The 72089-nt window shown below is 42.6% G+C and overlaps 1 protein-coding gene across 1 annotated transcript; it reads left to right on the top strand.

Annotated features, from left to right (window-relative positions):
• Window positions 1-24169: 24169 nt before the first annotated feature.
• Window positions 24170-70960, top strand: LOC135546012 (palmitoyltransferase ZDHHC9-like). Its single transcript, XM_064974066.1, has 9 exons — window positions 24170-25150; window positions 45922-46082; window positions 50873-51031; window positions 52515-52652; window positions 58573-58621; window positions 58929-59031; window positions 65122-65225; window positions 65612-65699; window positions 66171-70960. Exons 1-9 carry the CDS (start codon window positions 24987-24989, stop codon window positions 66375-66377), a joined length of 1173 nt encoding a protein of 390 aa, XP_064830138.1. The 5' UTR covers window positions 24170-24986; the 3' UTR covers window positions 66378-70960.
• Window positions 70961-72089: the final 1129 nt, after the last annotated feature.

Here is a 72089-nt window from a genome sequence, read left to right as displayed (position 1 = left end):
TATCTTAGAACGGTCAATAAAAATAAAAGATTAAGATGGGCAAAAGAACACAGACACTGGACAGAGGAACTCTGCCTAGAAGGCAGGCCTCCCGGACTCGCCTCTTCACTGTTGACATTGAGACTGGTGTTTTGCAGGTACTATTTAATGAAGCTGCCAGTTGAAGACTTGTGAGGCATCTGTTTCTCAAACTAGACACTCAAATGTACTTGTCCTCTTGCTCAGTTGTGCACCGGGGCCTCCCACTCTTTCTGTTCTGCTTAGAGACAGTTTGCGCTGTTCTGTGAAGGGAGTTATATGGGCACAGAGCGAGACCCAGATGCAGACACGAGAGGCAAATGGTTTGAGTCTCTGATATTTATTATAATCCAAGGGGCAGGCAGGAGAATGGTCGTGGACAGGCAAAATATCATAACAAGGTCAGAGTCCAGGAGGTACAGGGTGGCAGGCAGGCTCGAGGTCAGGGCAGACAGTATGGTCAGGCAGGCGGGGTCAGAGTCAAGGCAGGCAAGGATCAAAACCGGGGGACTAGCAGAAACAAGGCAAAAGCAGGCACATGGAAACCACACTGGTTGACTTGACAAAACAAGATAAACTGGCAACAGACAAACAGGGAACACAGGAATAAGTACCCAGGGACTAATGAGGAAAACAGTTGACATCTGGAGGTGGGTGGAGACAATCACAAAGACAGGTGAAACAGATCAGGGCGTGACAGGAGTAGTACACAGCATTGTACCAGATCTTGAGTTTCTTGACAATGTCTTGCATGGAATAGCCTTCATTTCTCAGAAGAAGAATAGAATGACAAGTTTCAGAAGAAAGTTATTTGTTTCTGGCCATTTTGAGCCTGTAATCAAACCCGCAAATGCTGATGCTCCAGATACTCAACTAGTCTGATGAAGGCCAGTTGTATGGCTTCTTTAAATCAGTACAACAGTTTTCAGCTGTGCTAACATAATTGCAAAAGGGTTTTCTAATGATCAATTAGCCTTTTAAAATTATAAACTTGGATGAGCTAACACAACGTGCCATTGGAACACAGGAGTGTGGTTGCTGAAAATGTACCTCTGTACGCCAATGTAGATATTCCATTAAATAAACTGCCGTTTCCAGCTACAATAGTAATTTGCAACATTAACAATGTCTACACTGTATTTATGATCAATTTGATGTTATTTTAATGGACAAGAAATGTGCTTTCTTTCAAAAACAAGGACATTTCTAAGTGACCCCAAACTTTTGAACAGTAGTGTATATACAGTGGCAAGAGAAAGTATGTGAACCCTTTGGAAATACCTGGATTTCTGCATGAATTGGTCATAAAATTTGATCTGATCTTCATCTAGGTCACAACAATAGACAAACAGTCTGCTTAAAAGAATAACAAACAATTATACGTTTTCATGTCTTTATTGAACACACCGTCTAAACATTCACAGTGCAGGGTGGAATAAGTATGTGAACCCTTGGATTGAATAACTGGTTGACCCTCCTTTGGCAGCAATAACCTCAAACAAATGTTTTCTGTAGTTGCGGATCAGACCTTCACAATGGTCAGGAGGTATTTTGGACCATTCCTCTTTACAAAACTATTTCAGTTCAGTAATATTCTTGGGATGTCTGGTGTGAACTGCTCTCTTGAAGTCATGACACAGCATCTCAATTGGGTAGAGGTCGGGACTCTGACTGGGCAACTCCAGAAGGTGTATTTTCTTCTGTTGAAGCCATTCTGTTGTTGATTTACTTCTGTGTTTTGGGTCGTTGTCCTGTGCATCACCCAATTTCTGTTGAGCTTCAATTGGCAGACAGATAGCAGGAGAATGTTAGGCTAAATGTCTTGATAAACTTGGGAATTCATTCTTCCGTTGATGATAGCAAGCTGTCCAGGCCCTGAGGCAACGAAGCAGCCCCAAACCATGATGCTCCTTCCACCATACTTTACAGTTGGGATGAGGTTTTGATGTTGGTGTGCTGTGCCATTTTTTTGTTTTGTTTTGTGTTCCCTCCAAACAACTCAACTGTAGTTTCATCTGTCCACGGAATATTTTGCCAGTAGCGCTGTGGAACATCCAGGTCCACTTTTGCAAACGTCAGACATGCAGCAATGTTTTTGTTTGGGACAGTAGTGGCTTCTTCCGTGGTGTCCTCCCATGAACACCATTCTTGTTTAGTGTTTTACGTATCGTAGATTCGTCAACAGAGATGTTAGCATGTTCCAGAGATTTCTGTAAGTCTTTAGCTGACTGTGTAGGATTCTTAACCTCTTTGAACATTTTACGCTGTGCTCTTGCAGTCATCTTTGCAGGACAGCCACTCCTAGGGAGAATAGCAACAGTGCTGAACTTTCTCCATTTATAGACCATGTGTCTTACCATGGACTGATGAACATCATGGCTTTTAGAGATACTTTTGTAACCCTTTCCAGCTTCATGCAAGTCAACATTTCTTAATCTTAGTTCTTCTGATATCTTTTTTGTTCGAGGCATGGTTCACATCAGGCAATGCTTCTTCCGTGTATACTATTCAGGCTACTATGCCTTCTGTTGACATTTTAAAAACATTCCTAACTATAACAAACACGTTATGCTAGATTTTGATCAAGACATCGCCACGATTTGAATGTCTATTCAGACTCTGTAACATTCATAACCGCGGATGTAACATCCATAACGGTCGTTTTTGCTCTCTAGAATAATAATGGGAATCTTTTCAAAATTATTGTTTTTTTATCTTGCAAAAGTGTGTTGACAAAGGTGCTTGGTCCGAAACATGCAATAAATATCAATGAAGGTAATTCAGCTACCATCGTGAACCTTCTTTTACTGAAGGTGAAAGTGCTCCTAAGAGTTTCTCCACAGTTAGTCATAGTCAGATGGCCAGGAAGCAGGGTGGCGTAGGAGGGAGGGGGGGATGTCGACCATAAAATCATTCAGCCTCTGTCATCGCCACCGGGAAACGCCCAGAGGTCACAGGGGACACAAGCTGCGATGACACACAGAGACATTCTGTCTGTATCTCGCAATCCACTTACCAGCCACCATCTTGCATTGAATTACATTGTTAAATGTAACACTACTGCTTTTTACTCCCCCTCTATACCAGAGCAGGTTAGCATTTATTGTCATAAATCTTGCCCTGGAGCCAGCTCTGCAAAATGGTCACTAGCTGGCACAGCCATAAAGTCATAAAATCTGATTTTGAACCTAACCATAACCCTAACCTCACTGCTAACCCTTATGCCTAACTCTAACCTTAAATTGAGACCAAAAAAGCACATTTTTGTTTTCATAGATTCTTATGATATAGCCAATTTAGATTTGATATGTAATTGTGCTTAGGTTGGTATTGAAAACGACTTGAAAGCAAGACTCCTACCACCTATGTAAATGTGTCTTTAAATAAAATTAGAATGTTAGAGGGTGCCCTGATATTACACCCTGCAGCTACCTCTAAGCTCTGCGAATCTATATTTGATACTATCACAAGACCTCCATGTTCACCTGTCCACTTTTATCAGTTTTTACTGAGCCATTGTTTTGCCAGGGGATTAAAGCAGTCTGGCTTCAATAAAAGCCCCCTCACTCTCTTACAGTCTTCAGAAGCTGCAGGAGTCATACATCAAAGGCAAAACAGACACAGAAGTGCTGGCCATAATCATATACAGTGCATTCGGAAAGTATTCAGGCCCCTTGATTTTTTCCCCCAACATGTTGTTATGTTACAGCCTTATTCTAAATTGAAAGGTATTCGTTTTATATTTTTAATACATTTGCAACCTGTTTTTGCTTTGTCATAATGAGTTATTTTGTGTAGATTGAGGGGGAACAAATAATTTAATCCATTTTAGAATAAGGCTGTAACGTAACAAAATGTGAAAAAAGTCAAGGGGTCTGAATACTTTCCAAATGCACTGTAAGCATAGCAAGGCTATTACAATACGAACAATGCAAGGATGAAATGTTTGTGGTGGTATTTATCCAGTGAGGGGCCAAAACAACTATAAATCCTCAAAATGTATAGTCGTCCAACATGAGCAAGACAAAGGAGATGATCGTGGACAACAGGAAAAGGCAGGCTGAACACGCCCACATTCACACCGACAGGTGTGTAGTGGAGCAGGTCAAGAGTTTCAAGTTCCTTGGTGTCCACATCTCCAACAAACTATCAGGGTCCAAACACATCAAGAAAGTCATGAAGAGGGCACAACAATGCCTTTTCCCCCTCAGGAGACTGAAAAGATTTGGCACGGGTCCTCATATCCTCAACCAGAGCATCCTGCCTGACTGGTTGCATCACTGCCTGGTACGGCAATCGCTCAGCCTCCGACCGTAAGGCACTACAGAGGGTAGTGCGAACTGCCCAGTACATCACTGGGGCCAAGCTTCCTGCCATCCAGGACCTCTGTATCAGGCGGTGTCAGAGGAGGGCCCTAAAAATTGTCAAAGACTCCAGCCACCCTAGTCATAGACTGCTCTCTCTGCTACCATACGGCAAGCGGTTCTAGGTCCAAGAGGCTTCTAAACAGCCTCTACCCCCAAGCCATAAGACTTCTGAACATCTAGTCAAATGGCTACCCAGACTATTCGCATTGCCCCCCACCCTTCTCCACACCACTGCCACTCTCTGTTGTCATCTATGCATAGTCACTTTAATTCACTCTACCTACATGTACATGCTACCTCAACTAACCGGTGCCCCTGCACACTGACTCCTTACTGGCACCCCCCTGTATATATTGTTATTTTATTTTTTTACAGCTGCTCTTTAATTACTTTTTACTTTTATCTTGTATTATTATCTGTAATTTTTGAAACTACACTGTTGGTTAGGGGCTCGTAAGTAAGCATTTCACTGTAATGTCTACACCTGTTGTATTCGGCGCATGTGACTAATACAATTTGATTTGATGTCAAGTTATGACATGGTTATGACCGTGTCACAATGTATTATGACACTTGGTGTCAAGTGTTACTTTTGTGTATATACAGTGTGGAGAACAAGTATTTGATACACTGCCGATTTTGCAGGTTTTCCTACTTACAAAGCATGTAGAGGTCTATAATTTTTTATCATAGGTACACTTCAACTGTGAGAGACGGAATCTAAAACAAAAATCCAGAAAATCACATTGTATGGTTTTTAAGTAAGTACTTTGCATTTTATTGCATGACATAAGTATTTGATCACCTACCAACCAGTAAGAATTCCGGCTCTCACGCTACCTGCCCCAATGCATAGTGCCAACAGTAAAGTTTGGTGGAGGAGGAATAATGGTCTGGGGTTGTTTTTCAAGGTTGGGGCAAGAGGCCCCTTAGTTCCAGTGAGGGGAAATCCTAACGCTATAGCATACAATGACATTCTAGGCAATTCTGTGCTCCCAACTTTGTGGAAACAGTTTGGGGAAGGCCCTTACTTGTTTCAGCATGGCAATTCCCCCCTGCACAGAGCATGGTCCACACAGAAGTGGTTTGTTGAGATTGGTGTGGAACAACTTGACTGGCCTGCACAGAGTCCTGATCTCAACCCCATCAAACACCTTTGGGAGGAATTGGAACAGCGACTGCAAGCCAGTCCTAATCACCCTGAATGGAAGCAAGTCCCCACAGCAATGTGGAAAGTCTTCCCAGAAGAATGGAGGCTTTTACAGCAACAAAGATGGGATCCACTCCATATTTATGGCCATGATTTTGAAATGAGATTTTCGAGTGTCCACATACTTTTGGTCATGTAATGTATATTGAAAGCAGGTGCTTCCACAAAGGTGTGGAATTAACATCCCATCGTCTTTGGGGTTATGTAGAAAAATGCTGGGCAGGCCCAGTTGCCCATTATTTTGGCTGCCATGGCTAGAGATCTCAGAGGGGTGATTGTTGGGGCACGTTTGGCAGGAGATTCAGTGAAGAAGACTACTCAATTTGCTGATGTTTCACGATATGCCATGGACACCAGATCTCAACCCAACTGCACACTTATGGGAGATTCTGGAGCGGCGCCAGAGACAATGTTTTCCACCACCATCAACAAAACACCAAATTCTCGTAGAAGAATGGTGTCATATCCCTCCAATAGTTCCAGACACTTGGAAAATCTATGCCAAGGCACAATGAAGCTGTTCTGGTGGCACAAATTTTGTCAAAGGAAGAGTACAACCAACTGTCTCAGTCATGGGAGGTAAACTCTAATGTAAACTCTAAGGCCCACTGCAGCCATTTTTATATCAACATGAAATAATTTCTTTATTTTTTTAAATCTTTAACATGAGAAGTCAGGTAAGGGATTGGGATGTTGCATTTTATATGGGCAAGGATACAGCTGGCTTACTCACCAGGGCCCAGGACTAGCTACATGTAGTCTGAGACACTGTATTCGGCCCACACAAGTAGGTCAGATTGGTGACGCAAATAATAATATACAAAAGGCATGCCAAATGAACGGGATTCAAACCAAAACCGGGAAAAGTATGCCGGGTATGGAGGCTACTCTCCAGCAACTTCTCAGATCCACAGTCACCCATCAAATTCTCAGATCCACAATCACCCATCAAATCATCCACACCTGTGAGCAGGGCCAGCCCCAGGCATAAGCGACATTAGCAGTCACTTAGGGCACCCGGCCGCTAGTGGACCCCCGACCAACAAAATATTTTGCAAGTTAGTCTAGACAGCTATCTAAACTTGTAGAAAGTCATGGCCAAAAACTGACGTGGGCATGCAGGGCATGTGCCCATGGGCCCTGACATTCAGAGGGCCCTGACATTTTTTTTATTTTGTTAGTCACTCTCCCTCAGATATCATATTAACATGCTAAGTCAAGGCAATATGTGTAGAATTTCAGGAAATTTACTTTAAAACTGCAAACATGTTTATCCAACCCATGGCAAAATGAGCAGAATTGCATGAAATGTGTTAAAGAATTTCAACATTTTCTCTAAGCCCCATGGCAAAATGTGTAGAAAAACGTGTAGTATTGAACTTCAAGAGGTAAATGTTTTTCTCCACCTTCAAGACAAGAGGGGACCCAAAATGCACACACAACCAAATCTCGCTTAGGGCCCTGCCTGAAGGTTCAGTCCGGCCCTGCCTGTGAGCAATCACTCCATTATCAAGCTTTCCAGTACACCAAGCATCTGGCCATGGAGGATGATGCCCCTTGTGGATGGAATGTGTATAGAGAAAATAGACTGAGGCCAAACCACTAAACTCTCTCAAAATCTAACACTGTAGGCTATATTGAATTTAAGGACAAATCTATGATTGATGATGAAGCCCAAACTGCACCTGCTCCAAATATATTCTCTTCAAATCAAATAGACTTTATTCCATTCTCCATTTTTTTGCAGAATGGCTTGATAAATGCCTGTGGTCATTTAATCACTATAATCTTGCCTTAATTGGGTCCATCTTTAGCAACCAGAGCAGGAGTTTGCTGACTGTAGACAGTTAGGTCTCTGATCTTGTAATTATGAGTCATCTAATGAATATTAATGAAGAGAAGCGTTTCTCCTTGCACAAAAAATGACCTATGTCCAAGGAGATCTCCAGAATGTAGGTTATATTCTCTCATATTTCTTGACTCCTGATAACATTTATGAAGATGAACATAATTTCTTCATAGATACTAGTGTTCAGCCATGTGTATATACTGTACAGCTGAACATATACACACACGTATATATATATATACATAGACAAACACACACACAGCTGAAGTCGGAAGTTTACATACACCTTAGCCAAGTACATTTAAACTCAGTTTTTCACAATTCCTGACATTTAATCCGAGTAAAAATTCCTTGTCTTAGGTCAGTTAGGATCACCACTTTATTTTAAGAATGTGAAATGTCAGAATAATAGTAGAGAGAATGATTTAATACAGCTTTTATTTATTTCATCACATTCCTAGTGGATCAGAAGTCTACAAACACTCAATTAGTATTTGGTAGCATTGCCTATAAATTGTTTAAATTGGGTCAAGCGTTTTGGGCAGCCTTTTGAATTTTGGCCCATTCCTCATGACTGGTGTGACTGAGTCAGGTTTGTAGGCCTCCTTGCTCGCACACGCTTTCTCAGTTCTGTCCACACATTTTCTATAGGATTGAGGTCAGGGCTTTGTGATGGCCACTCCAATACCTTGACTTTGTGGTCCTAAAGCCATTTTGCCACAACTTTGGAAGTATGCTTGGGGTCATTGTCCATTTGGAAGACCCATTTGCTATCAAGCTTTAACTGATGTCTTGAGATGTTGCTTCAATATATCCACATAATTGCCCTCCTCATGATGCCATCTATTTTGTGAAGTGCACTAGTCCCTCCTGCAGCAAAGCACCCCCACAACATGATGCTGCCACCCCCATGCTTCACAGTTGTGATGGTGTTCTTCAGCTTGCAAGCCTCCCCCCTTTTCCTCCACACATGACGATGGTCATTATGGCCAAACAGTTCTATTTTTGTGTCATCAGACCAGAGGACATTTCTCCAAAAAGTACAATCTTTGTCCCCATGTGCAGTTGCAAACACTAGTGTGGCTTTTTTACGGTGGGTTTGGAGCAGTGGCTTCTTCCTTGTGAGCGGCCTTTCAGGTTGTGTCGATATAGGACTTGTTTTACTGTGGATATAGATACTTTTGTGCCTGTTTCCTCCAGCATCTTCACAAGGTCCTTTGCTGTTGTTCTGGGATTGATTTGTACTTTTAGCACCAAAGTACATTCATCTATAGGAGACAGAACACTTCTCATTCCTGGTCCCATGGTGTTTATACTTGTGTATATTGTTTGTACAGATGAACGTGGTACCTTCAAGAGTTTGGAAATTGCTCCCAAGGATGAACCAGACTTGTGGAGGTCTACAATTGTTTTCTGAGGTCTTGGCTGATTTCTTTTGATTTTCCCATGATGTCAAGCAAAGAGGCACTGAGTTTGAATGTAGGCCTTGAAATACATCCACAAGAACACCTCCAATTGACTCAAATGATGTCAATTAGCCTATCAGAAGCTTCTAAAGCCATTGCATCATTTACTGGAATTTCCCAAGCTGTTTAAGGCACAGTCAACTTAGTGTATGTTCATTCTGACCCAATGGAATTGTGATACAGTGAATTATAAGTGAAATAATCTGCCTGTAAACAATTTTTGGAAAAATTACTTGTGTCATGCACAAAGTAGATGTCCTAACCGACTTGCTAAAACTAGTTTGTTAACAAGAAATGTGTGGAGTGGTTGAAAAACGAGTTTTAATGAATCCAACTTAATTGTATGTACCAGACAACAGTTTGGACATACCTACTCATTCAAGGGTTTTTCTTTATTTTTACTATTTTCTACTTTGTAGAATAATAGTGAAGACATCAAAACTATGAAATAACACATATGGATGTTGTAACCAAAAAAGTGATCTGAGATTCTTCAAAGTAGCCACCCGCATTGATGACAGCTTTGCACACTCTCAACCAGCTTCATGAGGCAGTCACCTGGAATGCATATCAATTAACAGGTGTGCCTTGTTAAAAGTTCATTTGTGGAATGTCTATCAGTTTTGTTGTGATAAGGTAGTTGTGGTATTCAGAAGATAGCCCTATTTGGTAAAAAACCAAGTCCATATTCAGGCAGGAACAGCTCAAATAAGAAAAAAGAAACAACAGTCCATTACTTTAAGACATGAAGGTCAGTCAATACGGAACATTTCAAGAACATTCACAAAAACCATCAAGCGCTATGATGAAACTGGCTCTCATGAGGACCACCAGAGGAGAGGAAGAACCAAAGTTACCTCTGCTGCAGAGGATACGTTCATTAGAGTCTTACAAATTGCAGCAAATTGCAGCCCAAATAAATGCTTCACAGAGTTCAAGTAACAGACACATCTCAACATCAACTGTTCAGAGGAGACTGTGTGAATCAGACCTTCATGGTTAAATTGCTGCAAAGAAACCACTACTAAAGGACACCAATAATAAGAAGAGACTTGCTTGGGCCAAGAAACATGAGCAATGGACATTAGACTGGTGGAAATCTGTTCTTTGGTCTAATGAGTCCAAATGTGCAATATTTGCTTCCAACCACAGTGTCTCAACATCCTCACAGCATGATGCTGCCGCCAGCATGTTTCACCGTAGGGATGGTGCCAGGTTTCCTCCCTGACCAAAGCCCTTCTACCCCGATTGCTCAGTTTGCTGGGCGGCCAGTTCTAGGAAGAGTCTTGGTGGTTACAAAATTCTTCCATTTAAGAATGATGGAGGCCACTGTTTTCTTGGGGGCCTTCAATACTGTATACATTTTTTGGTACCCTTCCCGAGATCAGTGCCTCGACACAATCCTGTCTCAGAGCTTTACGGACAATTCCTTCGACCTTATGACTTGGTGTAGATGGGATGAAAAAGGCTTCAGAAAAGGCTGTAAATTAACAAAATATGGAAAAAGTCAAGGGGTCTGAATACTTTCCGAAGTAAATGTATGTGTGAGGCCGGGTTGGACGTACTGTCAAATTCTCCAAAACGGCGTTGGTAGAGAAATTAACATAAAATTCTCTGGCAACAGCTCCGGTGGACAATACATTTTAGAGTATTTTTTTAGGTGTATTTTTTTAAATATAGAATTTGGTTTTTGGAACTCAGATGGCGTCTCAATTTATTGTTAGTCTAACCAGCTATCATACTATCATACTAACCGGGCACACAGGGCACGTGGCCCCCATTGATTTTGTTAGTCACTCTCACTCAGATATCAAATGAACATGACATGAGTCATGGCATTAGCTTGTAAACTGTAAACATTCCTCCCCACCATATAGCAAAGTGTAGAATTGCAGGAAATTAGCTATATAACGGCACACCACAAAAATCTGTAAAGCAAACTCATTTGTTTACTTTTTTGTTAATAAAATAGTTTATTTCCTACACTGATCACTCTGTATGTATTTAGTTATTGTTGTTGATCCCAGGGCTAAATTAATGTGAGTTAATGTGTAGTGGCTAATTGTATATAGCTAATAGGCAATTTGTTTGTCGATCGACTGAGGTTAATGAAGCTATAGCTACCGATGTGATAATGACTGGGGTCATTTTACCTTGGTTTTGCTGTTCTCCAAATATCATTTTAGGTCCGTCCGGACCTCACTAAAACTCAGATCCTGGTCACGGCCCTGACAGGGTCCACAAACACACTCCCCTTCTCTTTCCCTCACAGCCTAGTCAGCAACGTCAAGGCCACCAGTCCAAATCCCACAAGGTCTCCCTCTCTCTTGCCTCAAAGCGATGGGATATTGCTCATCAGCATTGACATGTGTTGGCAGACAGACTGCTGGCAAGAGACCCAGGTGACAGAAGGAGAAGGGGGAGGGGTGGAGAGATTATTGGACTTGTGACAGGACAGGTTTATTGGACAGCAGAGGTGGGTGACAACCTTCCACCCTGTCCCACACAGACCGGCCAAGCGGGAGATCTGCAGCCAACATGGCCTCATCTCCGGCCTTTAATAAAAATGTCAATAATTCATTATTTCATGTTAATATCTATGCTGTCCTCTGTTATTAGGGTTTATCTTAGCTGTATGCATGCTTATGCCCACTTCTCTAAACATTTTAAGCCTATTCAGATGGATCGAGCTACACATAAACGTAGACCGTTATGACCACCTGTTTTGTAAAAATGTTCATTGTATTTCAATGGTGCTTATGTGGTGGATACCCAGAATGTCAACCATTAGAGCAGGGTTTCCCCAAACTCGGTCCTGGGGTACGTTTTGGGTTTTGTCCGAGCACAGCTGATTCAAATAACCATTAAAAATCATTCCATATTTGTTATTGAATAGACTAACATCTTTTGAAAGGTTAGTTCACAGTCTCATCGGTTACTGGAAGCCATGTCCCAAATAACCCCTTCACCTAGTATAAAGTGTGTGTGTATAGACAGTATCAGTGCAGTTTGTATCCACTTATCTGTTTATTGCTGTCTGTATTGCAGGGCATTTATTTATTTAACCTTTATTTAACCAGGCAAGTCAGTTAAGAACAAATTCTTATTTTCAATGATGGCCTAGGAACAGTGGGTTAACTGCCAGTTCAGGGGTAGAACAACAGATTTGTACCTTGTCAGCTCGGGGGATTGAACTTGCAACCTTCCAGTTACTAGGCCAACACTCTAACCACTAGGCTACCCTGCCGCCCGTATTGCAGGGCATTGAAGAATGCCATTGAATTTCAACTAGATTTCTAACCGTCGTGACATAACTGCAGTCTACTTACACGGACTCCGTTGTAAATAACATTTAAAAAAAAGAATGGTGGTCAAAAATGGCTGTTTGTAGAACACAGTTCATGTGGACAACTTTTCTGCACTGATCCAACACTAACACAGGCATAGGATATATCCCAAATGGCTCCCTATTCCCTATGGAGCCTCGTGAAAAGTCGTGCACTATAGGGAATAGGGCACCATTTGAGACACACCATTATTTTCCTTTTATTTTTCAGCTCCAACTAAGTTATCATCATGCAGTTTGGTTGTGGCAAGGATTCTCACACTCAAGCTCATAGCCGCCATCCAGAAGTAGCAACCATTCATCAGCTAAATCAGCATTTCATACACAGGAGGCTGCTGAGGGGAGAAATGCTCATAATAAATGGCCGGGAACGGTGCAAATGGAATGGCATCAAACACCTAGAAACCATGTAATTGCTGTATTTGATACCATTCTACTGATTCCGCTCCAGCCATTACCACGAGCCCGTCCTCCCCAATTAAGGTGCAACCAACCTCCTGTGATTTCTTATGCCGTTTTTATACTGGGTAATTACAGTATCGATCACTTGATAACATCAAGCAGTACATTATTTCCATAAAATCATCAAATAATATAGATGAAGCTCTTGAAACCAGACTTGAGGGCTGGTTGTCTGGAAGGTAAGTAGATATTGTTTTTTAAATTGTGCTGTTTTCTTAGTGAAAAGCTGAAGCGTTTCAAAAGAGCTCTTTTTCAAAGCTTGTGAAGCACCTTCTTGTGTCTAGGAGCACAATGCCTGCATTCACTCGTTGAGCAGTATCAGGGATGTGTTCATTAGCCACCAAACAGAAGAAAACTGACTGCAACATGGAGGTACTACTTGGACTTGTCCAAAATGGACTGTTCATTTTTGTTTTCCGTTGCAAAACATTTTGCTACAGTGTGCCCTAATGAACACGACCCAGGTGTGCATCTGCATAACAAAAAATAGTGCAGAGGGAGTAGACCACAGGAGGTTGGTGGCACCTTAATTGGAGAGGACAGGCTCGTGGTAATGGCTGGAGCGGTGTTAGTAGAATTTGATCAAATACACCAAACATGGTTTCCAGGTGTTTGATGCCATTCCATTTGTTCCGTTCCGGACATTATAAGCCGTCCTTCCCTCAGCAGGCTCCTGTGGCGTAAACACAGGGCAGTCATCTGAAATGACAGGACAAGCACACAAATTGACAAGTCAATTGTAAAAATCTGACTGAATAACAAAAATAATTGGACAGGCTATGAACTGAGTAAGCCACAGAGATAATATAATCCTTGTCACTTTGGCATAAGTATAAAAGCACTCTAGAGACATCTAGTGGCCAAAGTGAAACATGTTTCCAGAAGTCATTGAACGAATGCCAAAGATGTAGGACCGAGAAGCAATTTCTCTCAGCCCTTTGGTTTGTCATACACACAGTAAAGTATGAATTTTTACATATATTGCTACTTTGTGATCTTTAGCTAAGTACTATTAACATAGATGTCATAAAACACTGCCTGAAGATAGTCAGTTCTAGAGATAAGAAACAGAAAAGAGAGAGCATTATGATCGGGTTCACTTTTGCAATGTGTTAAAAAAATGCAGTAAGCTTCATGAAATGCTACGTTACTCATTCATGTATTAATTGTTCCGATATTCATGTATGCATGTATTAATCGGCCCGTAAATCAACGCAAGCATACGAACAAAAGTCATAGCGCCATTTTTGTTGTCAAATATTTGCTGCAAGAAATACACTGAGTATACAAAACATTAAGAACATCTAATCTTTACATGACATAGACTGACCTAGTGATTCCATGTGAAAGCTATGATCCCTTATTGATGGCACTTGTTATATCCACTTCAATCAGTGTATATCAATGGGTTAGAGAAGGATTTTTAAAACTTGAGACAATTGAGACATGGATTGTGTATGTGTGCCATTCAGAGGGTGAATGGGCAAGACAACTGGGTATGGTAGTAGGTGGCAGGCGCATCAGTTTGTGTCAAGAATGGCAACGCTGCTGGATTTTTGACACTCAACAGTTTCCTGTGTGTATCAAGAATGGTCCACCACTCAAAGAACATCCAGCCAACTTGACCCGACTGTAGGAAGCATTGGAGTGAACATGGGCCAGCATCCTTGTGGAATATTCATGAAGGTGTTCCTAATGTTTGGTATACTCAGTGTATAGCCTATTACCTTTGTCTCAGTGATCTATGTTGTTTTTGTCACGCCTGCTCCCAGGCGCCAGGCTTCCCAGCATCACACACTCCTGCCACCATCATTACGCACACCTGCCTTCCCCCATCATGTGCATCAGCAACTATTGGACTCACCTGGACTCAATCACCTGTGTCATTACCTCCCCTATATCTGTCTGTTCCCCAGCTCTTTTCTCCGCTTCAGGATGAATTGTCGTATGTCGTTGTGTTACCCGTGTGCTGACACTGTCTCGTTCCATGTCTGTTCCTTATTAAACGTTGACTCCCCAATTTTCCTTCATTGGGTCCGAGTTTTTGTCTTTTTGATCATAGACCCCAGTGAGCTCTGTAGCATTGTTTGTTAGATACAGCTGTGCATGTGCTGAATGCTAAATATGTATTCTATGCACAAAGACACAAATGAAGATTAGCTGGGTGCTGTTTGACTAATCCAGATTACCATCTCACACAGAGATACTAATTTTAGATTACATGCATACAGTATGTTATTTCAGTACAATTCTGCCACCTACTATAAAAATCATTAACCAAAACATATCTGTAGGCCAACACATAATACAGCCTGGTCTCAAAGACTAGACCTAACATAGTAAATGTAAATCTGAAAAACACTCAAATGAGTATGATATGTTACGTTTGGTATAGTTAGAGAGCCACAACACATTGTAATTTGTAACATATCATACAAAATGGATGATGGACATCCACGATTAAGACATACCATACGAAACATAAAATATAATTCTAATTGGAGTGTTTTATGTACATTTAATATGTTGTGTCTACCCCTGAGTCCATGTTGCATAGTAACATAATAATGTGCACAATCAATTCAAAATAACATCATAGCTCCTAATTCATATAGCCCATCACCCTCCTATCGTCTAAATCTTAGAAGATCTATAGATTTAAGCAATTTGTAATTGAGTCACAGTACCTTCTGATAGGTTGGATGGAATTGTTTTGACACATTGGTTTAATAAAGCAAGATGTAAGTTGAGGATAGAATGCTGACCAAAACGCAATGATTTATCTTAGTTTCCAGAGGGAGAGAGCGCCATTTGCAGACAGAATCAATCCGCCCATTGAGTTCAATTTGATCATAGTTTACCTACATTACAGAACTGACTAGCCAGCCTACTGATGAACCTAATTTCACTGTCTGTGGGTCCTAGTTAGGCCTGCCTGTTTTTAGCATGAAAGTAAGAGTCAGCGGACCGGTATGCCTACATGTACTGTAGGCTAATTCAGAGACAGAGTAGGCCTCCATAATGGCGTCCAACTTGAGCGCTGTTCTGACTCCTGTGTCGCCAAGCCCAAGCAAGGTAGATCATGTTCAGTTCATGGTGACAAATAATATTATACCAATATGAATACACAAATAGGCATGCCAAAAGAAAGGGTTCAAGTGGACACGGGCCAACCCCCTGCCATGTCAAGAGGCTAGGCTACTCAATCCATCTCTCACTCTCATTTAACTGATTTCCCACCAATCCCACACACTTGAGTAATCTGGCACCTGGCACCCAGTTTCTGCTGCCCATATGGATGGGATACTTTAGAGACTTTAAAGCCATCCTGTAACACATATAATGCATTAAGAATTATTACATGCAATGTTAACCAGCATATAAACCCACCAGTCTTCCATCTGCCGTTCAGTGAGGCTATCCTGAGCTTCCCTGTGATGTTACCATCAGAGAACCTGGACTTAGTCACATGAAACTCAAACCTGAAAGAAAATACTAACATTTTAAGATAATTTGGACAAGAAAATCGTATGTATTTCTGGGTCCTGAATTGTATTTCTGGGTCCTGAATTGTTATAATTATGTCTAACCACTAGAGGGAGCCACCTGACAAGGCCACACAAGCGCCAGACACTTTTAGACATAGTTGCCTCCCACAGGTCAAAATTGGAAACGCACGTCATCAGATTCCAGCCTCACACCCACGCACATGGGAAAATCTCAATTGTTTTTGATCGCCTTCTGCCTCCTCTCCTCTGTCCTCTCGAGGAGAGGTGGCAAGGAGAGGGGAAAGGAGAAACAAATGCGCTTTTATAAAGAATTCTTCTCCACTCCTGCTTCATCAGGCAAATTACATTTATAGGGGTGGAATCCCAAAATAAATGTGTAAATTGATCAAAACTAATGTAACTAGGTGTGGCAGACATTTGATAGATACAAGGACAAGTAGTGTATCGCTTTTAAATGTGTGCATGCTTTTCTCCTTTGAGAAAACAACAGCTGATTATAAGTGGGTGTGGTGGATGTTAAAACACTTATGAGCTTGGCGCCGGGAGGATGCTCTTGTGCTTCCTGTGTTGAAGTAGGCAATAGAGAAGAGAAGGACACTCCTCTTGTTCACCTACTCATAAATTTACACTCTCCTCAACAACTTGACCACTTATCGGCTTTAGGGTCACGGAGAAGAGGAGGACGTAGGAGTCGAGGAGAAGACAGATTTTTTTCCATTTAAGATTCTCCCATAGTTAAAGGCAGTACAATGGTACATCCAAGGGTGAAAAGGTTCTACCTGGAACCAAAAGGGGCTCTCCTACAGGGACAGCCGAAGAACCATTATGGTTCTTGGTAGCCTAGAGTGTAGCCTATGGTGACATCATTGTCGTTACAAAGGTCTACCCAATTAAATGGATATGTTGGCATCCTATGTGAGGTAACATTTTCAACAGACAGGTTAAGGGGTATATAAATAACCAACAGTATCATTGATATATCCCAGGAAATTGAGTTGAGTTGTTTTATGTAAATTGTAGTTCAGTAATCAGACACTAAATTATTGAACGTACAAAGAATATGCACTGAGTGTACAAAACATTAGGAACACCATACTAATGTTTAATGGCACCCCCTTATGCACTCAGGACAGCTTCATTCATGGACTCTACAAGGTGTTGAAAGCGTTCCACAGGGATGTTGGCCCATGTTGACTCCAATGCTTCCCATAGTTGTGTGAAGTTGGCTGGATGTTGTTTCGGGCCGTTCTTGATTCACACAGGAAGCTGTTGAGCGTTAAAAACCCAGCAGCGTTGCAGTTCTTGACACACTCAAACCGGTGTGCCTGGCACATACTACCCCATTCAAAGGCACTTACATCCGCCCTCTGAATGGCACACATACACAATCCATGTGTCAATTGTCTCAAGGCTTAAAAATCCTTCTTTAACTTGTCTCCTCCCCTTCATCTACAGCAGGTATTCCCAAACCAGGGGAACGTGCAATGCCGTTGGGGGTACGGCAAATAAAAATGTGATTCACATTTTTTATTTATTTTAATTCTTCACATTTTCAAACAGTACATTGATATTTTCCAACGGGGCTATACATTTGGGTGAGGTTTTTATCTCGTCTGAGTAGCCTCGTTTCACTACCAAAAATGTAATTAAACCATATTCAGCGAAATAACGACACAATGTCAAATACAGGTAGCCTCGTCAAATAATATACATCCAATCACATTAACCGTTACTCTCTCGCAGGAAACCTTCACTCTTGCACAGACATTTAGAAAGAAAAATATGAAAAATAAGACACGGGAGTTTATTGAGCGACAATAAAGAGGACTTTTGAGTAGTAAGACATGAATAAAAGCAACAGATACCATTAATAAGAAGGGGATAGAATCGTCTTATATGGTGAGCTACTGTGGCTAGGACAGGCAAGCCCCATACTATTGTGGAGAACTTAATTCTTCCTGCTGCCGTGGATATGGCTGGGACAATGCTGGGAGAAAAGGCCAAAAAACTATATAGACAATGACTTCATCAAACAACACTGTTTCACGACGCGTCAGTGACATGGCAGGAGATGTTCTGAAACAATTAATGCTTCGCATACAAGCCAGTGAATTATATTCATTACAGCTGGATGAGTCAACAGACGTGGCGGGCCTGGCACAGCTCCTGGTATATGTCCTTTACGTTTATGGGGGGTCAATTAAGGAAGACATCCTCTTCTGCAAACCAGGACAACATGAGGATATTTTTTTAAGTACTGGACAGCTTTGTGACATCAAATGGACTTTGGTGGTCAAGATGTGTTGGTGTCTGTACTGATGGCGCAAAAGCCATGACAGGGAGACATAGTGGAGTGGTAAATCGTGTGCTAGCAGTTGCTCCCGACACCACTTGGGTACACTGCAGCATCCACCGAGAGGCCCTTGCTGCCAAAGGAAGACAGTCCAAAATGGACAGTACAGTGAAAACTTTGTTAAAGCAAGGCCCCTTGAACTCTCGTGTAGTCTCGTGTATTTTCTGCATTATGCAATGATATGGGCAGAGACCATGTAACGCTTTAACAACATACAGAAGTGTGCTGGTTATCAAGGGGGAAAGTATTGACACTTTTTTTTACATTGAGAGACAATTTTCACTTGTCTGACCATTTGCATGATGATGAGTTTCTCACACGACTGGTCTATCTGGGTGACGTTTTTTCTCATCTGAATGATCAGAATCTGGGATTACAGGGACTCTACGCAACTATATTTAATGTGCGGAACAAAATTGAGGCTATGATTAAGTTGGAGCTCTTTTCTGGACAACACACATGTCTTTCCATCATTGTATGATTTTTTCGTGTGCAAATGAACTCAAGCTTACGGACAATGCCAAATGTGTAACGGCGTTCTTCGTTTGTTGAATGAGAGTCGGACCGAAATGCAGCGTGGTGGTTACTCATGTCTTTAATGAAGAAAAACGGAACGATACATGAAATAACTAATAAATACAAAAAAACAACAAACGGAACGTGAAACCTATTACAGCCTATCTGGTGAACACTACACAGAAACAATCACCCACGAAATACACAGTGAAACCCAGGCTACCTAAATACGGTTCCCCATCAGAGACAACAAGAATCACATGACTCTGATTGAGAACCGCCTCAGGCAGCCAAACCTAAACTAAACACACCCCTAATCAACCACAATCCCAATGCCTACAAAAACCCCAATACGACAACACAATAACATAAACCCATGTCACACCCTGGCCTGACCAACTAATTAACTAAAACACAAAATACTAAGACCAAGGCATGACAGAACCACCCCCCCCCCTAAGGTGCGGACTCCCGGACGCACCTCAAAACCATAGGGAGGGTCTGGGTGGGCGTCTGTCCATGGTGGCGGTTCCGGCTCGGGACGTGGACCCCACTCCATAAATGTCATAGTTCCTCCCCTTCGCGTCCTGGGATAATCCACCCTCGCCGCCGACCATGGCCTAATAGTCCTCACCCAGAACCCCACTGAACTGAGGAGCAGCTCGAAACTGAGGGGCAGCTCGGGACTGAGGGGCAGCTCGGGACTGAGGGGCAGCTCGGGACTGAGGGGCAGCTCGGGACTGAGGGGAAGCTCGGGACTGAGGGGAAGCTCGGGACTGAGAGGAAGCCCAGCCAGGCAGTTGAATCCGGCAGATCCTGGCTGGCTGGCGGTTCTGGCAGATCCTGGCTGACTGGCAGATCTGGAAGAGTCTGGTTGACTAGCGGATCTGGAAGTGTCTGGCTGACTGGCAGATCTGGAAGAGTCTGGCTGACTGGCAGATCTGGAAGAGTCAGGCTGACTGGCAGATCTGGAAGAGTCAGGCTGACTGGCAGATCTGGAAGAGTCTGGCTGACTGGCAGATCTGGAAGAGTCTGGCTGACTGGCGGATTTGGAAGAGTCTGGCTGACTGGCGGATCTGGAAGAGTCTGGCTGACTGGCGGATCTGGAAGAGTCTGGCTGACTGGCGGATCTGGAAGAGTCTGGCTGACTGGCGGATCTGGAAGAGTCTGGCTGACTGGCGGATCTGGAAGAGTCTGGCTGACTGGCGGATCTGGAAGAGTCTGGCTGACTGGCGGATCTGGAAGAGTCTGGCTGACTGGCGGATCCTGGCAGACTGACGGCTCTGGCTGCTTCATGCTGATTTGCAGCTCTGGCAGCTTCTTGCAGACTGACAGCTCTGGCTGCTCTATACAGACTAACAGCTCTGGCAGCTCCTTGCAGACTGGCAGCTCCTTGCAGACTGGCAGCTCCTTGCAGACTGGCAGCTCCTTGCAGACTGGCAGCTCCTTGCAGACTGGCAGCTCCATGCAGACTGGCAGCTCTGGCTGCTCCATGCAGACTGGCAGCTCAGGCTTCTCCGAACAGGCTGGAGGCTCCGGCAGCGCTGTAGAGGAGGAAGGCTCTAGAAGCGCTGAACAGGCGGGAGACTCCGGTAGCGCAGGAGAGGAGAAAGGCTCTGATAGCGCTGAACAGACAGGAGACTCCAGCAGCGCTGTAGAGGAGGAAGGCTCTAGAAGCGCTGAACAGACAGGAGACTCAAGCAGCGCTGTAGAGGAGGAAGGCTCTAGAAGCGCTGAACAGGCGGGAGACTCCGGTAGCGCAGGAGAGGAGAAAGGCTCTGATAGCGCTGAACAGACAGGAGACTCAAGCAGCGCTGTAGAGGAGGAAGGCTCTAGAAGCGCTGAACAGGCGGGAGACTCCGACAACGCAGGAGAGAAGAAAGGCTCCGACAGCGCACGAGAGGCGAGGCGCACTGTAGGCCTGATGCGTGGTGCTGGCACTGGTGGTATTGGGCCGAAGACACGCACAGGAAGCCTGGTGCGGGGAGCTGCTACCGGATGGCTGGGGTGTGGAGGTGGTACTGGATAGACCGGACCGTGCAGGCGCACTGGAGCTCTTGAGCACCGAGCTTGCCCAACCTTACCCGGTTGAATACTCTCGGTCGCCCTGCCAGTGCGGCGAGGGGGAATAGCCCGCACTGGGCTATGTAGGCGAACCGGAGACACCGAGCGCAAGGCTGGTGCCATGTAAGCCGGCCCAAGGAGACGCACTGGGGACCAGATGCGTAGAGCCGGCTTCATGGCATTTGGCTCGACGCTCAATCTAGCCCGGCCATACGTGGAGCTGAAATATACCGCACCGGGCTATGCACCCGCACTGGGGACACCGTGCGCACCACTGCATAACACGGTGCCTGCCTGGTCTCTCTAGCCCCCCGGTAAGCACAGGGAGTTTGCGCAGGTCTCCTACCTGGCGTAGCCATACTCCCTGTAAGCCCCCCCAAGAAATTTTTGGGGCTGATTCCCGGGCTTCCATCCACGTCGCCGTGCTGCCTCCTCATACCAGCACCTCTCCGCTTTATCCGCCTCTAGTTCCTCCTTGGGGCGGCGATATTCACCAGGCTGAGCCCAGGGTCCTTTTCCGTCCAGTTCTTCCTCCCATGTCCAATTCTCCAAGTGGTGCAGCCTCTCCCACTGAAGCTGCTTCTGTTGCCTCTCCTGTGGCTCCTGCCTGTTAACACGCTGCTCGGTCCGTGTGTGGTGGGTGATTCTGTAACTGCGTTCTTCGTTTGTTGAATGAGAGTCGGACCGAAATGCAGCGTGGTGGTTACTCATGTCTTTAATGAAGAAAAACAGAACGATACATGAAATAACTAATAAATACAAAAAAACAACAAACGGAACGTGAAACCTATTACAGCCTATCTGGTGAACACTACACAGAAACAATCACCCACGAAATACACAGTGAAACCCAGGCTACCTAAATACGGTTCCCCATCAGAGACAACAAGAATCACATGACTCTGATTGAGAACCGCCTCAGGCAGCCAAACCTAAACTAAACACACCCCTAATCAACCACAATCCCAATGCCTACAAAAACCCCAATACGACAACACAATAACATAAACCCATGTCACACCCTGGCCTGACCAACTAATTAACTAAAACACAAAAATACTAATACCAAGGCGTGACAAAATGTGATATAGTGAAGCACCTGAGTGAGCTGGGTGCGCAATTACGCAGTTATTTTCCCAAAACGGAAGACACAAAAAGTGCAATTGTCATCCCTTTCATGCCCTGCCTCCTGTCCACTTACCGATATCTGAACAAGCGGTTCTGTGAAAATGGAATTTAAACAGAAGCCACTGACAGATTTCTGGATATGGTTGCTCTCAGAGTACCTTGGCTTGGCAAATCGCGCTGTTAAAACACTGATGCCCTTTGCAACCACGTACCTATGTGAGAGTGGATTCTCGGCCCACACTAGCATGGAAACTAAATACAGGCACAAACTGTGGAAAATTATTTAGCACAGTCCAATACAACCCAACATTGCAGTGATGTGCATCCTTTCAAGCCCATTCTTCTCATTAACCTGTGGTGAGTTATTCACCATTTTAGATGAACAAATAAAGTGTTATATGTAAGATGGCTAACTAAAGAGCAAAGTTATTGATTATTATATTATTATTTGTGCCCTGGTCCAATAAGAGCTCTTTGTCACTTCCCACGAGCCGGATTGTGACAAAACCTCACACTCATTCTTATGTTTAACAATTGTATTGTATAGTGTGTGTGTGGCAGGCTTACAATGATGGCAAAAAACAACTTTGAGAATGCGCTGACCCTGATGCTAGAGGGGGTACGCAGCTGGAGGTTGAATGTTTGAAGGGGTGCGGGACTATAAAAAGTTTGGGAACCTCTGCTCTACACTGATTGAAGTGAATTTAACAGGTGACATACACACGGGATCATAGCTTTCACCTGGATTCACCTGGTCAGCATATGTCATGGAAAGAGCAGGTGTTCCTAATGTTTTGTACACTCAGTGTACGTGGCATAACCTATTCCAGAGTGTGTTTTGTGTAAATGTAATTGCTTTGTGTTACATCAATTAACAGAAACATGATATATTCATGCCTGTTTTCACCCCACTGTTTGGAGAGGGTAAAACAAAAGCGATAGATTATGAATCAGAAAACAACTGTGTATGATGATATCGTAGTAAACATTTAACCTGAGTTGTATACCGCTCATCCATGGCATCCTCTGACAAGTCATATATTACCCATGATCCTCTTGTGTGGATTGAAATAGACAGATTCCTGGTGGTGATGGTGGAGACAGAGTGGTTCTGGTTCTACTTGTTCACTGCCTCCGGAGGAAGGAGGGGGGGGGTGTCTGCCCAACCCCGTCCCTCCCATCTCTTCCTCTACTTCCTTTACAGCCCTCTCATCCTCACTGGTGTTGCTCCTGATGCTCTTTAAGCATGCATTATGTCCTGCACAGTGGATCTCCGGAAGTGCTGCAAGGATTTGCTCATTGGCCCAATTTGTGAAAATGGGGACTTTAAACCAATGCTGATCAATAATCATTTCCCCCTATTTGTTGACCTTTGATACTATGTTTCCATTGACTAATTGTACTGTAAAGGATAGAGATGTTCAACCTATGATATTATGTTCATGTGTAGGGCTAACATATGTGTGCTTTGCTCTCTATGGGGAATATATATTACAGTCAAAATTGCCCGAAATCGTTTTTTTTTTCAATGATTGACAATGATAAAAGATACTCTAGCCTAGAAAATAAACTAGATAACAGAATAGAACACATGAGAAAACGATAGGATGGAGTGGAGTATAATACAATAGAATAGCAAATAATAGATTATTATTTCTGGAAGACAAAACTTACTAATATTTTGTGTCTGGGAATATTTTCATCATTACTTAATTCGAACATTAAGGATGTTTCAACGCTATACCGTAGCCTAACGCCAATGTTTCAGGGCACTCACGCTCCTTTGTTCCTTTCTATTTCACTGTACCTGTACTGCCCCTTTAAGAGAAAACATTTCAATCTAGGCGTGTTCTCTGCTCCCATTGATTAAGTACGAGCCAAACTCGCGTCCTGCGGTAAAGCACAGCGAACACACCTTCTTTTTAGGCTACGATTATTTATATGCTGTTTAAAATAGGCCTGTTGTGGTTATTTATGTTTTGATTAATAGTAAGACTTATTGAATAGCAACCGTCATAAACCAAACCTGTGTGGTGCGCGCGTATGATCAGTATTATCGAGATGGTATGAACGTTACTCGGTCAAGGTCCACTCCCGATGCGAGTACCAAGATTGGATTGCTTTTCTATGGGCCGAGAAAATCTGCCTCCAGCATTTTGATCAAATTCAAACAAATTCCATTATTAAAGGGATAATTTGGGAACCAGATTCGTGTTCTATTCTACAATGGAAGCCCTCTGGCACTGGAAGGTGGCCACACTGAAAAGAGAACTTTCATTGCCGAAAATATGGATGCATGGATTTTGTGCAAATGTATGAAACAAACGACAAGTGATTCATAATCATCTCGAAGCAATTAACGCGGATTGCCGAAGAAAGAAATTCGTCGCATCAGACTGAATGGACTGTAGGTTTATTGATGGCGCTTGACTAGGCTACCAGATTTAAATCAACAAAAGTTCATTATTTTTTATCATAGACATACTTGTGAGCTTCTGAATCATTTGGAATCGCCCGTTTCAGATTTTTTATTTTTTTTACCATCACGCGGATGTTGTGATTCTGCCTGTTTATAAGGCAATTGACTTTACCGTATCATTGTCGTTTTGAAAGGCAAGGAAATATTGTCAGTTGGGCTACATACGGTGGCCTTTACACATCATATGTCACTATACTGAGTTGAACGTAATCTGTCAGTATGTCGGCGGTAATGATTGCAAGGAAGGTACGAAAATGGGAAAAGCTCCCGGGGAAAAACTCTTTCTGTTGCGATGGACGCGTAATGATGGCCCGGCAGAAAGGCGTCTTCTATCTAACCGTATTTCTCATTGTCGGCACCTGCTCCCTGTTCTTCGCATTCGAGTAAGTATAGTTTCATCTTCATTATTCAATTGTGCGATGATCAAACAATATGTAAATAATTAGGGCGTGTTTTCTCAGGAAATCCTGAACATCCACCATCAGTGCGAGTGTCATAAAATGTTTTCTAGGATGAGGTGCAGGGCCTACTCTAGCCTTTTAGGGCCCTAAACGACATTTGGTTGACCCCCCCCCCCAAAAAATAAATAAATAAATATCCTTCAAAAGTGCATTTCCTGCAATTCTACACATTTTTCCATGGGGAGAGAAGCAATATTTGCAATTTTATTACACTTTAAAAAATATATATCAGTTATACAGTTACTTCCCTGCAATTCTACCCATTTTGCCATGATTTATGCCATGTCAATGATATCTGATTGAGAGTGACTAGCAAAATCAATAGAGGCCCCTTGGAGTTCAGGGCCTGGTCTGTATTTGGCCATGATTACTATAAATTTAGATAGCTGGCCAGGCTAATTGAGTGACTGTCAGTGACTGACATGACAAATTGCTAATGCACAACCAAATTTCCGACTTGCACCTTGTGTATTCTACAATTCTTATTCTCAACAGTAAATTGAGACTGCGACTGAGTGAAGGGGGGGAAAAAGACAGTTTATGCCTGGAGCCTAGATGAGGTGCTTTTCCTGTAGGCCGGAAAGTCAGATGCAAATAACCTGTAGTAGGCCTAAAATGCAGATTATATTTAAGCAGTACCAAGTTATGATTGAATAATATATGATTATTATAATAATTTGTTTTGGTGCTTATTTGTCCTCTTTCACACATGTACAAGTGTGTATTAATATGCGTCTGTGAAATTGATTTGAGCCTTGTGGATTGATACATTCTCTTTTACGTTTAACTTTGTGGAAAGAAGCTGTTATGGGACTGTTTGATTTACTATAACTCAAACTATGCTGAATGAATGACGAATTGGCGATAATTGTGCAAGTTATTTCACAATTTAATTTTAAATTATGCCTAACTGAATGATGATGGTGAAGAGGTTGATTTTAATTTAGAACACCAATAGTGTAATGAGTTTATGTCTTTGTCAGCGTTGGTGCTCATGTTAAAACATGTTGAAACCATTCTCTTTAACTTTGTAAAAAGCAGCTGTTAAGACTGTTTTATCGACTGTAACTCTATTACTAATAAAATGTATTGTAAGGGAAACGCAAACATGCTATGTGTTGCCGTAGGCCTTTAAGATAATGCAAAATATACCTTTGACTCTATCCATGATGATGAGCGGGGGAACAAACAATGCCAGTCAGCTTGCACAGCCGGCCCATAGAAACTATACCGAAACTAATTTCACACGAATTAGCCCATAGACACGATTACATTGACAATCTGAGTGACAATATTAGCCCTATCAGTTGTCAAATTATACATGAAAAGATGGGTGCATCTTGTAATTGACAGGTGCAAGGAAAGGAGCGTCACTTTATCAGATCCTCCTTCAGAGTCACATGCCGGTAAATTATGTGTGTTTTTTATGGTCTATTTTATAATGAAAGACTGGAAATGGTATATAATTTGGAGAGTCAAATCAGACATGGAGTACAACCATAACATGTGTGTAGTTCACAATGGCAAGCCTAGAGACCCTGCCACGCAACAGCTTGAGAGAGACCCTGCCACGCAACAGCTTGAGAGAGACCCCGCCACGCAACAGCTTGAGAGAGACCCTGCCACGCAACAGCTTGAGAGAGACCCTGCCACGCAACAGCTTGAGAGAGACCCTGCCACGCAACAGCTTGAGAGAGACCCTGCCACGCAACAGCTTGAGAGAGACCCTGCCACGCAACAGCTTGAGAGAGACCCTGCCACGCAACAGCTTGAGAGAGACCCTGCCACGCAACAGCTTGAGAGAGACCCTGCCACGCAACAGCTTGAGAGAGACCCTGCCACGCAACAGCTTGAGAGAGACCCTGCCACGCAACAGCTTGAGAGAGACCCTGCCATGCAACAGCTTGAGAGAGACCATGCCACGCAAGAACATGAAGACAGTATTGATTAATGCGTATAAGGGCACAAAACAGTGTCCGACACAATCAACAATTGACTGTTTTTATATCTTGTAATTCATTTTTCCCACATCTTATTTATGCAATTCATCCTTTTGTAGTTCATGCACTGGTGCTTTTAATGTCACTTGTGCACCTGGCTGGTTATATTCTTTTAATTTCTACTTTGTCAAAAGAAGCTGTAACTGGACTTTGAGTTACTATAACTCGATTACTAATCGACTATGCAAGTAAAGTTGATCAAATGGATTATACTGTAATGTTTTATTGTAAGGGAAGTTAAAATAGGCTTTTGGCCTGTTTTTTTTTTCTCTGACATTGTAGAATTATACAGAACATATCCTTGACTTGAATTGATATATTTCCACTTTCTTCATGCAATTTATCCTTTACAATAGCAATATTTATCATGTTTGTGCACCTTGTGGGTTGATATGCATCTGATGCATATGCTAAATAAAGGGGACTTCCGGCAATGTTCTCTAGCAGGTACTTATAGGCTGAAAGGCCAGGCGGTTCTAGTGTTAACAGCTAATGCTAAGAAAATATTGAGTTTTTGCTAGCCTGAGTTAGAATACCTCATGATAAGCTGCCGACCATAATATTTACCAAGATACTTTATCACGATGCTGTAGATAGAAAGGGGGCAAAAAGTTTCTCTGATTTGCATATTTTTGGTATTGAATGTTATCAGATCTTCATCCAAAACCTAATATTAAAGGTTGTTGCATATTCACTTTACCCCTACCTATATTAGGGCCAGGACGATACCAGTATCAAGGTACTCGTTAGTATCGTGGCAAAGAAAGAGAACACGAAGCGGAATTAACTGCTTTAGGAAAACAGCCCTTTAATGTTGGAAACAAAAATCGTAATGTTGTCATCGAGTCACATTTATTTCCCAAGCTATAACACACTATGTTACATAAAGCAGGTTTTTAAAGGACCAAAGAATTTGTTCTGATTAACGTTTTTATTTTTGCCATGGAAAAAATATTGCGATATGTCACCGACCAGCTCAAATAGGTCTTATGTAGCAAAATGTTAAATTTAGTTTTTTACATTGGATAGAATTAGACTCAGATCTACAAAATGGTATATCATACACTACAGTTTTGCTACATTTTGCTTTTAAAGTTGATAAACTTACTTTTGAGAAAATGGCCTTTGAATGTTTTGGTACTACTACTGGAGAGTATGATAGAAAAAGTATGTATTTCCTTTATTTGTTCGACATGTAACAGTTATTTATGTAACAAACAGTAAGATATTTCTGTCCTGCTAATGCTGTGTTTTATGGTCTCCTCTCTAGCACCCTGCAGCTAATCTGGGTGTATGGTTTACTAGACATAGCTTGAGCTGACAATGACTTGGTGATACAAACCTAAAAGCTGGCATTCCATAGACAAGATGTGGTGTGTGTGACCAGAGAGAGAGCCTGGAAGAGTTTAGAACAATGTCTCCTCTTCCTGGCATCTGGGAAACTTAGCCGGGTTGGGAGTAAAACACCAATCTGTGTAGATAACCAAGGTGGCTTATGGGAGATGGAACCATTGTGACTAAGCATTTTTAGGTCCTATATAATATCAGTTTTTTTCAGTTACACTCAGTCTAGCTGTCAAGACTGTTGGGCTGACGGTTTCATTGCAATAATTATTCAAATTATTTGAAGAAATTATCAAGTCTCTCTCAGTACTGCATTTCCACGACAAGAGCCCTTTGTCTACATCCATTCAGCATCGTTCATTTCCTCTTAAGCTTTAGCCCCTTCTATTTAACGGTCGACCTGAGCGTTCTGTATTAACAGCAGTCAAGCACCCCTCGAAAGACCTTTTATTATACACAGATCCAAAATAGCAATTGATAGCAAATGTGTATTTTGAGGTTGTAACCGAGACTCTTGACCATTTATTTTGGGACTGTTCTTATGTCAAAAGATTGGAGTGAGTTCGATTTTATTTTAAAATGAACTACTATTAATGTTAATTTGAAAGACTCTGATATTATGTTTTATTTTGATCCACATTATATGGACCTTACATTGTTTATTTTTCATGGCAGATTCTTTATCAATAAAATAAAGTGGGCGGAGAACAAACCCCTCTGAATTGTTTGAGAGAATTTAAATATTATTTAGAAATGATCAGTAAGTGTAAAAACAACTTTTTGACATTTTGAAAATATATCTCTATGTAATACCCTTGTCTGTTAGGTTTATGTTTGTATATTTTTGTATAATTAAAAAAAATAAACATTTAAAAAAGCAGTCAGGCAGTTGGTGACAAACTGTGCTGCTGGCAACAATTTAATTATGCTTTTTTTGTCGACGTTTACCGACACCGGCCATATTCAACGGGTGTTGAACGTTCGTAAATTCATCAGTTATTCTGCGCTCTAGCAGAATCAAACAAGTCTTTTGTTAAGACATGTTGCTCGGGCCTCCCGGGTGGCGCAGGGGTCTAGGGCACTGCATCGCAGTGTTAGCTGTGCCACCAGAGACTCTTACTCCCTGTAAGAGTCTGTAATACCAACATGTTTCAAGCAGACCACCATAATCCCTGTGCCCAAGAACACAGAGGTAACCTACCTAAATGACTACCGACTCATAGCACTGACTTCTGTAGCCATGAAGTGCTTTGAAAGGCTGTTCATGGCTCATATCAGCACCATTATCCCAGAAACCCTAGACCCACTCCAATTTGCATACCGCCCCAACAGATTCACAGATGATGCAATCTCTATTGCACTCCACACTGCCCTTTCACACCTGGACAAAAGGAACCGGTGTGAATGCTATTCATTGACTACAGCTCAGCGTTCAACACCTTAGTGCCCGCAAAGCTCATTACTAAGCTAAGGACCCTGGGACTAAACACCTCCCCTGCAACTGGATCCTGGACATCCTGATGGGCTACCCCTAGGTGTTAAAGGTAGCCACGCTGATCCTCAACATGGGACCCCTCAAGTGTGTGCTCAGCCCCCTCCTGTACTCCCTGTTCACTCATGACTGCACAGGCAGGCACGACTCCCAACACCATCAAGTTTGCCAATGACAACAGTGGTAGGCCAGATCACCAACAATGTTGGCAGCCTATAGGGAGGTCAGAGACATGACCATTGGAGGACAACAACCTCTCTGATCAAGACAAAGGAGATGATTGTGGACTACAGGAAAAGGAGGACGGAGCATGTCTATATTCTCATCGATGGGACTGTAGTGGAGCAGGTTGAGAGCTTCAAGTTCCTTGGCGTCCACATGACCAACAAACTACCATGGTCCAAGCACACCAAGACAGTTGTGAAGAGGGCACGACAGAACCTTTTCCCCCTCAGGAGACTGAAAAGATTTGGCATGGGTCCTCATATCCTCAAAGTTCTACAGCTCGAGAGCATTCTGACAGCTTGCATCACTGCCTGGTATGGCAACTGCTCGGCCTCCGAATGCAAGGCACTACAGAGGGTAGTGCGTATGGCCCAGTACATCACCGTGGCCAAGCTTCCTGCCATCCAGTACCATTATACTAGGCGGTGTCAGAGGAAGGCCCTAAAAATTGTCTGACACTAGCCACCCTAGTCATAGACTGTTCTCTCTGCTACCGCACGGCAAGAGGTACAGGAGAGCCAAGTCTAGATCCAAGAAGCTTCTAAAACAGCTTCTACCACCAAGCCATAAGACTCCTGAACATCTAATCAAATCCAGACTGTTTGCATCCCCCCCCTTCTACGCTGCTGTTACTCTTTGTTATCTATGCATAGTCACTTAAACTCTACCTACATTTACAGTTGAAGTCGGAAGTTTGCAGACACCTTAGCCTAACACATTTAAACTTCGTTTTTCACAATTCCTGCCATTTTATCCTAGTAAAAATATCATTTCTTAGGTCAGTTAGGATCAGCACTTTTTTTTAAGAATGTGAAATGTCAGAATAATAGTAGATTCATTTCAGATTTTATTTCATCACAATCCCAGTGGGTCAGAATTTTACATACACTCAATTAGTATTTGGTAGCATTGCCTTTTTTTAAATTGTTTAACTTGGCTCAAGCGTTTTGGGTAGCCTTCCACAAGCTTACCACAATAAGTTGGGTGAATCTTGTCCCATTGCTCCTGACAGAGCTGGTGTAACTGAGACAGATTTGTAGGCCTCCTTGCTAGGGTTGAGGTCAGGGCGTTGTGATGGCCACACCCATACCTTGACTTTGATGTCCTAAAGTCATTTTGACACAACTTTGGAAGTTTGCTTGAGGTCATTGTCCATTTGGAAGACCCATTTGTGACCAAGCTTTAACTTCCTGACTGTCTTGAGATGTTGCTTCAATACATCCACATAATTGTCCCTCTTCATGTTGCCATCTATTTTGTGAAGTGCACCAGGCCCTCCCGCTGCCAAGCACCCCCACAACAGAACATGATGCTGCCACCCCCGTGCTTCACGGTTGGGATGGTTTCTTCGGCTTGCAAGCCTCCCCTTTTTTCCTCCAAACGTAACGATGGTCATTATGGTCCAAACAGTTCTATTTTTGTTTCATCAGACCAGAGGACAATACTCCAAAGTATGATCTTTGACCCCATGTGCAGTTGCAAACCGTAGTTTGGCTTTTTTATTGCGGTTTTGGAGCAGTGGATTCTTCCTTGCTGAGCAGCCTTTCAGGTTATGTTGATATAGGATTCGTGTTACTGTGGATATAGATACTTGTACATCTGTTTCCTCCAGCATCTTCACAAGGTCCTTTGCTGCTGTTCTGGGTTTGATTTGCACTTTTCGCACCAAAGTACGTTCATCTCTAGGAGACAAAATGTGTCTCCGTCCTGAGTGGTATGACGGCTGCGTGGCCCCATGGTGTTTATACTTGCGTGCTATTGTTTGTACAGATTAACATGGTACCTTCAGGCATTTGGAAATTGCTCCCATGGATGAACCAGACTTGTAGAGGTCTACAATTGTTTTTCTGAGGTCTTTTGATTTTCCCATGATGTCAAGCAGAGGCACTGAGTTTGAAGGTAGGCCTTGAAATACATCCACAGGTACACCTCCAATTGACTCAAATGATGTCAATTAGCCTAACAGAAGCTTCTAAAGCCATTGACATCACATTTTCTGGATTCTTACAAGCTGTTTAACAGCACAGTCAACTTTAGTGTATGTAAACATCTGACCCACTGCAATTGTGATACAGTTAATTATAAGTGAAATCTCTGTAAACAATTGTTTGATAAATTACTTGTGTCATACACACAGATGTCCTAACCAACTTGCCAAAACTATAGTTTGTTAACAAGAAATTTGTGGAGTGGTTGAAAAACGAGTTTAATTGACTCCAACCTAAGTGTGTGTAATCTTCCGACTTCAACTGTACATATTGCCTCAATTACCTCGACACCGGTGCCTCCGCACATTGACTCTGTACTGGTACCCCCTGTATGTTGCCTCACTTGTTATTTTACTGCTGCTCCTTAATTATTTATTACTTTTCTCTTTTTGGGGGTATTTTCTTAACTGCATTGTTGGTTAAGTGCTTGTGAGAAAGCATTACTGCATTACGGCGCATGTGACAAATACAATTTGATTTGATTATTCGAAAATTGTTTAAAGAATTATGTTTTTTACTCAGCAGTCTACACATAATACCCCATAACGACTAAGCGAAAAGGTTAAAAAAAGGATACCTTATTTACGTATGTATTCATACCCTTTGCTATGAGAATTGAAATTGAGCTCAGTTGCATCCTGTTTCCATTAAGCATCATTGATGTTTCTACAACTTGACTGGAGTCCACCTGTGGTAAATTCAATTGATTTGACATGGCACACACCTGTGTCAGAGCTACGGTGAAGCATGGTGGTGGCAGTATCATGCTGTGGGGATGTTTTTCAGTGTCAGGTACTAGGAGACTAGCCGGGATCGAGGCAAAGATAAACGTAACAAAGTACAGTAAGATCCTTGATGAAAACCTGCTCAGGACCTCAGACTGGGGCGACGGTTTTAGAATAAGGCTGTAACATAACAAATTGAATTCTGAATACTGTACATATGCACTGTACATATCTACCTCAATTACCTCGTACCCCTGCACAGCGACTCTGTACTGGTACCCTGTGTATATAGCCAAGTTATCGTTACTCATTGTGTATTTATTCCTCGTTATTATTATTCTCTCTGCATTGTTGGGAAGTGCCTGTAAGTAAGCATTTCACTGTTAGTCTACGCCTGTTTACGAGGAAAGGGACAAATAACTTTTGGGATTTTGATGATATTCTAGCCTATGGACTCAAGTTTCACTATGTAATTCCACTAGACAGGGACCATTACTGCTAAGCTACTAGACCTAATGTAATCATCTAGTGGACTGCTGAGGAGCTACGGTAGTGGCTGCAGACTGCAGCTTCCTGTAGCCTCTGTGCCTACTGTGCCAAGCCCTTTCCATCTCTGTGTGCACTCACTGGGAGTTTGGGTTGTGTTATTTAGGCACCACATGGAAGAAAACAGACTGAAACTGGGAGGGACTTTCTGGACTCCAATCAATAATCTATTTTACATTGCAAAGTGTTTTAAAACATTTTGCCCAAATGAACATACCAAGTTCTCAGCTGAGTCCCCACAGAGGGAGCCGTTGTCTGCCCCCAGGGCCGGAGTTGAGACTGATACCGATTCCACTAGCTTAGCGCCTGAGGTTGGACCAGGCCCAACAATGACTAATGGCGAGAGGGTGGTTAGCATTTAGCACACTACAATTGTCCCTCATGGGGGGACGCCTGAATATTAACATGGATATTGCGTTGGGGAACAGGGGCTGTAATTCAAAACTCCATTACGGAGCAATTTGAGACGTATCTAATCTAGCCCCGTGATGGGCTAATGGACATTTGCTGATGAGAGAGGCACAGTGGTTTTGATGCTTTTCAAGAGTCATGTTTGATCGATTAGCTTACTACCACTAACCAACGGCTACAGGCACTCTATTAGAAACTGAGAAGTGATACCTGGGATTTTTCACCTGCACTATACTATATATCTTAAGAGATGTCTAACATGGATGTCTAAATCTTTTAAAATGGCATCGATCATGGGTCCAAAAAAGTCCATCTTCACCTAAAGAGATGTCTCTACTTAGATTCCCATGGATCTAGCGTTGTCCCATGTGCTGTATGTGCATGACAATAGCGGAGTTGGCGACAGCACATTGTGGAGCAAGGCTGCCATGGATTATCTATGGGATAGTTTCTTCAGCTGGAAACATGGAGCGTCTCTGTGATTCTGGTTGATGTCTGGCGAAGGTTTGACATTCCTCATTTTGCAAGAATGTTAAACTAGTCTAACAGGAGTAGAGCGTTCACGGAAACTGCTTTTGGTGGCTGTGCTTTCATGGTTTTACACCAATAAGAGAATGGTCAGTATAATCATCATTGGGGCAGCAGGGTAGCCTAGTGGTTAGAGCGTTGGATTAGTAACCGGAAGGTTGCAAGTTCAAATCCCCGAGCTGACAAGGTACAAATCTGTCGTTCTGCCCCTGAACTGTTCCTAGGCCGTCATTGAAAATAAGAATTTGTTCTTAACTGACTTGCCTAGTTAAATAAAGGTAAAATAAAAATTGGTGTAGCTTCTCTGCACTGAATACATATATTTTTCATTTTATTAGACAACAGAAGAAAACGGTGTGAAACTGAGGTCTTATCTGAACTTGTCCATTAAGAAATTCTCATTTTCTTTTTCCAAAACCGTTTTTGAAAAGTTTTGCTTTGTAGTTCTAATGAACTTGCCTGACCGCTCATCCTGAATTTAATTCCACTGCTCTATCGATCACGCCATTGTCTGAAACTGCGATCCTAGAAGTTGTTTGTGCAGACCTCCAAAATGAGCGGCAATATTCAAAACAAATGAATCAGCGATTTGGATAGTCTCTCAACAGTCTAACCATTTCAGAATATCAAAGTTCTGTTTCGAGGACCAATCAGAACGGTCGATGTGTTTTGCATTCTAGAAAATGTCAGGGAGGAAAGCCAATCCAGACTCATCATGGAGAAAAAAACGCTAGTTTGGCTGGAGCAATGTGGATGGGTAGTCAGGTTACCAGTAGCATTCTGTGGCCTGGGCCTTCAGTGAAGTCCTACACAGTCCCACCTGAATTAATCCACCTCTTATTACCATCATTATGATGCCATGGCTCTAGACACTATACATTTAGACCGAAATGCAGTATAACCAGGCGTTGCGTCACCTTGAAATTGACATTTTTATTCAGAGAATTGCAGGGGAAGAGTACAATACCTTTTCATTGTGCAGCTTCGTTGCCCTGCGCGCTTGTTCGTTGAGCTGTAGATCCACTCGGGTGTCCCCAAAAGTTTTCAAAAGCACCATTGTTTGTAAGTGCCCAGCCGTACTTTGGTGTCTCGTTGCTGCCTTGGTTAGACAACTCAGGTTTGCAAAGCCAGTGTGGCTCCAAACACCAAAACGATCACTTGCAAATAATAGGCATTCCCAGCAGTACAGTTTGCAGTGCTTCTCGGAGCCTGTGAGTCATTGATGGCGCCCATAATTGAAAGTGGCGAACGAACCCCTTTCCCGCCTGTGACAGGCTTTGTAGTGTCTACCTCTCCTGACAATGTCTAACTTTTCTTGAAAAGTTTGTCTTGGGAATGGCGTTATAATTATATCCTCGACCAAATCGATATCTTCTCCGTCCGCCATTGTGGGTTGAAAAAACAGCTTAGTAGTACGCAAATTAATTCATTTATAAATTTCAGTTTCCTAGTTCTGAGACCTGCCCATATAGGACCTGCCTCTCAATATTGGTAATCCAATCAAAAGACGTGCAGGCACTACTCCTGCTAGCTGTGTAACTCCTACTCTGGGGAATAATTTAATACATATTTGTGGGAAAATATATTTAAAAAAAAAAGTATATTCTGATGTTTAGGCCAGCAGAGAAGGCCTTGCTGGCCCTGACGGCCCACCACTGCAGGTTACTAATGAACACAAACTACTTCTGACAGCTCAAGGCCAACAACTTCAGTGGAATTCTATGATTGCATTACTCTCTGACCTCCCATCTTTGTTCTCCACCCACTAACTTTCCTTCCCTTGGGAATCAATTCACTGCTTTAGGGCCCTTCCTTTTAATGTGGATTTAGGATTAGAAAAAAGCAACAAGGCATAGATAGGGGAACAGAGAAGCAGTGTCCTCGCGAGCGGGCTGGACCCAGTCCAACAACAACAACCAACCAACCAACCAACCAACCGGGTAGCCCTCTTATTACTAATCTCCAACCATCAGCAGTCCGGCGAGAGAGCCGCTCCCCCTGAAGAGTAGCTGCGATTAAATTGCGGAAATGAGCAACAAGTACACAACAGATGAGCCAAATTGGTAGATGCCATTGGTAGGATGAAGCAGTCTTTTCCCAGCGTTGTTTCATATAATAGGATTCACGGCTTGTGTGGTCTTGGTACGTGGGCTTACTATTTCCTCAGTGGCCCTGCTCAGTTACATTTCACCATTTTGTTTATAATAGAATTTTAGACATCAAATCACATTTATATAGCCCTTCGTACATCAGCTGATATCTCAAAGTGCTGTACAGAAACCCAGCCTAAAACCCCAAACAGCAAGCAATGCAGGTGTAGAAGCACGGTGGCTCGGAACAACTCCCTAGAAAGGCCAAAACCTAGGAATAAACCTAGAGAGGAACCAGGCTATGTGGGGTGGCCAGTCCTCTTCTGGCTGTGCCGGGTGGAGATTATAACAACATGGCCAAGATGTTCAAATATCACCAGCATGGTCAAATAATAATCACAGGCAGAACAGTTGAAACTGGAGCAGCAGCATGGCCAGGGGGAGAGGGAGAGAGGGAGAGAGAGCGCTGACCCTAGCCCCCCGACACTAAATACTGGGGGCTGAGACGGGAGGGGTCAGGAGACACTGTGGCCCCATCCGAGGACACCCCCGGACAGGGCCAAACAGGAAGGATATAGCCCCACCCACTTTGCCAAAGCACAGCCCCCACACCACTAGAGGGATATCGTCAACCACCAACTTACCATCCTGAGACCAGGCCGAGTATAGCCCACAAAGATCTCCGCCACGGCACAACCCAAGGGGGGCGCCAACCCAGACATGCATTTCAGTGGCATTTGTGCTTTGAATGGGAGCTTACCTCTGTGGCAGAGAGCAGGGTTGTGTTTATTAGGGCATGTTTTAAAACAGAAAATTAGCATTTCTTATTGGACTAGGTTCCTCAGTTTGTCTGTTTTCTTCCATTTGGTACCGAATGAACAGGCTCAGGCTTTAATAGCAGTAGTGATGTGTGAGTAAATTCACTGGGGGAAGCCAATCCAGGAAAAAAAGCCATATTACAACCTATGTGTTATAATTGAGTTGTTTGCTCTATAATCTGTGAGTACATGTCTTGACACCGTGATGCACGACATGACTATATTTCTGTATCGACCTCGCTTTGTGCACAAGGGCATTGCCATGCCGAAACAGGAAAGGGCCTTCCCAAAACTGTTGCCACAAAGTTAGAAGCACAGAATCGTCTAGAATGTTCTATGCTATAGCGTTAAGATTTCCCTTCACTGGAACTAAGGGGCCTAGCACAAGCCATGAAAAAACAGCCTCAGACCATTATTCCTCCATAACCAAACTTCAGTTGGCACTGCATTATGGCAGGTAGCGTTCTCCTGGCATCCGCCAAACACATTCGTCCGTCGGACTGCCAGATGAAGTGTATTCATCCCTCCAGAGAACATTTCCACTGCTCCAGACTCCAATGGCGGCGAGCATTTACACCACTCCTGCCGACGCTTGGCATCGCACATGGTAGTCTTAAGCTTATGTACGGCTGCTCGGCCATGGAAACCCGTTTCGCAATGCTCCCGACTATTTTTGTGCTGAAGTTGCCTCCAAATGCAGTTTGGAATGAGATGTTCGACTAGCAGGTCTCCACATACTTTTGGTCATGTAGTGTACATCCAGCCCCTTGCGAATTGAAGAAAATGTGTGAAACACAGAGATGAAACACAAAAAAATCAATTTTTTGTTACATCTTTTGGGTAAGCCTGGCTTCCCTTGGCATCCATGAATACATGCCAGTTTTTTTTTTGTCATTTAGCTTTCTGAACTGAAGGCCTGGCTGTGTGTCCTCATGGACCTGCTTACTGTGCCTGTGATGTTCCACGGCTCAGCTCTCCAGAGGGGGAGTGTATGTATGTGTGAGTGATGAAGCAGGAGCATGGCACTACAAGGGCAGTGTATCATCTGTGTTTGCCCATGTAACAGAGAGAGTGTGTGTGTGGGGGGGGTGTATGGCGTCCGTGGGGGGTATGCTCCCTCATATATTTTGTGTGTGTGACGAGGAAGGAGGGCGAGGAGAGAAGCGCACTGCCAAGTGCTGACCTTGCAGTCTGACCCTGGCCAGAGGATCTAGTAACAAGCCCCAAGGTCTCCCAGGCATCCATTTCTTTCTTTCGCTCTCTTTCTCCTGCCTGTGTTCTTGCTCATATATGCTTGTTTGTTTTAACATCCTTGTGGGGACCAAAAAATGGATTCCTGCTCCCCCCTTAAGCCCTAAAACTAAATCGAACCTCTCATTGTAACACTCTCCCTAATTGTAACCCTTCAGGATTTTCCCTCCGTTTGGCTGTTTTCATTCATTTTCCCTGCCTAATAAACACGAGCCATGCAGTAAAATCCCTCATTTATATTCAGCTTCTTGGAAACCATTCTGCATCTAGCTCCCATAACAATGAGCATGGTTGTGTTCAGTAGGGCACAATGTAACACCATTTCTAAAACAAGAAATTAAAATGATTCGTCAAGGTTTTTGTGCCTAATGAACATAACCCAGTCAATGCGCTTATATATATTTTTTTATTCAGCTGGGAAAACCTACTGTATCTACTTCCAATAACAATAAAATGTAGTCTTTGTTGACTAAACTTGCTTGTTAAAGGTTGTGTTTTATGTGAATTTGAGTGAAATGATCCTGTTCGTATCTGTACTTCAATACAAGCAGGTGAGCAAGGGATGCACACTTACTACATATTTGCCTCCTCATCAAAGTGCTGTGCAATGGATGACAGCTGCCACTATTCTCCCAAGAGATGTCTTCTGTCTGATGTCAAATTTTAAAGGCCTGGACTCAGGTACGCGTACTGCCTCGTAGCCACTTTGGCAGCATTTTGGGTCTTCCCAATTTGCAGATCAATGTGTATTACATCTCAAATGGTCAGAAGTAGTGCACTGTCGGGGATAGGGTGCTATTTGCGACACAACCAATGTATTGCAGTTGCTTGTTGGGCCCTTTGTCCACAATACTAATCTGTTCCTTTTTCCGCTCTGTCGGAGGTCACTGGTGTGGTATTTCATGTTTCTGGAATCAAATTGTTATTATCTGATTAATTCAACACTTTGTTCTGCTCCACGGTGTTACAACATTTTGTTGCGGATTCAACTTTCTTCTGACTAAGATCAGACCGTTTTCAATTCCAAACGCACATAAATTAAGATTGTCCTTACGTTTACTAAACAATTGTGTTGTCTTAAGTTCATTATTCAGCTTTAATGTAATTTTATGCCACTAAAATGCACCTTTACTGTAGGTTGGGATTCTTTCTTATTGTTTTAAAGGGGTGTTTCCAGCCTGCACTTTGTCTTGTAGCCATAGCTCAAAGTCTCAAGCAAATATGTCTGGAGGATAACTGGGCACACGCATTGTGGAAAGTTCATGTAGAAATATACTATCTAGAACAAACATGAAGGAATCGTGTGCTACTGAACGTGTTGAGATGACTGTGAATGAGATCACTGGGGCCTCTATTATGGAACTATTTCCTGTGGGTATCTGAAAGAGAGAAGCAGCCAATGTCATTTGTGGGCTCTCTGTTTCTCGCCAGTGCCCAAGAATGAGTGAGGGAGAAAGTTGCGGGCAGACATCCTTACAATAGATGTAAGTTTCACAGCTGTCCCACTGCAGATCTGCTAGCGCAGATTTACGGTACACAATTCAATGGTTTTGTGATTTCACTTCTGCTCTCCGACGGATGGCTAATGTCGACGTAAAGTTTAAAGACTGGGTAGGAAGTACTTAGGCATGACATATCCCTCTGATGCTCAGGCATGGTGGTGTTGCTCAGCATGAGGACTACTAATATTTGTAGTCTGCAACATCTCTAATTTAGAGTTCCACTTGCGAAGTACATGATGGGCCAGTTTCCCAGACACAGATTTAGCCTAGTCCTGGGTTACAATGCATGCTCAATGGAGATAGTGGGGCAAAAAAGTATTTAGTCAGCCTCCAATTGTGCAAGTTCTCCCACTTAAAAAGATGAGGCCGGTAAAACTTTTGTTATTGACGAAATACTTATTTTCACCATAATTTGCAAATAAATTAATTAAAAATCCAACTTTTTTTCTTATTTTGTCTGTCATAGTTGAAGTGTACCTATGATGAAAATTACAGGCCTCTTCTTTTTAAGTGGGAGAACTTGCACAATTGGTGGCTGACTAAATACTTTTTTGCCCCACTGTAAACAGTTGTTTTGTCCAGGAGTGGGTGTAATCTACGTTCAGGAAATGGGGCAGATACAGTTGAAGTCGGAAGTTTACATACACTTAGGTGGAGTCATTAAAATTAGTTTTTCAACCACTCCACAAATTTCTTGTCCAAACCGACTTGCCAAACCATAGTTTGTTAACATCTACTTTGTGCATGACACAAGTATGTTATCAAAAAATTGTTTACAGACAGATTATTTCACTTTTAATTCACTGTATTACAATTCCAGTGGGTCAGAAGTTTACATACACTAAGTTGACTGTGCCTTTAAACAGCTTGGAAAATTCCAGAAAATGTGATGTCATGGCTTTAGAAGCTTCTTATAGGCTAATTGACATAATTGGAGTCATTTGGTGTACCTGTGGATGTATTTCAAGGCCTACCTTCAAACTCAGTGCCTCTGAACTCATGGGAAGATCAAAAGAAATCAGTCAAGACCTCAGAAAAACAATTGTAGACCTCCAAGTCTGGTTCATCCTTGAGAGCACTTTCCAAAAGCCTAAAGGTACCACGTTCATCTGTACAAACAAGAGTACACAACTATAAACACCATGGGACCACGCAGCCATCATACCGCTCAGGAAGGAGACTCGTTCTGTCTCCTAGAGATGAATGTACTTTGTTGCAAAAAGTGCAAATCAAACCCAGAACAACAGCAAAGGACCTTGTGAAGATGCTGGAGGAAACGGGTACAAAAGTATCTATATCCACAGTAAAACAGGTCCTATATCCACACAACCTGAAACCATAACTGCCATAAAAAAAGCCAGACTACGGTTTGCAACTGCACATGTGGACAAAGATCGTAATTTTTGGAGAAATGTCCTCTGGTCTGATGACACAAAAATAGAACTGTTTGGCCATAATGACCATCATGTTACCACCCCCAAACGTGAAGCTCGGGGGTGGTAGCATCATGTTGTGAGGGTGCTTTGCTGCAGGAGGGACTGGTACACTTCACAAAATAGATGGCGTAAGGTAGGAAAATTATGTGGATATATTGAAGCAACATCTCAAGACATCAGTCAGGAAGTTAAAGCTTGGTCGCAAATGGGTCTTCCAAGTGGACAATGACCCCAGGCATACTTCCAAAGTTGTGGCAAAATGGCTTAAGAACAACAAACGTCAAGCGAGTAGAGTGGCCATCACAAATCCCTGATCTGTATCCCGTAGAAAATTTATGGGAATAACTGAAAAAGCGTGTGCGAGAAAGGAGGCCTACAAACCTGACTCAGTTACACCAGCTCTGTCAGGAGGAATGGGCCAAAATTCACCCAACATATTGTGGGAAGCTTGTGGAAGGCTACCCAAAACGTTTGACCCAAGTTAAGCAATTTAAAGGCAATGCTACCAAATACTAATTGAGTGTATGTAAACTTCTGACCCACTGTGAATGTGATGAAAGAAATACAAGCTGAAATGAATCATTCTCTCTACTATTATTCTGACATGTCACATTCTTAAAAATAAAGTGGTGATCCTAACTGACCTAAGACAGGGAATTTTTACTAGGATTAAATGTCAGGAAGTGTGGAAAAAACTGAGTTTAAATGTATTTGGCTAAGGCCTATGTAAACTTCCGACTTCAACTATGTCTCCAACTTTGATAATTGAGCCCGTTTCATCGACACCTCAACACGAAGGGAACAGTTCTTGTTACTTAACGAGTCCTGTACATATCCTCTCCCCTGTGTGTGTGTGTGAAGTTCAGTGGTTCAAAGTCTAGATTAGAGAGCCCTCATGCAAATGTCCCTTCCCCTCCAGTAGTTAAAAGTTGGAAGTGAACTTCTCACTCTGCATCAGTTAGCTATTCTAATTGGTACCAGGTAAGGGTGGTGCCTTTGCATTGCAAACATTTCCAGGGGTGATATGTTATCTCTGCTTCCAAGAATTGGCTGTTACAAGCTCAGCCTCATGTGTTAGGAAAGTGTGCGATGCCTTTTACAGGGTCCATAGCATGCATGATGGGCTCTTGGTCCAATTCTAAATGGATAGAGCAGCGAAATTACAGATTTAGATACCGGTATCTTAAATGAATTGTGTTGCTCAATGACTCCAGTCATTCAAATGTATGTTTTAGTGTGACGTTCTAAATGCCTCTATCGCAAGAATCAAGGATTTTATATATTTTTGGGTCCCAGTGAGGGAGAGGAAGAACAAACAAAATAATGTATTAAGAGAATATATTAAGAATTACATTAAATAGTCTTGAGATATAATACTGAACTCCGAATCTGATCATGAGTGTTGAGTCTGAACGTGAGTTGACTACGCCGTTGACGTAATAAATATACATGGCCATGCTTAAATTTGACTGGTTTATCGCATCGTTTTTTTAAAATGATTGACACAACGAAAAATAACCACTAGAGCCCGGCCGATATGGGATTTTTGGATCTGTTTTTTTTTTAGAGTGGAAATATTTACCGATGACCGTTATCTGTCGATTTTATTATTCTAGCTGGAATGGGGGAACTATGGGTTGTGCTTAAACCAGCCCTACAAAGATAAGCAGACATGTGAGGAAAGAACATTTTTAATGTAAGCACCACAAAAAATTTGGAGCGCCAGAAATACTTTTATCTTTATTGAAAAACTGTTTCTCCAGTGAAAGGAGGATAAACCGCATTGATTCCAGCATGAAAAAGATGCTTGGGCTCTGAAGACTGAGCTGCCTCATGCTAGCCAGCTGGAAAAACAACAACGGGACACATTTTCAATGTTTTGGTGTTTTAATCAATTAGTAGGGCTGTAGCCACTGAATTAGTTCACTCTCTTCTCCGACTGGTGTAGTTATGTTGGGGGATTTATGTCCGGCCTTTTTTTGGAGCTTTTTCTCCGCATTTTATATGTCCTTTTTGGTGGATTAAACGTTGATACAAATATTATCGGTTTATATCGGTCAACCGATTTTTAAATCGTTCAGGCTCTAAGAGCCACCCAAAGCCAAATGTATGGTTCTGGTGTCACCCTGGTTTTGGCTACTGGTAATGTCCAGGAATTCCAGGTGATGACAGTGTGACTAGAATACTCAACCAGCCATCAGTGCTGGAATTATACATAATTGACAGACTGCGAGAGGCCTGAGACCAAGCTTCCTTTTCCTGCCTCCCTTTCCGTTCTCTTAATTCACTTCCTGTCCTCTGACTCTGCAGTAATTGAGCAATCTCTAGGCAACTGTCTTAGGGCTTCAACCAGTGGAAATCTATATTGATTTTATGGATCTCTCCCTTATAATTTTTTGCCATTTAGTGTAGAAAAGGTAGCCTGATCCCAGATCTGTTTGTGCGGTCTTGCCAACTCATATGGTTGTTGTCAAGGCAAAGGAGTTGAACACACCGCAAAAACAGATCTGGAACCAGGTACTGGGGGAAACTTATCGGACCTGTCCTGCAAGTATGGCACCAGTTTGCAAATGTACCCGTCTAATCTACATAGTGCCTTTTGCTCTACTAAGAGTTAAAAGGAATACGTCCTGAAATCAAGTCAATTTGCATAATGTGAAAGGAACATTGTTACCCTGTATTTTGTTGGCTCACTCTTGTACACTGTAGCTACACCCCTCCCCTTAACCTTTTCCTCCCTCTTACAGTATGTTTCCACTGAGGTGTAGAACAGGGTTTGAGTCAGCATAAAATGGCACCCAAACAAAAAGAGGAAATTGAACACTTTAAATGGGAACTGAAAATGATAGTCGGTGTCTTGGGGCTTACATCACAACAGCATTTGTACCAGACTGAGTTGGGAGACTGTTTGTTTGTTTTTGAACTAGAATCTTCTTGGATTGATAGTGTTTTGGGATTTTGTCAGGAGATCCAGTCTTTATACATCTGGATCCACTAGAAATCTGGTGTTTTGAAAAAATGATTTCCTTTATACATACCTCTTGCATAATCAAACCTATATCCTGTTACACCATGGTTTCGCAAACTCTGTCCTCCCGACCTCAAGGTGTGCACATATTATTTTTTGCTCTACCTCTACACAGCTGATTTTTCAACTAATCATCAAGTCGTGTTATGGCAAAGAAACATAACGTGCCCTTTGGGGATCCCGAGGACGAGTTTGGGAAACTCTGCATTACACCATTTTCACCATTTTTCACGGGCACTATGAAAAACACTCATGATGACTCATCACCCATGTGCTGTCTAACATGCAATACTCAGGATTTCTGCCCTGTCTGATCCCCTCTTCTTTCCAATGCTCCCTTCACAATGAATTCCATTTGGCATGTATAGCTCACAGGGTATTATAAATGTGCTGCTAATTCATTATGAAGAGAAATGTTACCATAATATATTACCCTTACATTATGGATGTGTGATCTCTTCACATGGGGAAGGAGGAGAGAAGTGCAGCTTTTCTATTAATAGCTCAATGCAGTGGCCTGCGGCGCTTACCAATCTGCCGCAGCACTTTACAGACCACCTTCGCCACCGTGAAGGGGAACAAGGGCCTTTTTTAGAGGGGCATTCTGGCTGCAGAATGGTATCCCTACTCTATTGTCAGTTTACGCGTGCCAACTGGACTTATGTTAATGCAGCCCCCCCCTCCCCCTACAGAGTGAGAGCATTCGGAAGAGTAAACACGGTCTCCGGGCTGTTGTTGATTCTTGAGCTGTAGCTGCAATGCGCGTGCATGCGTGGCCCTAGGGGAAGGGTTGCAGACCAGACAGCCCGAACAGCACAGTTGCGACAGTGACCTTCTGAGCACGGCTCTACAAGAATGTGTACAGGCCTGTTTCTCAGTGCCGACTGTGCAGCTCTTTTGTTGACAATGATGGGACGCTAATACCCTCTCGTGTATAAGCAGAGGGAGTCTTCCACCCCTGATGTAGTTATCTTCGCAGCCATATTGTTGTGCTGCCATAAAAGGGAAAATAGATTAGCTCCTGGGTCATGTAAATACATATTTTATATCAGATGAGGAGCATTAGTTTTGGTATGAAATTGAAGGCAATAAATTGTAATTTTCCACTAAATTCATGAGAATTTGCATCAACATAATTCTGTTTAATTATCACCATGGCACGAACTATCCTGCTTTAGCTTAATGTTTTATGGGTCAATCGCATTATAATCACTCAGTAACGAGTATTATTAAGAGACAACATTGTGTGGTACTTGTGTGTGTGCTTGAATATTGCTATTAACCTATGGTCCTCTTATCACATCTGCAGATGCCCATACCTGGCAACCCACCTGTCCCCTGCCATCCCGGTCTTCGCTATTGTCCTCTTCCTCTTTGTCATGGCCATGTTGCTAAGGACCAGCTTCAGTGACCCGGGGGTGTTGCCGCGCGCCCTCCCCGAGGAGGCCACCTTCATTGAGATGGAAATTGGTGAGTAGTTGACCCATACCCGTGTCATCATAATAATAATTCACATCCATGCCTCCCTCATTCTTCTATAAGCCCTGTCTAGAACAAAAAACCTTCGGCGAGGGTTCCCCAACTGGCGGCCCGCAGGCTGAATTTGGGCGGCGGGTGATTTTATTTATTGTAAAAACACCAGCAAATCCATTCCAAGTGGTTGTCATTTTGGGAATCTGTCCCAAAGTATCCTTCCGCATAATAGAGAGACTTGTGATCGTATACAAGATTGTAAGCAAGGCTTGACATGATTATGTTTTGGTCAAAAATAATATCTGTTTGGGCTTCTTGCAATCAAATTGCAGTCTACAAAATATTCAAAATGATCTTCTGAATCTGGTTGATCAAATCAAAGTTTATTTGTCACGTGCGCCGAATACAACAGGTGTAGTAGACCTTACAGTGAAATGCTTACTTACAGGCTCTAACCAATAGTGCAAAAAAGGTATTAGGTGAACAATAGGTAGGTAAATAAAACAACAGTAAAAAGACTGGAAAATAACAGTAGCGGGGCTATAAAAGTAGCTACATACACTGGTTAGTCAGGCTGATGATCCCTGCCCTCGGCCAACCCCCCTAAATGTGTATATTTGAAACCTAAACTGGATCAACGTAGTGTAACACTTCTGTAGTTCTGAAAGAGTGGCTAAATAGCTAGATGGAAATCGGAGAACAAGGTGGAGCTACTATCATGCTGCCCATACCGATCTAATCCTTTGTTGTACATGAAATGCCTAAGGGTTAAAGGCTAGCGAGGTCACTTCCGGATATGGAACAAATGTCACCGGGTGGCTGGGGGAGGACTGTGAATTAGGAACCAAGCGAGGTGAAAAGCCTTCTAGGTGCATGAATAAAGTAGGTTGTGTGTGTGTGTGTGTGTGTGTGTGTGTGTGTAAATCAGCAGTGTGAAGACGAGAGGTTGATCGGAATGGCCGATTTAATTAGTGCCGATTTCAAGATTTCATAGCAATCGGTAATCAGCATTTTTGGACACTGATTATGGCCGATTACATTGCACTCCATGAGGAGACTGCATGGCAGGCTGACTACCTGTTATGCGAGTGCAGCAAGGAGCCAAGGTAAGTTGCTAGCTAGCATTAAACTTTATCTTATAAAAACAATCAATCTTAACATGATCACTAGTTAACTACATATGGTTGATATTACTGGCTTATCTAGCTTGTCCTGCGTTGCATATAATCGATGCGGTGCCTGTTAATTTGTCATTGAATCACAGCCTACGTGTGATGTAACAAGCGCATTCGCAAAAAAAGCACAGTCTTAAAGTCAAAACACAAGTATATTTTTAAACCTGCATATTTAGTTAATATTGCCTGCTGACATTAATCATTTTTAACGAGGGAAATTGTCACTTTTCAGCAGTTTGGGCCGCCTGGCTCGTTGCGAACTGTGTGAAGGCCATTTTTTCCTAACAAAGACCGTAATTAATTTCCCAGAATTGCACATAATTATGACATAACATTGAAGGTTGTGCAATGTAACAGCAATATTTAGATTTATGGATGCCACCCATTAGATAAAATACGAAATGGTTCCGTATTTCACTGAAAGAATAAACATTTTGTTTTCGAAATGATCGTTTCCGGATTTGACCATATTAATGACCTAAGGCTCGTATTTCTGTGTTATATTATAATTAAGTCTATGATTTGGTAGAGCAGTCTGACTGTGCGGTGGTAGGCAGCAGTAGATGCGTAAGCATTCATTTTGTGCATTTGCCAGCAGCTCTTCGCTGTGCTTCAAGCATTGCGCTGTTTATGACTTCAAGCCTATCAACTCCTGAGATTAGGCTGGCAATACTAAAGTACCTATTAGAACATCCAATAGTCAAGGGTATATGAAATACAAATGGTATAGAGAAATAGTCCTATAATAACTACAACCTAAAACTTCTTACCTGGGAATATTGATGATTCATGTTAAAAGGAACCACCAGCTTTCATATGTTCTGAGCAAGGAACTTAAACGTTAGCTTTTTTACATGGCACATATTGCACTTTTACTTTCTTCTTCAACACTTTGTTTTTGCATTATTTAAACCAAATTGAACACGTTTATTTATTTGAGACTAAATTGATTTTAAATACGTGTTCATTCAGTATTGTTGTAATTGTCATATATAAATCGACCGTTTTTAAAAAAATTTTTAATCGGTATAGTCTTTTTTTTTAGTCCTCCAATAATCGGTATCGGCGTTGAAAAATCAGTCGGTCGACATCTAGTGGAGACCAGAGCTTCAGCCTGTTTTAATTTGTGTTTGTTATGCTTTATATCGCTAAAGGTTCATCATCCATGCTGTTCTTAGCTCATCCCCTAGTCAGATTTCTTTTCTCCAATCTGAAGTGTACTGTTTTAAGCCTTGACGAGAGTTTGAATTCATTGGTTTGGCCCAACAGCGAAGCATTGTGACGTTCTCATTATCTAAACAACATTAGCACAGGCACTAATTATGAAGGCACAACCAAATAGGGATATTTTGCAGACAATCTTCCTATGTTACTTTGTATAACCTAGCCAGATGTGGGTCTGAATGAACTTGCTGCACATGCATGTAATTGTTTTGATTACCTGACCACTCCCTAGTGGACTATACACAATTTTTGCCATTATTTCAGCCAGCTTCTCTTTCCTATCTCTTGAGGAAAAAGCCTGTCTGCTCTGCAATAGCCATGCCACAGCCCAACCCTCTCTCCCTCTCTAGCTTTTCAGTGTGCAGCCTCTCTGTCTGGGCGGTGAAGATTCACATTGCCCTCCATGTGTCCCTATTCTCTCTCGTTACGGTCTAGATGCGTGGGTGGGGGGGACTGGTAAGAGGTCCTCTCCAGATGACAGAACAAGGCTGTAAATGATTGCCGCTGCTGCAGGTTGTCCACTGGAAGTGCCTGGGCTGGCAGCACTCCCTTTGTCACGGCTTTGACTCGAGCGTTCCAGTCAGAAAACACTGAGATGCATGCTAATGGCTATTGGGCTAACATGCTATTGCCTATTGGGACGATATGCTCCCTTTGTGACTGCTCTGACACATGCCTTCCAGACTGACTCCATAGAGATATATGCTAATGGATTTTTAGCTAACATGCTATTTACTGCTGGGCTAACATGCTAATGAATTTGGGGTAACGTTCTCATGTTTGGGCTAACAATGGCCGCAATGGCACTACTTAGAACAGCACGGCCGTTCAGTTTGTGACATTACCTTGTTTAGCAGATGGAGTATGTTGAGCCACAGATTGCTTTGTTGGCGTGCATCGATCCTTCCCTGATAACAGATTTTTCACTCCTCCCAAACGTGTCTTCCCCAGTGTAAGGCACCGCATCTCAGTGCTACAGGTCACAACAGACCCTGGTTCGATTCCGGGTTGTATCACAACCGGCCGTGATTGGGAGTCCTATAGGGCAGCACACAGCTGCGGTGCTGTCACTTGGCTAGCTAGTTAGCGGGGTGCACGCTAATAGCGTTTCAATCGGTGAGACCTTGAAGTAGTTGTGCCCCGGGCCACGGCTTTTGTTGAGCGCTGGGTAACGATGCTTCGAGAGTGGCTGTTGTCGGTTTGTGCAGAGGGTCCCTGGTTCGAGCCCTGGTAGGGGCGAGGAGAGGGACGGAAGCTGTACCGTTACACTAGCTTGCTACATTAATCCACAAAGCAATGGTTTTAAGTAGAAAGTGGTTTTGATTCACATGTGATTCGATTTATTAAAAGCCTGGTGTTTCTTTAAGTGTTTGTTCACTATGTGAAGAAGACATTTGACCCACCATATTGTGTGCTGTACACAAATCAAATCAAATTTTATCGATATTCAGGTTGAACATGGTGAGATTGTCGACTCCTAAATTGATTAGTGCAGTTTGTTTAGGCGATGTTAGTTAACTAGCCATGTTACATGCGGATATTGTCTTTCGTGTTATTGGCTAGCCAAGCAGCCCATAGAGAGAGCATTGCAACAGATTCCCACGGCTATTTCCCATGTTGCTACTAATGTCATAACCCCACAATGAAACATTTGTTCACAAAAAAAGTGTTATTTAACACTGTAAATTCTAAAGGAAGAAGTGGGTTTTTCCTTTTTAAGTGATTCATGTTACTGTAAACAGGACTACATACCCTGGCACAACAAGACCCATTGTCCCAGGTCCAGGTTAATAAGTTTAAAAAAATAACAGTCCTGCTATGCTTAAACATCATTGTAAATAACTGACCTGTGTGTGTGTGGAACCTTGGGCTGAAGCGACATTCTCAAGGTTCGACGATTCACATTTGTGTGTGCTTCCAAAGCCCTTCATTTTTAACAGCCATTGTGGCTCTAAACTCACGGCCTCACTGTGTAGATTTTAAACCCGACTGGAAGCTCGATTTCCACCAGTTTTGAATACAATACTTTGAAGTGTGGCGATGGAGCTAGCAACAGGCAATGCAATAGAATTGATGCTCTACTATATGATTGTGTGTGGTAGAGGCACTCTGGGTCAATTGTTTGAATTCTGGTTAAAAAAGTCTGGTATATTTAGTTGATTTAATGTCATTTGCCTGTGGTCGATCTATGACTTCTAACTTGTTAAATGCGGATTATCATCCATGATTAAGACATGTCTGAAGCCAAATTATAACTATTCTTGATTTAAAGGCAATTTAGGCTTAACCTGCGTGTGAAACTTGCACTACACAGTATGAACATGAATAGATATGACTCCATTTGTTGACTGAGTATAATCCCAAATGGCCACCTTTTTGTTGTCTCAGAGGCGGCTAATGGGAACGTCCCGGCTGGGCAGCGGCCTCCACCTCGGATCCGCAACGTCCAAATCAACGGGCAGATCGTCAAACTGAAGTATTGCCACACCTGCAAGATCTTCCGACCGCCTCGCGCCTCACACTGCAGTATCTGCGACAACTGTGTGGGTAAGAGAGCACTCTTCTCCCTTCAGTCAATTCATCTTGTTCTTATCATGAACGAAGACTCAGTCTGAAAATAACATTCATTTCAATTCACTCAGAGACTGGGTATTGTGTGAAAACTAGCTTTTTTTTATCAGCGTGTGAAGGACACATTCTGCTGATGCAAGTTTTTATTTCTTTGCTCAAGCCTTGAACTTACCTACATTTATTTGTCAGTGTTTTAGAACATTTTTATTGGAAATAGTTTTAATCTAAAGCTCTATTGGTAATTTCCATATCCGGAGATGGGACATTCTATAGCTGAATGAGTTTCCAGTGGGGATTTGGAATGCTGGCATGTGTTTTTCATTCTCCCCAGATCTCTACAAAGCACTCTTTGGAATGTTTCTTGAGGAAAGTTTTTCATGTGTGTGCATGAACATGTCAAGCTTTGCAGAATAACAGTATTTTGGCTAGTCATGATTGAACCATGCATTTGGCCTTTAAACATCAGTTATCAGTTATTGTGTATGACCCCCCCCCCCCCCAAAAAAAAATCTGTGTGCTGTGTCATGCTGGTCACACACAACCAGCGTGACACAGCAGCCTGGGACAGCCAGCCAGCCTCCTTATGGCTCAGGCCCCTCCACTCTGCAGTAAGGGATCAATATGATCAATGAATCAATAAAGGCTGTGGGTTTAATGGTCATCTGTCTTTGCACAGGAGTTGGACAAAACAAAAGACATGACCTTTCTTCAATGCAATCAAGTCTGTGGTGGTATTGTAGTGAATAAAAACAGATTGTTCACATATTTGAGTAAAACTAGTGGGTGTGGTTAATAGCTGGAAGGAAGGTGTTTTCCATGAACCTGTCATAACAATATTTAGTAGTCGATTATACACACTGAGCTCCTTTCTATATACAGTACATCAACAAATCATATTTATGGTTTTTCCTCATTCCAGATATGCTTCAATGCAGAAGTGCCCCACCTGCATGCTGCCATCATATATGTTTTAATGTGTACGTGTTGTCTGCCACAGGGAGAAAAGTGTAAAGCTGTCTGACCCTGGCTCTGGTCCTAGTGTAATGAAGAAACAGGGGTCACTATATTTAGATCAGAGAAAAAGGAATTATAGGGAAATGGCTCTTATTTCCTGTCAACTGCGTGCTTGTGTTTGAGGGATTGGGACCTATCACAAGCAGAGGACATTGCCTAATAGCTACTTTACCTTTGTTGAACTTGGTTGTTATTGTCAGAATGAGTTTTCAATGACTACCCAGCTAAATCAATTTTTTTATTTAATTTATTTTCATTTTTGTTCAACCTTTAACCAGCAGAACTTTGGGGAAGGGTCTATCCAACACACTCATTTACATCTCCACAAGTTAAATTGAACTTAATTTGTTTTTGTGTGTTGAAATGTACATTTTGATCCCGTGGCCACAGAACCTCTTCCCTCTCCTCTCCATCTTTGACTGCCTCCCGCTCCTCTTTTCCACAGATCGTTTTGACCATCACTGCCCCTGGGTGGGCAACTGTGTGGGCAAGAGGAACTACCGCTACTTCTACCTGTTCACTCTGTCCCTGTCCCTGCTTACCATCTACATCTTCACCTTCGCCATCGTACACGTGGTGATGCGTGAGTGCTGTTGTTCCTTCATAGTTTCGCTACATAGGTGTCAGTCCAGAGCAGAATAGAATAACAAAAGCAAATGTAGATTCAGGACAGTTTCAGACCATAGCAGTACTTTTAAGGCTGTGTTTACAGATTTGGGCGATAGGACATTCACAGGTGTGCGGGGAAACCATGACTCTTGACAGTTGAGAGAGTGTATTCGATCGGGAAGGGTCAGTGAGAGAGCGTATTCGATCGGGAAGGGTCAGTGAGAGAGCGTATTCGATCGGGAAGGGTCAGTGAGAGAGCGTATTCGATCGGGAAGGGTCAGTGAGAGAGCGTATTCGATCGGGAAGGGTCAGTGAGAGAGCGTATTCGATCGGGATGGGTCAGTGAGAGAGCGTATTCGATCGGGATGGGTCAGTGAGAGAGCGTATTCGATCGGGATGGGTCAGTGAGAGAGCGTATTCGATCGGGAAGGGTCAGTGAGAGAGCGTATTCGATCGGGAAGGGTCAGTGAGAGAGCGTATTCGATCGGGAAGGGTCAGTGAGAGAGCGTATTCGATCGGGAAGGGTCACTGAGAGAGCGTATTCGATCGGGAAGGGTCACTGAGAGAGCGTATTCGATCGGGAAGGGTCACTAAAACTTCCGGCGCCGACAGAGATGGCCGCCTCGCTTCGCGTTCCTAGGAAACTATGCAGTTTTTTGTTTTTTTTACGTGTTATTTCTTACATTAGTACCCCAGGTCATCTTAGGTTTCATTACATACAGTCGAGAAGAACTACTGTATATAAGATCAGCGTCAACTCACCATCAGTACGACCAAGAATGTTTTTTGCGACACGGATCCTGTGTTCTGCCTTACAAACAGGACAACGGAATGGATCGCATGCAGCGACCCAAAACAACGACTCTGAAAAAGAGGGAAACGTGGCGGTCTTCTGGTCAGACTACGGAGACGGGCACATCGTGCTCCACTTCCTAGAATTCTTCTTGCCAATGTCCAGTCTCTTGACAACAAGGTTGATGAAATCCGAGCAAGGGTAGCATTCCAGAGGGACATCAGAGACTGTAACGTTCTGTGCTTCATGGAAACATGGCTCACTGTAGAGACGCTCTCGGATGCGGTGCAGCCAGCGCGTTTCTCCACACATCGCGCCGACAGAAACAAACACCTTTCTGGTAAGAAGAGGGGTGGGGGTGTATGCCTTATGGCTAACGAGGCATGATGCGATGAAAGAAACATACAGGAACTCAAATCCTTCTGTTCACCTGATTTAGAATTCCTCACAATCAAATGTAGACCGCATTATCTACCAAGAGAATTCTCTTCGATTATAATCACAGCCGTATATATCCCTCCCCAAGCAGACACATCGATGGCTCTGAACGAACTTTATTTAACTCTTTGCAAACTGGAAACCATTTATCCGGAGGCTGCATTCATTGTTGTTGGGGATTTTAACAAGGCTAATCTGAACAAGACTCCCTAAATTTTATCAGCATATCGATTGCGCAACCAGGGGCAGAAAAACCTTGGATCACTGTTACTCTAACTTCCGCGACGCATATAAGGCCCTGCCCCGCCCCCCTTTCGGAAAAGCTGACCACGACTCCATTTTGCTGATACCTGCCTACAGACCAAAGCTAAAAAAAGAAGCTCCCACGCTGAGGTCTGTCCAACGCTGGTCCGACCAAGCTGACTCCACACTCCAAGACTGCTTCCATCACGTGGACTGGGACATGTTTCGTATTGCGTCAGATAACAACATTGACGAATACGCTGATTCGGTGTGCGAGTTCATTAGAACGTGCGTTGAAGATGTCGTTCCCATAGCAACGATTAAAAAATTCCCTAACCAGAAACCTTGGATTGATGGCAGCATTCGCGTGAAACTGAAAGCGCGAGCCACTGCTTTCAATCAGGGCAAGGTGTCTGGTAACATGACTGAATACAAACAATGCAGCTATTCCCTCTGTAAGGCTATCAAACAAGCTAAGCGTCAGTACAGAGACAAAGTAGAATCCCAATTCAACGGCTCAGACACGAGGCATGTGGCAGGGTCTACAGTCAATCACGGACTACAGGAAGAAATCCAGCCCAGTCACGGACCAGGATGTCTTGCTCCCAGGCAGACTAAATAACTTTTTTGCCCGCTTTGAGGACAATACAGTGCCACTGACACTGCCTGCAACGGAAAAATACGGTCTCTCCTTCACTGCAGCCGAGGTGAGTAAAATATTTAAACGTGTTAACCCTCGCAAGGCTGCAGGCCCAGACGGCATCCCCAGCCGCGCCCTCAGAGCATGCGCAGACCAGCTGGCTGGTGTGTTTACGGACATATTCAATCAATCCCTATACCAGTCTGCTGTTCCCACATGCTTCAAGAGGGCCACCATCGTTCCTGTTCCCAAGAAAGCTAAGGTAACTGAGCTAAACGACTACCGCCCCGTAGCACTCACTTCCGTCATCATGAAGTGCTTTGAGAGACTAGTCAAGGACTATATCACCTCCACCCTACCTGACACCCTAGACCCACTCCAATTTGCTTACCGCTCAAATAGGTCCACAGACGATGCAATCTCAACCACACTGCACACTGCCCTAACCCATCTGGACAAGAGGAATACCTATGTGAGAATGCTGTTCATCGACTACAGCTCGACATTCAACACCATAGTACCCTCCAAGCTCGTCATCAAGCTCGAGACCCTGGGTCTCGACCCCGCCCTGTGCAACTGGGTACTGGACTTCCTGACGGGCCGCTCCCAGGTGGTGAGGGTAGGTAACAACATCTCCTCCCCGCTGATTCTCAACACTGGGGCCCCACAAGGGTGCGTTCTGAGCCCTCTCCTGTACTCCCTGTTCACCCACGACTGCGTGGCCACGCACGCCTCCAACTCAATCATCAAGTTTGCGGACGACACAACAGTGGTAGGCTTGATTACCAACAACGACGAGACGGCCTACAGGGAGGAGGTGAGGGCCCTCGGAGTGTGGTGTCAGGAAAATAACCTCACACTCAATGTCAACGTCAACAAAACTAAGGAGATGATTGTGGACTTCAGGAAACAGCAGAGGGAACACCCCCCTATCCACATCGATGGAACAGTAGTGGAGAGGGTAGTAAGTTTTAAGTTCCTCGGCATACACATCACAGACAAACTGAATTGGTCCACTCACACAGACAGCATCGTGAAGAAGGCGCAGCAGCGCCTCTTCAACCTCAGGAGGCTGAAGAAATTCGGCTTGTCACCAAAAGCACTCACAAACTTCTACAGATGCACAATCGAGAGCATCCTGGCGGGCTGTATCACCGCCTGGTACGGCAACTGCTCCGCCCTCAACCGTAAGGCTCTCCAGAGGGTAGTGAGGTCTGCACAACGCATCACCGGGGGCAAACTACCTGCCCTCCAGGACACCTACACCACCTGATGTTACAGGAAGGCCATAAAGATCATCAAGGACATCAACCACCCGAGCCACTGCCTGTTCACCCCGCTATCATCCAGAAGGCGAGGTCAGTACAGGTGCATCAAAGCTGGGACCGAGAGACTGAAAAACAGCTTCTATCTCAAGGCCATCAGACTGTTAAACAGCCACCACTAACATTGAGTGGCTGCTGCCAACACACTGACACTGACTCAACTCCAGCCACTTTAATAATGGGAATTGATGGGAAATTATGTAAATATATCACTAGCCACTTTAAACAATGCATACGTATATACTGTACTCTATATCATCGACTGCATCCTTATGTAATACATGTATCACTAGCCACTTTAACTATGCCACTTTGTTTACATACTCATCTCATATGTATATACTGTACTCGATACCATCTACTGTATCTTGCCTATGCTGCTCTGTACCATCACTCATTCATATATCCTTATGTACATATTCTTTATCCCCTTACACTGTGTATAAGACAGTAGTTTAGGAATTGTTAGTTAGATTACTTGTTGGTTATTACTGCATTGTTGGAACTAGAAGCACAAGCATTTCGCTACACTCGCATTAACATCTGCTAACATTTACATTTACATTTAAGTCATTTAGCAGACGCTCTTATCCAGAGTGACTTACTAACCATGTGTATGTGACAAATAAATTTGATTTGATTTGGTCAGTGAGGGATGCGGACAAAATATGATGAAAAAGAGACCTAGTTCAGCTGAGGCTTGACTGGAGCGTGAAGTGACATGCAACAGTAACTGCCTGGATGACCCACTCACTCTCACACTTCCCTTTGATCTGTTCCTATACGTGGGACTTTACAGACAGCGAGATGGCAGGGAAAAGCAGAGGGCAGTTACAGTCAGGATAATTGGCTCCAGGCTTGTGATCTCAATTCAAGCCAATCCGCGCACTGTTAATGTCATTCCTAATTTGAATGAATAGTTTTTGTGTTTTTTAATGGTCGAGTGAGTGAGTGAGTGAGTGAGGGGAATATGTAAGTGTACGTCTTTGGAGCCTATTAGGAGTGTGTGTTTCACCGTGTCTTTGGAAAGTATTCAGACCCCTTGACTTTTTCACATTTTGTTTCGTTATTCTAAAATGAAATAAATAAAAAATAAATCCTCAGCAATATACACTCAATACCCCATAATGACAAAGCAAAAACAGGTTTTTAGACATTTTTGCTAATTTATAAAAAATAAAAAAACTTCATAAGTATTCAGACCCTTTGCTATGAGACTTGAAATTGAGCTCCGGTCCATCCGGTTTCCAATGATCATCCTTGAGATGTTTCTACAACTTGTTTTGGAGTCCAACTGTGGTAAATTCAATTGATAGGAAAGGCACACACCTGTCTATATAAGGTCCCACATTTGACAGTGCATGTCAGAGAACAGATCTGAGGAAGGGTATCAACACATTTCTGCAGCATTGAAGGTCCCCAAGAACGCAGTGGCCTCCATTCTTAAATGGAAGAAAATCGGAACCACCAAGACTCTTCCTAGAGCTGGCCGCCCGGCCAAACTGAGCAATCGGGGGAGAAGGACCTTGTTCAGGGAGGTGAGCAAGAAATCAATGGTCACTCTGCCAGAGTTCCGGAGTTCCTCTGTGGAGATGGGAGAACCTTCCAGAAGCACAACGATCTCTGCAGGTTTACACCAATTAGGCCTTTATGGTACGGTGGCCAGACGGAAGCCACTCCTCAGTAAAATGCACAGAATAGCTTGCTTGGAATTTTCCCAAAGGCACCTAAAGATTCTCAGACCATGAGAAACAAGATTCTCTGGTCTGATGAAACCAAGATTGAACTTTTTGGCCTGATTACCAAGCGTCACGTCAGGAGGAAACCTGTCACCATCCTTACGGTGCAGCATGTTGGTGGCAGCATCATGCTGTGTGGATGTTTTTCAGTGGCAGGTACTGGGAGACTAGTCAGGATCGAGGCAAAGATGAAGGGAGTAAAGTACATAGAGATCCTTGATGAAAACCGGCTCCAGAGCACTCAGGACCTCAGACTGGGGAGAAGGTTTACCTTCCAACAGGACAACGACCCTAAGCACTCGGCCAAGAGAACGTAGGAGTGGCTTTGGAACAAATCCCTGAATGTCTGAGTGGCCCTGCCAGAGACTTGAACCTGTTCGAATATCTCTGGAGAGACCTGAAAACAGCTGTGCAGCGACGCTCCCCATCGAGCCTGACAGGATCTGCAGAGAAGAATGGGAGAAACTCCCCAAATACAGGTGTGCCAAGCTTGTAGTGTCAGACCCAAAAGACCTGAGGCTGTAATCGCTGTCAAAGGTGCATTATGTCATTATGGAGTATTCTGTGTAGATTTGAGTGGGAAAAAACAATCTCATTTTAATCCATTTGAAAATAAGGCTAACTAACAGTGGAAAAGGTCAAGGGGTCTGAATACTTTCCGAATGCACTGCATATGCTCCACAGAACATTCTTTAACTATGTGCTCCTCTCTACAGGCTCGGTGGACTCTGGGTTTGTGAAGACACTACAAGACACACCTGGGACATATCCTTTCAGTTCCACATAAATCTACAGTTCACAATACCATCTGGTTATTGACCCATAGGGCCACTGTAGTTTCCTTTTTAAACCTAAAAGAATCAGACATTCATAAAAATCGTAAGATAGACAGGTTTGAGTCAAATCATGTTATATGAAGTTATACAATTAATCATCCCTAGGGCATTTAACATAAAATGATCTAAATCAGTAGTGATTGCAGTAACCGCATGTTCGACGAAGACCTATCCTTGACCTGTGGACTTAGCGCTTGTAGTACTGTTTCTGTCCTGTTTCTTTAACCCCATCCCACTGTGCTGGAAGTGTTGGTGTGCTTCTTCACCTTGTGGTCAGTAGTGGGACTGACAGGCTTCCATTCTTATCTTATCTCCCTCAACCAGACCACCAATGAGGATGTGAGTATATCTATTCTCTACCATTCACTACTCCTATTACAGGGGCTGTGTCTCAACAGTTTAAATTGTCTGCCTCTCCTCTTTTTATCCAGCACGGGTGATTATGGAAATGAGGAAGGAAGGACGTTTTAGATTATTGACACAGCTGGTAGTCTCAGAAATCGTGAGCGATTCTCTTGGTAACTTCGAAAAGGGAAAAATAAATCCAGGAAAGGTCCTCCTCAGACAGACAACTCTCCCAACAAATCATGAGATTGGGTAGGCGGGGCTTAAAATGCAGACAGGAATTGTGCATGTGAAAAAGTCTTACCATAGCCTGTAGGCAGACATGACAGAACGTTGCAATTTGAAGCCAAAGTTTGCAGACCAAACCTTTGGAGTAGTTTTTTATTCAAGGTTGACGCAAACTAGCCACTTGCGGAATGCACTTATTCAAAATATTCTAGATGCTATTTTGTGTCTGAGGGGTGTTTACGTTAGGGTAACAAGTGGATAAGGCAGTGACGTAGGAAAGCCGGACGTCCCACCTGTCCTCTATGCTAAACTGATGTTGTCTAAGTACTGGCGTGCCTGCTGGAACATTGGCACGTTGTAGGAGGCAACTCGTCTAATGTAGCGACAACACAGTCGGGCCTCGAGTTAAAGTTTTGACATTACCACAGATCTGGGATCAGATTAACGCTATCCCTAAACCTAACCTTAACCATAATGCAATAAGACCTGACCCTGTGTCATTTGATAGGAGCTGCTTCACTCCAGGGTTCTGTTTTTAAATGCTCAAAGTGGAGTGCTAACATGGCAAAGACTTCTTATTCTGATGAATGCAAGGCTTGTGAGGGAGGTATACCTGTAATGGTCGTAGGTTTTTATACAGTACCCAAGACAGGTGTGATTTCATGACCATGGGCGGGACAAAGCTTTACTGCCTGACTATGGCAATGCAGAAGTGATTTAATTCTAATTTCAAGTTTGATTAATAACTACATAGCAGTCTTAGACACTCACATCCATTGGCATTACATAAACAATAAATCATCAACAAGTTTACAAAAGCCTATTGGATAGTGAGGACAATTTTATGGTAACATAATGACAAAACCATGAAACAAAAGTTTAACAAACCATACAAGTCTATATGCACAAGGACTACTTTCAACCATTTCCAATGAAAATGGTACAAAAACACTTTACTTGAACAACTGTGCAGATGTACATTTCTGTAACAGAATGATGGTAAAAAAATAATAATAATTTAAAAGCCCTCCATTTGTGACCAAGTAAAAAAAAAACAAAAAAAAAAAAAAAAACACACAACTGTTAAATATCTCTCCTCTGAATTAAAATTCAAACATGTCTGCAAAAAATAATGGCTATGATATATGACACCTTGAGTTTGGTAAGTGAAGTGGATTAACACCTGATAACAGAATGACTAGCCGAATAGGTACACAGAAATGCATCGTGATGGATATGCGATGCGTTCGTTGATGTGTCCTCTATAGGTACACAAAGGTAAAAAAATGTAATTTCCTCCTTTACATGTTTGGGTATATTTCCACACATTAGTTATTGAAGGTATTTGTATCGTTTTGTACATTCAGTGTATATCTCAGGTCTAACCTCCTGAAAGGACCGGTCTAGTATATTTCTGAACACCCTGAGGAATTTCTGCTTCCATTACATTCTCCAGCAGGTAGGGTTTCAAAGGGACGGTATATTACTGGAAACTTCCTAAGTTCACCAGTAAACAACCAGAATTTTGTTAACTTGTGGGTTTTGAGGGAATTTTATCAATGACATCTAGTGGCCTTTTTGGGTACTTCAGGTTATCACAGCAGTCTAATTATCTCTGGCCCCTGTGTGGCCTTATCACCTGTAAAATATATAAAATAAGATGACTTTAAAATAAAAAAATATATATAACAAAGCTGTAAAACATCATCCTAAATATAAACCGTAAACATAGTAAAAACTATTGATGTCTAATATGAGGGTTTCAGCATGAAATATTATTTTTTACACACTATTATTTTGTCAATAGGCCATGTCAGGAACCGTACATGTTTTGGTGCCAATCTGGTTGCAGTTGTGAAAAAAATTCAATAGCTAGAAGAGTTGCAGAGTTCATTGAAATGAATGCAATTGTTGATTAGATGTTTTTTGTCATTAATTACGCAATTTTCTCTTGAACCATATGGTCTGTCTACTAGAAACGCCTGGACAATATGTTGGCTACATGACCAAAAGTATGTGGACACCGCCTCCACTTTCTGGGAAGGCTTTCCACTAGATGTTGGAAAATTGCTGTGGGGACTTGATCTTACGCTTGTGTGCAGCTGCTCGGGCCATAGAAACCCATTTCATGAACCTCCCGACAAAGTTATTGTGCTAATGTTGCAGTTTGGAACTCCGTAGTAAGTGTTTCAACCAAGGATAACTATTCTTATGCACTTCAGCACTCGGGGGTCCCGTCCTGTGAGTTTGTGTGACCTACCACTTCGTGGCTTACTGACCCGTTGTTGCTCCTAGATGTTTCCACTTCACAATAACAGCACTTACAGTTGACTGGGGCAGCTCTAGCAGGGCAGAAATTTGTCGAACTGACTTGTTGGAAAGGTAGCATCCTATGAAGTTGCCATGTTGAAAGTCACTGAGGTCTTCAGTAAGGCCATTCTACTGCCAATGTTTGTCTATGGAGATTGCATGGCTATGTGCGCAAATTTTATAAAACTGTCAAACGGGTGTGGCTGAAATAGCCGAATCCACTCATTTTGAAAGGGTGTCTACATACTTTGTATGTATTTTGTGTGCATTTGTCTTGTTTTTGTTCAAGTATAAATTACCTAAATTACTGTGGATTACCTGTTAATTACCGAAGATTCCGCTAACTTTGGTACATTTTGGGTAGCTTTGCAAACCTACCAGCTGGATACTTCATGCATTGATAACTCTTTGTGTAAAGAATTATTTCCATTTTGGAGAAATATATCCTAGTATCACTACCCGTCAACACAGAATTGTGTTAAAGAATTTGGTCATTTTAATGACAATATGCCCTGTATACATGCCTATTAACATGCCTATCTTATACTTTGATCAGGAATTTATTAAATCCCTCACCAGATATTGTTTGTAGGTCAAGTGTAACCCTGTGGGATTACAATCTAAAAATGGAACCGTACTTTTGAATAAGGTATAACTAAAGGGAAAATATTTTAGTAGGGGGAGGCAATACTGAATATCCCCTATTTAAAAAATAATAATAAAAAAAATGTTTAAATGGTAACCAGACAGGCAGTGTCTGAGATCTGTCTGTAAGGGCTTTGTTTGCTTTTGGCAGAAGTAGGTTTGGGGTCTATTCCATTCCAATTCAGTCAATTACAGAACTGAAATTACAATATAGCTCATTGAAAAGAAATGAATGGACTTGGATTTCAGTTCACCGAATTGAAATGGAATTTACCCTGTGTGGAAGAGATGGCACAAGAAATGTATTCCTTGCTACAGTGCCTTCAGAAAGTATTCACGCCCTTTGCCTTTTTCCACATTTTGTTAAAGCCTGAATTTAAAATGGATTACATTTAGATTTTGTGCCACTGATCTACACACAATGTCAGTGTCATTTTGTTTTTAGACATTTTTACAAATTAATTTTAAAAAATGAATCTGAAATGTCTTGAGTCAAGAATTCAACCCCTTTTATGGCATGCCTAAATACGTTCAGGAGTAAAAATGTGCTTAACAAGTCTCATAATAACTTGTATAGACTCAACATAAATTGCTATTACCCCATCTCTGTACCCTACACATAATTGTCTGTAAGGTCCACCACTAGAGCAGTGAATTTAGAGCACAAAGACCAGGGAGGTTTTCCAATGCCTCACAAAGAACGGTACTTTATTTGAATTTTTATTTCACCTTTATTTACCCAGGTAGGCTAGTTGAGAACAAGTTCTCATTTACAACTGCCACCTGGCCAAGATAAAGCAAAGCAGTGCGACACAACAGAGTTACACATGGAATAAACAAATGTACAGTCAATAACACGATAGAGAGAAAAAAGTCTAAATACAGTGTGGCAAATGGCATGAGGAGGTAAGGTAATAAATAGGCCATAGTAGCGAAGTAATTACAATTTAGCAGATTAACACGAGTGATGGATGTGCAGATGTGCAAGTAGAAATACTGGTGTGCAAAAGAGCAGAAAAGTATATAAAAACAATATTGGGATGAGGTAGGTAGATTGGATGGGATATTTAACAGTTGGGCTAGGTACAGCTACAGCGACTTAGTTAGCTGCTCAGATAGCTGATGTTTAAAGTTAGTGAGGGAAATAAGTCTCCAGCGACTTTTTACAATTTGTGTCAGTCATTGGAAGCAGAGAACTCGAAGGAAAGGCAGCCAATGGAGGTGTTGGCCTTGGGGATGACCAGTGAGATATACCTGCTGGAGCGCGTGCTACGGGTGGGTGTTAGCATGACCAGTGAGCTGAGATAAGGCGGAGCTTTACCTAGCATAGACTTATAGATGACCTGGAGCCAGTGAGTCTGGAGATGAATATGTAGCGAGGGCCAGCCGACTAGAGCATACAGGTTGCAGTGGTGGGTGGTATATGGGGCTTTGGTGACAAAATGGATGGCACTGTGATAGACTGCATCCAGTTTGCTGAGTAGAGTGTTGGAGACTATTTTGTAAATGACGTCGTCGAGGATCGGTAGGATAGTCAGTTTTACGAGGGTATGTTTGGTGGCGTGAGTGAAGGAGGCTTTGTTGCGAAATAGGAAGCAGATTCTAGATTTCATTTTGGATTGGAGATGTTTAATATGAGTCTGGAAGGAGAGTATACAGTCTAGCCAGACACCTAGGTATTTGTAGTCGTCCACATATTCTAAGTCCGAACCGTCCAGAGTAGTGAAGCTAGTCGGGCAGGCGGGTGTGGGCAGCGAACGGTTGAAAAGCATGCATTTAGTTTTACTAGTGTTTAAGAGCAGTTGGAGGCCACGAAGGAGTGTTGTATGGCATTGAAGCTTGTTTGGAGGTTTGTTAACACATTGTCCAAAGAAGACACCATTATGTATACATCTGGCCCGTCTGAGTAGAGGTGGAATAGGGAATCATCCGCAGCAAGAGCGACATCATTGACATATACAGAGAAAATAGTTGTTCCGAGAATTTAACCCTGTGGCACCCCCATAGACTGCCAGAGGTCCGAACAACAGGCGCTCCGATTTGACACACTGAACTCTATTGGTAAAGTAGACACTGAATATCCCTTTGAGCATGGTGAAGCTATTCATTAAGCTTTGGATGGTGTATCAATTCACCCAATCAATACAAAGATACAGGTGTCCTTTCTAACTCAGTTGCCGGAGAGGAAGGAAACCTCTCAGGGATTTTAAAACTTAGTTTAATGGCTGTGATAGGAGACAAATGAGGAGTGAAAAGGACGTTTGTATAAAAAATATTCCAAAACATGCATCATGTTTGCAATAAGGCACTAAAGTATTACTGCAAAGCAATTAAATTTTGTCCTGAATAGAAAGCATTATGTTTGGGGCAAATCCTACACAACACATCAATGAGTGCCAATCTATATTTTCAAGCATAGTGGTGGCTGCATCATGTTATTGGTATGCTTGTAATTGTTTAAGGACTGTTGAATTTTTCAAGACTTAAAAAAATTGAATGGTGCCAAGCACAAGCAAAATCCTAGAGGAAAACCTGGTTCAGTCTGCTTTCCAACAGACACTGGGAGGCAGTCACCTTTCAGCAGGACAATAACTTAAAACTCAAGGCCAAACATACACTAGATGTTCCAAAGTGGCCTTGTTAGTTTTGACTTAAATTGAAAATGTATGGCTAGACTTAAAAATGGCAGTCTAGTAATTATCAACAATCAACTTGACAGAGCTTGAAGAGTTTAAAAATAATAATGTGTAAATGTTGTATTATCCAGGAGTGCAAAACTTACCCAGAAAGGCTCTCAGCTGTAATCACTGCCAAAGGTGATTGACTCAGGGGTTTCAATACTGATCTAATCGAGATATATTTGTTATTTTTTTACGGGTGGCTTTATTTTGTGTTTTACAGATCAAAGGCTCATGGTCGGGAAAGAACCGGCTGCAAAACCCCTACAGCCACAAGAACATTGTCAAGAACTGCTGTGAAGTGTTATGTGGGCCTGCATACCCCAGGTACTGTACAGAAGGAGCACAATTCTGTGCTCATAGGATTAACTAGTGTAGAAAATGCTGCTGTGGTTTTCATTGTTTTACCCTCATGGTCTCTTTCTCTCTTGCTTCTTCTCTTTATCTTCCTCTTGCTAACTTCCCTCTACTATTCTTCCCCTCTATAGCCACCGTCTGGTCCTCCCGCCCTTTCCAACCCTCCCTCCCTCGTCTCACTCTCACTACTTTCTTGTTCGCTTAGTCTCTAATATTATTCCCCCCTCATCCTGTAGCCTCCCTTTATCCTCCTCCCCTTACCTCCCTCCTTTGTCTTTCTCTCATTTCTCTCTCACACTCTCCTCTCTGTTCAGTGGTGAATAGGATGTTGATAACTGTTTGTCTCCCCTTGGCAGTGTCTTGGACAGAAGAGGGCTGACGCAGGATGATTTGCCTGTTCCTGCGTCCACTGCCACCCAGAGCAATCCAGTGCCACAGACCACAGTAAGCGCACACACGCACACAAATTTACTGTCCGGCACTGAAATGGTTTCAGCTTGCCAGACACAAAGCATTAGTACAGTGAACGTGCATACAATATAGCCTAAATCAATTGCATAGAGGGAGGAGAGCAAAGGGGGTGAACGATGTACTGTAGAGCAGAAACCATTTTCTTTTATTTTTATAAAGATACTATTAATGTACTCGTCAGCTCACAGTTCTGTAGACATTTTGTGTCTGTACAGATGCCATTTTGTACTGGTGTCTAGTCTGTCCTACTATAGCCGTTTTGTACATTGCAATGTCTACAGTTGCCATCTACTGTAGCCATTTTGTGCCTCACTTTGTCAGTATTTTTTTACTGGTGCAATATCTTGCCTTTTCACATCCCCTGAAATCAAATACAGGGCAGCTATCAATAGTTTAGTCTTTGGCTACTATTAGTATCCTTATTGTTTAATTTTCCCTCTGTAGAAAACTACAGCTCCACTCATCCCCAACGAGCACACCCCTGACGACGCCAAGTCCAGCATCGCAGACTCTGCCATCTCCCACGCAGAGAAAGGAAGCCCCTCCCCCAAGAAGGAGAAGCCACCCAGTCCCGCCAAAGTCCCGCCCCTGGCCTCACCTGAAACTGACGTGGAGGCCTCCATCATTATCGCCAAGGAGAAGGCTCTCTAGCTGCGTGGTGGGGGTGGAGACTCCTTCCTTGCCCCACCCAAAGTCAGTTTATCACTAAAACGCTCTGTCTGGACCTGTGAGGAGACACTTTAATCAACCTCTATATGAGTGAAAAGCATCTATCTGCCTGTAATGAGTGGGAAAGGACTGCAGGGCTCTGACTCCCTGCTCATTCCACCAGATATGTAGAGTTGGTGCCTCACACCAAACACTGCCTCTCCCCTAACTCGGTGACTGCAGGACTGCTTGATAGACATTCACACTTCAGAAGGGTGGGGTTGGGTATTAGGGGCGGGTGGCTCAGCACCTTTCTCGTTCCCCTGAACATTGCGTGGATAAACACCGAGAATGGTGAAACTGTGGGAAGAACTACGATATCACTGGATGCAGATGACTATATTCCCTGGGTAGTGTGAGGCTGAGGATGTCCTAAAAGGTGCACCCGTACCCAGGCGCCTCTGGCTTATGGCTACCTGTGGACTCTCTCTGATTTTGTTAATTCTACTTTTTGTCTTTTTTTGTTTTATAGCCGTGATGATGACTTTTTAAAATGTGAAAAGGCCAGTTCTAACATAGTAGCTTTTGTGTTGTAAACCCTCTTAACACATACACACTATTAGACCGTTCTCATCTTCTCGACTGAACCACACGAACAGCCCCCTATGCAATTAATGGGAAAGTTGGCCGTTTGGATAATGAGAATATAAGGCCTGACAACTTGTTTAGGGTGTGTTTTAACAGTAAAACATAGTGGCGAAAGGAAACACTTACCATGGGAGGCAATATCTCAGCCACCATGTTGTCTCTTCCGGGAAGTCAAACAACAGTACCTGATTTCCACTGATATTGCTGCGTCGAGTTCTATCCTAATTAGCATCTCTGACTAGATTTGTTGAGATGAAGGTGTCACCTCGGGCTACCGTCCTTCCATTTTTATACTGTTATAGCAAAAGGTCCAGTTATTCTGGAATAGTTAAACATCCACATTTGCGCTGACCATTTGCAGGGGTACGCTCAGAGTTCCTGTATCTAGCATTAGAAATGGACACTTTGCCACTGTCCCCGGAGTGTGTCTGGGTAGGCGTGTGTGTCAGTGTTGGGGGCATTTCAATTCAGTCAATTCAAGAAAGTAAAATTAAATTAATGTTCCAATAAACAAACAAAGTTTACCCTCTGAATTGACTGCATTTGTATTGGAAACCCCAACCTGTGTGTGTGTGTGAGACAGAGAAGGCCTGAATGCTGCTGACAGTAGACACTAGTTACAGTGCCTTATCGAGAAGCTACGCTATCACATGTGACTATAACTGTAAGGTTGTCTATCTACAGAGAAGACCCTCAGACTCCAGTTCACCACTCGGCACTCCAAATCGTACACGCAGACTGTCCAACGAGAAACAACGTCGCTTTTTCTAGTTACCAATGAGACTGCAAAAAAAAGATGAAGTAAAGCCATTGTCTAAATGTACATACCCGTATGTAGGTGTTAAAAAAAACACTAACTTGGATCTATTTCTGATGAAAAGAGAAGGGACCCAGGTTGTGTCTGTTTTTGGAAAGTGCATGTGTCCAGTGTTAGATATTTGCCTGTGTATGAAGGCCTGCCCTGCAAGTCATGCAACTCCTGAATTTGTCCTCCAAGCGTTCACTGTCAACTCGGTGTCCTTCCTCCATGTCATGATCCATTGATGAGGAAAGCTTTCATTGTTTCCACTCCTCCATGCCTCACTCTTTCGCCTCCTCTCTTCCACTCCATCTTTCCCAGGGAAGATATTCTGTTCCCCAGGCAACAGAGTCACGGCCAAAGCCATCCGTGACGGGCTCATTATCAAACCGAAAAAAATCAAGACTGAAGCTGCTTTCTTGCTCTTTCTCCTGTCAACACATTCCGTGAATTTCACACCAAATGGAGCAGAGGATTATGGGGGTTTGTGAGAGGTGGGGCAAGGTGGTTGAGAATTGCAGGTGCTTCAGTTCAAGACAACTCGAAGGGACAGGATTCACAAAGGGATAAGTCGGTGCGACTGGCTTGCCTGACTGTTGGGTGATATGTTAAACTGATAGTGGTTGGAGAGAGTTTGTGTTACGCTTTGTGTTGTATGCAAGGCAGAGTAATTGTGATGTATACTTGTATAGAAACAGTATAACCACGTTGACAGTGTCGTTCAGCCTTTTCATATGCCCAAGATAATTGTACCCCACGATGAAGAGGGGACTGTAGATCTGTAGATCTGTGTCCGTCCTTTCATTCATACGTTAGTCAGACGCGATATCTCAGACTGCCACTGGCCATGTATTGAGGAAACTTGGGTGAATGATGTATCTTGCCATAGAGATCCAGTATTTACTAAATTATACTGATTGGCCCGAAGTGTGTTTAGTCACACGCATTATCTCAATTGTCCCAAATGAGGGCAGTGCATCATGTTTACTATTGCCTTACTTATATATGAACAGAATGATACTGAAATAATCAGATTTAATGAATTGAAAGGATTGCAGAGCTACTGTATATGGCCAAGCAGTATGTTTATACTTTTGTTGATTTCATTTCACAAAGATTCTCTTATCTGGTGAAAACGTGTATTTGTATTGGAAATGTGAGTAGGGGAGTTACTAGTTGTTTCCATCTAGGCCCTTGCAGTGTTTTTATCACTATTTTTTTTACATCTGGAGTAGACTATCAAACAATCCGGTGAAGGTCATGGAAGGGATTACTTTAGGGAAGGAAAGATAAAAGCCAAATCCATATTCACTTGCGTAGTCTACACATTCTGGAAGGATACTTGTGCTGTTGCCCCTAGATGCCGGTCAGGGTCAGTTTTAGAATTTTCCCCACCAATGGTCTCTGCGTCCAGTATGAACAAAGTTGGAGGTAGTTTCGCTAGGCAATGCTAACTAGAGTTAGCAACTTCCTTCAAACTGCACGCAGAGCCACACAAATGCTATCCTTGAGTTCATCTGACTCTGGGGAAGTAGATAAAGGTTCCCATTGACAAAATCCCAAAGTATCCCTTTAAGGTTAGGATTGGGGGAGGGGAAGCCGATCCTACTATAGATCTGTACCTAGGGGAAGTTTTACCCCGGAGCTGCTGAGAATGTAAGCCGCCTTCTGAAATGGAAAACAAATGGATGTTTTAATCAAATAGTGCTGTACAGTATTTCCTGAATGTGTGTGTGTGTATTGAGAAGGCCTTTCAGGAAATGTATAATTATTCTTTTTGATATATTTTCATCTTTCGGAGCAGTTGTTAGGTCTACCCTCAAACCAATCCTATCAATTTAAGTTGATTTGTCCCCCCCCCCCCCCCCCAATAGTGTTCTGTTCTAGCCAGTTGTAAAAATTCTCTCTCCGTAGATAACTGTGCTGCTTCATTGCTGTCAATGGAAAGTGTGACCGTATTGCTGATTTTGTGATTTAACAAATGAAAAAGGGAACGTTCATGTTAAAGTTTAAGCTGGTTGAAAGATAATTGAAGGACTTGGACCCTTGTACTATTAATGTTATCGTTATGGGCATATAGTAATTGTCGATACAATGACTTGGGAAGTTTGGACTTTTTTCTCTCAATGTTTGGATGTATGATTTTGATTTATAATGTGAAAGATACATGACGAGGGTCTCCGATCTGAATGCTCTGATCTACATAACACCGTACATAATGCAGTAGATACAATACCACTGATGGACTAATATTTATGTTCACATTGTTTAGTAATAACATTGTGATTACGTATATTTCATGATATTTCTCACTTCTTTTTACATGATTGATTGACATGTCTGGTAATTGAATGATGTTGTCATTATTATTAATCATATTGTCTCTGAATTATTGCATGGAAAGGATTTTGACTGCTGACTGCCAAATAATATCTGTCAAATAATTTTCATACATGGAGGGACCAGGAAATCTGGTCACAATACACAGTGGAAGGATAAGAGACATTTAAAAACAATGAGTAGACACAGAACCTTGAACAGATAGTAATTGGATCATCTTGATCAGATCGTGAAAACCACATGTTAATGCAAGGTGCAACCAGGGCTATAAATAGACATTCGTTGACATCAGGACATCAGTGAGATTGACCCTCTGGTCCCTATCTCAGTGACTATTCACCCGCCATTTGTTTGGAGTGGATGTCTCAGAAATGAAGGTGTAGCGAAGGTATGGCTACAGCTACGCCATATTCTGACCTGGACTTAATTCCCTTATTATTCCACCACCTTTATGCGTGAGAAAACCAGGAATATGGGGCTCTATTCAATCCTTGTTGCAAAAGTTCAGCTTTACAGCGTGACTAAAATGTAATGGCAATGTTCCTGCTTTATAGCAGAGACTGCTTTCACGGTAAAGGCTCAATCGGAAATGCACTTTACATTTCTATCATGGAATCTGTAAGCAGCTTTATAGATTGGATAGAACCCGAGGTCGAGCGAACCTGACGGCTCCAAGTGGACAAAGCATCTACTTTATATTTTCTGATAGAATATCCATGAACTGTAATTTATAAATAAGCGCTAGGTAAATGAGCAATCCTTTTGGAGAAGGGGATTGTAAATAAACATAGCAATTGTTTTCGATGATTTTTTTCCTTATAATCCTGGGAAAAGAAGGCAAAACCAGTCATGGAAGGAAGCAAACTGAAAATCATAACATGACACGTATTGTGGCCCTTTTTCCACAGTGAAGTAGGCTATACATCAGTGGCGACTGGTGGGAGGATTTATAGCAGGACGGGATCATTGTAATGGTTGGAATGGAATGGATGGAACGGAGTCAAAGTGGTTTCTATATGTTTGTTTGATACTTCCATTTATTCCATTCCAGCCATTACAATGAGCCCGTCCTCCTATTCATGGGTTGCATGTTTGGTCACAATATTGTTTTAAATGTTCTGTCATGGAAATAATTTCATATGGGACACTCGAAGTCAATCTGAAATTATACAGTTAACTGGAGCGGTTCCAACAAACTTGATGCACCATTGTGAAAGTCTGTCAGAAGCTCTACCGGGGCAGTCCCTTTTAGTTCCTGTCCCTATTCTGCAGACAAGTTATATTTGTATGATTTAGCTTATTCATCATTTATAATTAATTCATCATTAACGTTTGCTTCATTCATGTGACCGACCAATACTAGTTCATGCATGTGACAGACCAATACCGCACAAGGCTTCGTCTCCCTAAGCTGAGCCCTTGAAACAGGTCTTTCGTTCTCAGAACAAGGGTCTGGGCATACTGCCAAATTGAATCCACACCATTAATATCTGCAATCAGTAACTTGCATGAGCACAGAAATTGGTTATTAGAAAAGCACAAACATTTTAAAAAAAAAAATGTATCACTCAATCTGTGATAATTATCATTACATTTCCATTTAAACATTAAAAGGTTCTGTACTCCTATTAAAGTAAGGGAAATCAACACAAAACCAGATAGACACTTCATTATTTCAAACCCTTCATTCTGGGTTCTACAACCTTCGCTTCATACAGTTACTTTAGACCTTCGCTTCATACAGTTACACATATGCTTCATTACACACTTTCATTTATGGATTCTGGCAATGACATTTCAGCTGGAGCTTTTGTCGCGAGTGGTATGTTAATGAAAGATCGGTATCTCAATATGTTTCTAGTTTAAATTAATATACATTTCGCAGTGTGCAGACCTCCACAATTAACCTGATACCCCAAATGAACAAT

Source organism: Oncorhynchus masou, chromosome 9 (assembly GCF_036934945.1).
Source record: "Oncorhynchus masou masou isolate Uvic2021 chromosome 9, UVic_Omas_1.1, whole genome shotgun sequence".
In the NCBI taxonomy this organism is placed as follows: domain Eukaryota; kingdom Metazoa; phylum Chordata; class Actinopteri; order Salmoniformes; family Salmonidae; genus Oncorhynchus; species Oncorhynchus masou.
This window is presented reverse-complemented; position numbering and strand designations above follow the sequence as displayed.

Excerpts from the sequence above, each read along its gene's own strand:
- LOC135546012 (XM_064974066.1), top strand. The coding sequence starts at position 24,987 with ATGTCGGCGGTAATGATTGCAAGGAAGGTACGAAAATGGGAAAAGCTC. Across the intron at positions 25,151-45,921 it reads TCCCTGTTCTTCGCATTCGA|ATGCCCATACCTGGCAACCC; the intron begins GTAAGTATAGTT and ends TCACATCTGCAG. Across the intron at positions 58,622-58,928 it reads CTACAAGACACACCTGGGAC|TGTGCTGGAAGTGTTGGTGT; the intron begins ATATCCTTTCAG and ends ACCCCATCCCAC.